Source organism: Cryptomeria japonica, chromosome 5 (assembly GCF_030272615.1).
Source record: "Cryptomeria japonica chromosome 5, Sugi_1.0, whole genome shotgun sequence".
Classification (NCBI taxonomy): Eukaryota; Viridiplantae; Streptophyta; class Pinopsida; order Cupressales; family Cupressaceae; genus Cryptomeria; species Cryptomeria japonica.
The window spans coordinates 164,279,762-164,351,850 of record NC_081409.1 but is presented as its reverse complement, the minus strand read 5'-3'; the positions used below and the strand labels follow the sequence as shown (position 1 = coordinate 164,351,850).

The following is a 72,089-nucleotide window of genomic DNA, read 5'->3' as shown; positions in this document are numbered from 1 at the left end:
CAATAAAAGTAAGCCCAAGGTAAGGCAGGTTGGGTCGCTGGACTGGGTCGCGGGGATACCCCTGGCGTACTGAAAAAAAATAAAATAAAAAAATTGATAAGATAGTTGATGAGTCTTGGCAACAAGCTAGGATTTCGGTGTAACATGTGAGTTCGGTAAGATCTTCAAGCTGGTAGCCGAAGTCACTTTCCTTGGAAATAAGACTATTTCAATATAGCTTTGTTCAGTCTTGGCGACGTCAGAGATTTTGGTGTGACATTAGAGTTCGGTAAGATGCTTCAAGCTGGTTAATTGAAGTCATACTTCTTACCCATATTGATAAGATAGTTGATGATTCTTGGCGACAAGCTAGGATTTTTGGTGTAACATGCGAGTTCGGTAAGATGATTCAAGCTAGTAGTCGAAGTCGCTTTCCTTGGTGATAAGACTATTTCGGTATAGCTTTGATCGATCTTGGCAATGTTAGGGATTTTAGTGTGACATTAGAGTTTGGTAAGATGCTTCAAGTTGGTTAATGAAGTCATACTTCTTACCGATATCGATAAGACAGTTCATGAGTCTTGGCAACAAGCCAGGATTTCGGTGTAACATGTGAGTTCGGTAAGATGCTTCAAGTTGGTAGTCGAAGTTACTTTCCTTGGTGATAACACTATTTTGGTATAGCTTTGTTCGGTCTTGGTGACGTCAGGGATTTCAGTGTGATATTAGAGTTCGGTAAGATGCTTCAAGCTAGTTAACCAAAGTCATACTTCTTACCGTTACCAATAAGACAGTTGACGAGTCTTGGCGACAAGCTAGGATTTTGGTGTAACATGTGAGTTTGGTAAGATGCTTCAAGTTGGTAGCCGAAGTCACTTTCCTTGGCAATAAAACTATTTCGGTATAGTTTTGTTCGGTCTTGGTGATATCAGGGATTTTGGCGTGACAATAGATTTCGGTAAGATGCTTCAAGCCGGTAGTCCAAGTCACTCTTCTTACCAACAAGCTATGATATCGATAAGACAATTAATGTGCTATGGCGAAAAGCTGGATTTTGATGTAACATTAGTGTTCGATAAGACATTTCAAGAAGGATGTCAAAGACATAATCTTTGCTGCTAAGACCATATTGATAAGACATTGCTGAGTGTTGGCGACAAGGGGATGTATTTTGGTGTAGCCTTGCTTTTCGGTAAAGTAGTTTTGAGAGATTACCGAAGTGAGATCTCTTGCCGATAACCTTTGAGACTTAGTGGGGACCATGTTTGACTGGTTTTCTCCTACTGAGTTGGATGTCAATGGTTGTAGAGGTTAATGAACGAATTGACGATACCAACATGGACAAATCAATGAGATTGTGCAATTAGGAGAGGCTTTGATTCTATCTTGCCGACTCACCTATGCACATGTGGATGGACACTCAAAAAAAGAAATCTTGTTGGTGAGATTCTGTGTCCCGGTGACATTTAAACATCATCTTGCCAACTCATCGATGCATACATGGATGTACACATTAGAAGAAATGACCTAATCCAAAAAACATGTCAACCTAATCCAAAGCCTTTACAAGAAAGAGCCCTAAACCCAAAAGATAAAAGAAGGAGAGGAACCTCTGTGATGATCTAATTGCTGAATTTCTAGGGTCTTCTCAAAGACCAAGAACTGCAGGGCATGCAAATAGATTTCATGACTCATAGAGGAATTGTAAAGAAGCTTATATGTCATTTAAAGGCCATAACATTTTCATATATTTTTACATCAAATTAAATAGAGAAGTTCTTGAGTGTAATCCCTAGAGGCTAGGGTTGGCTCGATTAGTTGTCCCAAATGTATTTGTAAATGTGGACTTGATTAGAGTAATTGCAAAGCAATACAATCCCAATACAAGGTGCATTCAATGAATTTATTGGAACTTGATTGAAATCAATAAAGCTACTATTTGTAAAGTGTTTGGCATGAAGGATGTAGTAGGTAATGACCTGGTTATCGACTTGGGTATCTTGAAAGAAGAATACTAGAGTCTCGAGGGGATTTATAGGAGAAAGTGGCTACCACTTCACAAGCCCAAGTAAGGTAAATTATTTCAAAAGTTTGACAAAACAAACGAACCACCTTATAGTGTTGATTTGTTTCACAAAAAAGTATTTTCATATGACTTATTATGCTGTGTGTCAAGTGTTCGGTTTTGAGGGATAGTTACACATGCCTGAGGTACTTATAGTGTTGATTGTGATGTCCAAAGTAGTGTTGAAAATAGACCTTTTGACTATCCTTGCTTTGTTGCAGAAGGGATTCACAATGCCCTAACCCATATCCAAAGGGATAGTTCAATTGTCATATTCAAATGGCATTCCTTATTGATGCATATACTGCTATTTTTTGGACGGAGAAATATATTCTAGAGTAATGAATTGTGCATTAAGGAATTTTTTGATGATGGAGCAAGGCGTCTTGTGTAGTTGTGGACATCTATTTGGGACTATGGTTTTATGCATGCCCAATATTGTTGTTTTAAGGGGCATTTGTTCAAAAACTCTATGGTTTATTTGGTCATAACCCTCCAAGGCTGTCAGATAACATCATGAATTCCTTAAGGCCTAAAGGAAGGGAACATGAGATAAAGGTTAAAATAAACCATAATTGGGGTACTAGTACATCATAGAGAAGCATACCTACATAAAAATCTATGGATTTGAGGGACAACCACATTTGATGCGTTTGATAGTTCCCGAAAGATTGGCATATCTATAAATAATCAGACAAATATGTGGGGCAGATTCTCCTTTTGATAACATAAGGCCGCTTTTCTCCCTTCTTATCTTCCTATTGGATTTTTTTCAGGTGTCTTCATCAAGTGGCTTTGAAAAATCCATCAATCTCTTGGATAGCTATAAGTTACCCCTACATTCAGAGGGCCAAAAATTTGATCCATAAGGATACATCACATTTGCAAGAGGGCGTATAAAGTCATACATTTGTGCTCAAAGAGGAATTAAAAAGGAATTGTCCCACTTATGAAGCCACTCTGGAAAGAGTTAAAGCATGGATAAGAATCCAACAAGTTGAGAAAGCAAGAAAGCTGGCTGACACTACATACAAGGGTGCATATGCAGACGTTGATGATAAAGTCAGAAGAATGGAGTTGTTACTCCAACATGAATCTAGGTTGACATCAAATGTGCCAATTATTTCTCTATCTTCATCCACTCTCTCATCCATCATTGTGCAAGGACATAGGGATGTTTCTCCTTTAGCTCAAATGCCTCCCGCTCCGTTAGAAGGATTGGAAGTATCAAAAGATGTGGGAGAAAGTGCAACACCCCATGAGGAAGAGGAAGAGGTTATGCAACAAATGCAAGTGCATGTGCCAGCTTACCAACCCCCAAATGATGAAGATGATGACATTGCTGAAATTGTTAATTTCTTAACAGATGAAGTTAAAGCTCTAGCTTCCAAGAAGTTTGTATCTGATGATGATTTCATCAATACAAGTGAGTTCAAAGTGTTTATTAATAAATTCATGGGAATAAAATTGAATGAAATAACTCTTGATACCCCATCAGAGAAATTAGATGAGGTTGTCAACAATTTTGGGCAGAGGTCCGTGAAGAAACCAATGACATGACCCTAGAGAAGGGAAGACAATTGCTAAAAGAAGCAGGATGTATGCTTCTTCTAGGGACATATATGTCCTCTTCCATTGCCTTTGACAATCTCAGGAGATATCAAGTTTTGAATATGAGGTTAAGTGATGAAGGAATAGATAAGTTGTGCTATAGTTCAAATTTTAGGCCTAGTGACAAAGTGTTGGCTATATGGTGATTGTATCCACTTGACAAGAGGCCTATCACCATTGCAGATCCACAACATATTTTGGGACAATTTATGGTTTACAGGGTGGAAGATGTCATTACAAAACTGGTAGTATATTTGAATGCAAATACTGCATTATTTACCAGGGTTGCAATAGAGAAGTTCACAACTAAGAATGAAGAGATGGATTAGAAGAATCGTGAGCTAAATGAGAGATTAATAACCTCTACACAACAAGGTCTTCTATTATTTATAGAGAATCATGCTACTCAATTGAAGATTAACCTAGCATTGAGAAGGAAAAGAGGATAGATGCAAAAAGACAACTGACCAAGGCTCAAGAGGAAACTGAAAGGCTTAGTAACGATCTCAGAATTTATAAGTTCAAAATGGCTTAGAAGTGGATGGAAGCTAAATTTGCACGAATGCTACCTCATTTACAAAGAATGTGGAATAAGTACCAAGATATTGCTGGTCTTGTCAAAAGACAGAGGAAGGTAGAGTTTGGATTGAAATTGACTGAGAGGTACACAAAGAGAAAGCAAGGATTGTTACAATTTTTTGAGAAAAATGGAAGTCATTTTGATAATGATGTTCAATTGCAATTAGTAACTATAATGGATGAGACAAAGGCTATATTGTCAGAGATCGATCTAATGTTGAATGAACATCATAAATATCATGGGCATCTAGGGAAAGCTTTGAAAAATTTCAATAAATTGCAAGGAACACAACCACCAACATTTTTCAAGGGTACACGAGAAGATAAAAATGAAGCTAAGTGGAAAGAAGATCTTGGGAAAGTATTTCTCCATGGCACAATGAATGAAGTGTTTGATGATGCTGACAAAGTAGAAGAAAACCTTCATAAACAGCTAGAAGGAATGTCACAAATGAAGTTCAGTGTGAGGTTCTTGAATAGACAAAATGCTTCGGTGGCTACTAAAACTTATGAAAAGCATATAAAGACCTACACCGAATTATTGCAAAAGGATAAATGATTTCTCATGAAGACCATATTCTAGTTGAGGCTAATGAGATTTTGAAACATGTGTAGATGGCCCGAAGCTTGTTTGACTCCTTTGCTATTATAAAAAAGAATTCAGGGCCATCTGCAAATTGTTCTGAAAATTCTCTTGGGTGGGTAGAATGTATTATGTTTGGAATTTTTGATAATAGATAGTTGCAGACTCTTTACATATTTACAAAATTGTATACACAATTGAGTTGAATGAAATGACTACAAGCAAATTCAGATTGTCTCCTATTTTATGTGTTTACTTATATGAATGGATGTGTCTACAATGCATTAATTAATTGTGAATGTGTAGTATGAATTGCAGGTTTATTTCAAGGAAAAAAGTTTAATTCTGTAATTATATTGCATCAAGGTAGACACAACTTATAGTGATTCTTAAGTAAAGACAACAAATCCATGAGGAAGCTTCTACAATTTATCAATTTCTTTATTATTATGCAAAGTTGAAATAGGATACAAATTAATGGTGCAATAGAGGGCTAGACAAACTTGTGTCTACCTTCAACAGTTAACACCAACAATAAAATTGTAATGGGACAACCTAATTGGTCTCATTCAAGCTCATAGAGGGCATTGCTCTGATTTTAAATAATACAAATATAATGTCCATAAAGTTGTATAGAGCATGCATCGTGCCAAGCTGTTTGATTGATGACCTTCTAGCACTTTTAAATTTGATTTGATAAACCCATTGACATCATGAATGACATATGAATTTTCGTCAACCCATGTATTTGCACATTTGGATCACCATGTGAGACCCAAATTTGTATTGAAATTTTATTTAGAACATATTTATTTTTCTCTAATTTCATTTCACTACAAAATATGAATGGTTGGTGAAAGAAACTTACACCAAGAAGTACCAAGAAATTGGTTGAGTTATCCCGAACATTCACGATCGAGAATATTCATTGCACCTAAAGCCAAAACGTATAAAACCAATATTAGGTTTGATCATTTAAAAAAAAAAAAAATCTAACATATGGGAGCACATAGTGAAGAAGAAAGTAGAATGTTTTGAAAATACACCTTGTTCACATTTTTTAAAAAATCTGAAAAAAAATTGTGATTCTTTCTTCTAACTTGTATATATCATTCCTAGCATTGTAAGATAAGTTGGGTGTTGCTATGAAAAAAACAAGTTCCAAAAAAGCTTGATATGTCAAATCATACTTGTACATGTGTTTCTCCTTTATTCTATTGTACCAACATAATTGATCGTGCTGTTTAGTGGTGGATGTCTATATGCGGTGTGATTGTCTATATTCTCGTCAACCGCTAAATAAACGATTCACTAGCTTTTTTCCATTGTGGATGTAGTCCTGGTCATGCAATCCTATTACATTGCAACCATTGGACAACCCACTTAGTCTCCACCCTTCCCAAGGAATTTGATATCGAATACCTTTTGTTGAACAATATTCCATCAACATAAGTTGTCTTGCTCTACTATCCCCATCTGAAGAATGACCAAGAATAGGTCCCAAATTATTTTCCACATCTCTTCCACAAAAAATCTATTCTTTCCCATTGTTGATGAACAAAATTTGCATTGAACCTATTGCATGTTGGATGAGTAACCAAAACCAAACAAGGAAACTTTTCATGTAAAGGGTTTGCAATAATAACATGTGCATAGTAGCCAATAACATTGTTCTTAAAAGAATCTGTTATGATATCAAAGCCTACAATTCCCTCACCAACTGTCACCAAGAAATATGATTGGCATTGATGTTCTTCTTTATTACCAAAAAAACCCACCAATGTATCACTTTTTTCTACCCACCTAACATACTTTCTCACAACAGTTTCATCTTCATCAAGGTAGACAGGAATTGGACCATCTATACCATGTTTGGTTTTATAACAAGCATACACTTTCCCTACTACCTAAAAAATGTAGTGGTGCTCCCCCAAGATGTATGCCAATGACTTTTTAACTTGCCTCAAAGTTGTAGAAATTGAAGGACCATCCAAACTCAAGCTAATAAAGCTATGTAAACTAGGACCTCCCCATAACTCGATTATCTCATAAAGGGATTTAGTGGATGTACTATACCTTCTCCCTGCCTTTGAATCCATCAGATTGTGAAAGATATCCTTGACAAAATCCCAAATTGCATCTTTACCTTGTAATTTTCCTTGTTTATGTGCCTCACACATGTTGGGAAAATAGGTATTGTACACCTTGCATAATAATGTTTAATTGTAATATTTTATTTATTATGGATTTCCCATGGACATGCAATATATTATTTTATTATTATTATTGTTGCACCTAGGAGCATCTAGATGGACGTGCAACATGTAGAGATTCCTTGGGGAATATTCTTGGAGACAACTTGATGAGTTGTTACATTGTATATTATATTTATTGTAAATATTATTATTGGGGAAATAAATAAAATAAAGTACCAAATAGTAATTGAGGGTAGGTGGGGTTATTTACCACATGGTTTTGATGTAACACCACTTGATGATTTTGTGAGAGCTTATGTCTATAAAAGCACCACAAGGGTAGTTGTGTGGGTTAGCTAGGTTAGCATTTGTGAAGGAAGGAAGCATGGCATGGGATGTGTGGTTACATGCTTGGTCACATGATGAATGGATCGTTTTGAAGGCTTTCCATTGTTGTATTGTAATGGTTGCATTGTTGATAACACATGGTGGATGATGCTTTTGAAGGTTGGGTTTTTCCTTCATGAGGGTTTTCCTAGGGTATATCTTGTGTCACATTTTCATGGGTATGCTATCTATTCTTTGCATGTGTTGAAAAAAATTGGGTTATGTGGAAATTGTCATAAAGCTGGTTGCAAGTTTCCTTACAAGTGGTATCAGAGCTATGGTTTTATGGTGTTATAACCCTAGGTTGAATCCATGAATGCATGAAAGGATGTTAGAGAAGGCATGATATGAGGATTTTGTAGGTTGTTTATTATAGATCCAAGACTTTTGGGTTTGCTGTTTTGATGGGTTGTTGGCAGATTTGGGGTTGGCAAAATGTTGGATCAAATGAGTTTCCTTGGTTGTGATTTTATATGAGTGTTTTGGGGGTGATATTTCACATATAACCCCGTTAGACTAATGGACCTCATGTATGGATTCAGGTTGGCCCGGAGACAAAACATAATATATAATTTGACCTATTTTGTTCTCAATTGAAAATAATACAAAATTTTTTATACTGGTAACCGTCAAATTATTTGCTACAGTCTATAGAAAATAAAATATTAAAAAATCACGTTGGTGAAAAAATATTTCCTGCAAAATAAAAAACATATATAAAAATGCGTAGGGTGTCGAAAGGTTTAAAATGACAAAAAAAAAAAAAAAAAAAAAAATTTTATGGAGGGGGGCGGGGTCCACAGACCCTGTACCTCCCAAATTCCTTTGCAATACCTCCTGTTATGGTGGGTACCACCGATAGTGATACCATTGCCATGGTGGGGGGGTTCCTCCATCGATGGTGGGTTCCTTGATGGGGGCCCACCATGGTGGCAAGATTTCCCAACCTTAAAGTTTTTTTTAAAAATTTCGCCACGTTATTTTTTATAAAACTTCTTTTATTAATAAAAACTTTGGGATTTTTTATAAAGTTTTGAAATAAATTTTGGAAATTAAAATGTGGCCAATAAAATTTTAATATGCCATGTATTATTTTGTATATGCCAGTTGTATATGGGTCCCGCTAGGGGCCGACTTGGTATTATTAAAAAATTTGAAAAATATTTTATGGCATATGGAGAAAAAATAAATTGAGAAATATATTTTATGGCATATTGGAGGAATTTTTGGAGTCCAGGCTTGCATTTTTTAGCCTAATAGGCCGATTTTCTTCTACAGAGCATAACTTGGGCATATGATGTTGGTTTTTCGACTTATTATAGTCGTTGGAAAGGTGACTCATTGCACTATGTTGTGATATGATTAGTTTTCCCATTTTTTTCTATTTTGGGCAGTGAAATGTCAGTTGGAAATGATAGTTACCTTTATGAATTTGAGGGGTCATAACTTGAGCATATGGAGTTAGATTTTGGACTTCGAATGGTCGACGTAAAGCCCTTGGAGAGAACTACACATTTGTTTAGATTTGGAGCAGCTTTGAGATGTTTTATTTGCTGATATTTTGATCTGAGCTATTTATAGGTTCTTTTGACTATGGTGACATTATTAGTTTATGACATCTTACATATTGGAGATTTGGATTTGATGTCATTGTACACTCAATGTTGTATCTTGATTGCTCTCATGTTGACATGGTTATCAATTTTGGTTTGAGTATGTATGTTGCATTGTTAGGTCTACAAGTTGTTCAGTGTTGTAGGCGGTCTATACTTATATGATTGCATTTATGACTTGCATATGAGTTGTCTATGCCCATAGACCTTTCATTGTTGATGCATATTCAGATTGGTGGCTTGGTTTAGTCACATGGTTTGCTGATTTTGTTGTCATGTTGAGGAGGAGAGATGTTGTTATCTAGTACAATCATGGTGGAGGACCTATGGTGTTGACTATGTGATGCTAATAGGTTGGACACATTGAGAGTTAGATGCTTGTTTCGTGGATGTGATCATGATGCCATGGTTGTTCCTTGTGTTTAGGGACTTTGGCATGACATGATTGGATTTGCAGGTGCTTTTATTGATTATGATTTTATTTGGATTCTTGATTGGTTATGGCGGTGTATCTTCTTGTGTTGAGGATCATGGTTACTTTGAATTTTGGGAGCTCATGATGTGCACATTGAGTTCTTTGATTGTTAGATGGATTTGGTAAATTTTCATGTTAGAGGATGATTTTATCATGATGTCATGGATAGATTGTTTACACTTTTTAGTGGGAGATTTTGACAATGATGATGTGGTGGTATAAGATTGGTTCCTGATTGTTTGTTGGTGATTTTGTATCTTCTTAGTTTGGAGTTCATGGTTTACTTGATGTTATTGACACTTCGGTTGTATGTGTGTAGACCTGGGTGATATTCATTTAGGAGATGATTATCACAATGCTATTGAAAGCTTGGTATCACGGTCAATGGGAGCTTATGGCAGTGATGTGTATTCACCATTGGATGGTGGATGATATTCTTAGTGTGCAAATGTTTGGAGGATTCCTTAGATCCTGTTACTGCAGAAGGATCTTTCACATTTGCGGGTACACTTGTAGGAGATGGTGATCTTCATGATATTTGAGAATGTTGACATCTTGGAGGACTCAAGGAGTCTTTGGTTGAGGTGCGGTTTATGCTTTCATCTGACATGTTATCCTTGCTTGGTAGGATGGTTGATATTATGTCATGGTGCACTCTTGATACTAGTTTAGAGTTTTGGCATGATATGGTTATTTGATATGTTCATCTAGAGCATGTTATCTTTGTGGAGGAGATGGTTAGATCACGTTGTCATGTTATGTTCCCGATTCTGCGATTGGAGCTTTGACATTGATCTTTGTGGTTCTCTTTATATTGGATACATGATCATTTTTCTTGATTACTTCATGATGGTTCTATGTTGCATTCGAAGTTTGGCATGGATTGATTGGTTACAAGTACTCATGGATACTTGGAGACATAGGTAATGCTGATATTCTCTTCTGATTAGAGACATGTGTTGAGATGGTTGATGGTTTTGGCAAGAAGACCAAGGAGCATTCACTTGGTATGGACTTGAGAGGAGAATATTCTTAGATGAGTTATGATGACTTGAATATCTTGGATGAGCATTCTCATTCCCCACTCTTGGTCTACTCGATGGTTTACTACTTGAGAGATATTGCCCATTGTTCCTTTCAAGTGCCTTATGTTTTATGCTTATCTTTCATAGATATGGATCTTGAGAAATGGATAGATGGTTAGTTCTGGAAGATTTAGTTTGAGAGATGATTGGCATTGGTTATAACTTATCTCCTTGTGCATTTGAGTTATTATTATGATGGCATTCATTGATTATAGAGCTTGGGAGATAGTTTATTGGGCATGTTCCCTTGGGATTAGGAATGGATATGAGTTTGATCTTCTTGGTTATGAGAGGCTTACATCCATGTTGATTACATGCTATACATGTTTGTTTGGTCCAAGGGTCTGAATGGTTTTGGGTGTTGTGATGCTTTTCATTTGGGGTTTTATGGAGGAGATCATACTTGACACAGTTGGCATTTTAGAGGTGTATGTGTAGAAGGACATGCTATAGGTTTTGATTTGCAGTGTTTCTCTCTTTGGTCTTGTTTATCTTCTTGGATGTTTGGATTCACATTACATTGGATTTGAGGTTGTTTGGTGCTATGTGTTCACTAGTTTGTGTTCATGTGTTGTCATATGGAATCTATGACATGGAGGTTCCTTTATGGGCGTGTGCACAAAGATGGTGGTCAGAAAAGTGGACACCACCCCCAAAAAACTTGGAAAAACAGGCAGCGCGTACGCAGTTTTAAAATTTAAAATTCCCACGTATGCGCTTAGGTTTGTTCTTCCCGAGCCTAGAAAAGGTAGCGCGGACGCGCTGAGCTTAGGAAACTGAGCGCTTACGTGCTTCTTATAGGAAAATGAGCGCGTACGTGCTAATAATCCTAGTAAAAGCGCGTACGCGGTGCCTGATGAAATTTTTTTAAAAAAAAAACTAGGTCCTCATTTACCCGAAAAGCGCATTTTTTAGTTTCTTTTTTTCCCATTTTCTAACCTAAACCGCGAACGGGGTGCGAAATTTGTCCTCAGGCTATGGATCAAGGTTAGTTTTTGTTTTTTTTTGTCTTTCTTTCTGGTTTATGCAATTTGTTTTACATTTTGAATTTAATTTCATTAATTTTGATTAGGTTTTTTCATTTTTTGTTTCAAAAACTAGATTCTTCTAATCCAGAACAAGAACAACCAAATGCACCTCCTAAAAACCCACAAGAACAACCAAATGCACCTCCTGAAAACACACAAGAACAACCCCCAATTCCTCCTTTTGACCACACAGCCGAAACACAGGAAGAATTAATTAATCAGTTAGGGCAAAATACATCCAAAATCAATAGACTGATTGTAAAATTGAAAACTTTTGAACTTGACCATCATCAATCCCTCGCCACTAGCCTAGAAATATTAGCTAGTGGTGCCATAGCTGTTTTCACAGAAATTACCAAATGGGGAAGCTTTAGGGATAGGTGTCATCAATTCTATGCCAATGGGCTATCATACGATGGAGTTAAAAACAAAAATATTTCTAAACAACAAATATGTGCCCTTTTTGTTGACCCCAAAACTAGTCAGTCATTACCTCCTAATGCAAAGAGGTTTCCCATACATTGGTGTACCAATGTGCAGATGAAGAATCTTTTTTGGCAGAGGTGGTGGATGGTCTTTGACGATCCACCTTGTAATAATTATGAGGTGCCATTATATTTTTTGAGAAAAATATATTGTGAGTTTGTGCTCAATGTGCGCCCAAATTATTTTGACATGAGAGAGTTTCATGGTAGAGGTGGTGGCTCTGCCCAAGATAGACCTGGAGCTCATAGGCGATTAGCCGCGGAGAGTCGCCGCCCCCTAGCACCCAAACCCAAGGTGCATCAGGTTGTCCCATTAGAGCTGAAAGAGTCGATGGAGCTACAGACTCTTCAGGTGGCCACATCATTGACTGGTGCCATCATCCAGCATGGGACATCATTAGCACACCCTATTGTATTGGATGATGAGCCGTTAGAGGGTGACAGAGAGCCCATCGAGCATATGTGTGTCAGTTGCTCGGGGATATGCTCAGGGATAGATGATGCAACCAGTGTAGATGGATACTCATATCATCTATGCACGATTTGCGGTTGTAGATGTCAGGCTCACACGGTTGAGGATGTCGTGCTGACAGATGAGTTGATGGACATGGTGTTTGCCCATGAGCCACAGACATAGGTGTGTTGATTTGAATTCATAACATTTTATTTATCAGTCACTTTAATTTTGTAATTACATAAATGAATTTTCATTTATACATCGATTTAAATTGAGACAAATAATATGCATTTCAGGATGCAGCAGCGGTATCCCATACACCTCCCCGAGTTACCACAGCTGCAACTTCGATGCCTGAGGTATACATTTTGTAACATGTTAAAATAGAATAGTACACTTTGAATTCAAAAAAATACAAGATATACTAACTATCTTTAATTCTTGGTCCAATTTTTGGTTTGTAGGTATTGACAAGGGACGAAATGTCCTAGATTGATGACATCATGTTGTCGGTGATCGATTTTGGCCTACAAGGCTATACGGTATCATATTTTGTACAACTCTTTTTATGTATTGTTTTGATGGAATATGCAAGTCATTTCATTTTAGATTTTTAAAATTTTGTTTAATTTACTATCTATATTAATATCTCGTGTTAATTTTCTGTTTTTAGGGCACCCCCTCCGCATCTAGGGCTCATCCGAAGAAAAAGAATATCTCGAAGATGCCAAAATGTGTGAAGAAGGTAATTGAACACATTTTTAGTTGTACAATTGTTTGAAAATGTTGAAATCAAGTATTAGTTGGGGTTTGTAGATTGATTAGTGTTTTTTGTCTATTTTACATGTACATCGGCCATTGAGCTTTGTGGATATGTTGAATGCACCTGATTCGCCCAAGAATCGAGAGAGGGAGGAGGTATGTATCTCTACTTTATTTTCTTGATTTCATGATTATATGTATGTGTACATGTGAACTTGTGATATATTATAATCTTATATTTTTTCATACAACAAATATCCATACCTATTTCGTCAATGGCGAACCCTCCTCCTTGCACTGGAGAAGCATATCAGGATCCAGGACACTTTTGTTTGATATGTAAAATTAATTGTATTTAATCTTTGTACATTTTTTGTATAGGTAATAGCGACCGTTTCTACATCGATGGTGAGCCATCCTCAGTCCATTAGAGAAGCATATGAGGCATAGGTACATCATTGTTCTCTATATTATAGCTTTTAAGTGTTTTTGATATATTTATGTTAGTACATTGTATTAATTGTACATTTAATCTACAATAGACTTGTTCGCGGTACGGTCATAACGTGGATCCATTTAAGTATGTCTTCAAGAAAACTCCTAAGAGTGACAAGGAGAGGAGAGCGAAGACATTAGCTCCTGGATCAGCCGATGAGGTAATCTACATTTCAATTGCAAAGGAATTAAAGTTAAATGCATAGTTATTATGTCAATTGTGAACTATTTTCTACAAAAGAATTCTAACTTGGCTTTTGAATTGTGCTTTTGCAGCCATCTACAAAGCCGCGTATTGCGTCGAAGAGGCTTGATTTTGATGATCCACCAGAAGTTTAGGATCATATAGTGTTAGTTTTGGTCATAGAATGACCAATACATGTAGATATATTCTACATTTTTATTGTATATCGATTTGGACATGGCATATGCCACATTTTTGTAATATTTGTATTGACTTGGCAGACATGCCTTTTTATATATATATATATTGTTTATGGTGAAAATGGATAACAATAATAACAAAATTGAAAGACTAAAATGGATTCAACCACCAAACCCTAGCCCAACAATGAACAAAGATCCACCATAACATATGAAGATAACCTAAGACAATGCAAAATAACAATATTGAGTGTCTACATATATAAATATCGATATTCGATCTAATAAATGTGTAATGAGTTCATTATTTTGTATTTGTTGTATTTTGTGGTTGTCCTTTTATAAATTTAAATGAATATTTGTATATGTAATCAGGTGCATTCAATTCATCAAGTAGAGAAGGTGTAATATGTTCATCATTTAATTGATTATTCAATGCGGTATCTTCTTCAATTGCATTAGGTTCAAATGGTAAATTATCAAATGTTTCTTCTTCAATTGCATTAGGTGCATTATATTCGTTTGGTAAATTGAATTGAGATGTTGAGGTTGACATACCTTCTTCTCCCATTGTTCTTATGCCACGCAATTTCTTCATACGATGCCTTTGTCTTTCCTTTTGAGCCTCTCGTTGTTCCATCGTTCCTCGCTTGTTCTTTCCCATGGTTGAGATCGGTTGACCTAAATAGAATCATATTACATATATATGTACAGAAAAGTTCAAAAATAAATAAATAACCATAAGTATGCATCTTATCACTATTTTTTGGAATCAAACTATTAAACAATCACAATTTAATCATTTGAAACCATGCAAAAACAAAAAAACTAATAAAAACAACAATTCAATCATTTGAAATCATGCAAAAAACAAAAAATTCACTTACTTTTATGTATACAACAGTGATAGAAGTGCATACACAGTTCCAGTGGGGCCTTCAACGACCTCAAAAACTTCTTTTGAGGCCGTTCAGGCTCTTGGGCAACTAAAACTATGTCTATAAACCGCGTACGCGCTGCTAGGCCATAAAATGTTGGCAAGCCCAACGATATTCTTGGCTTATGAGTAATAAGTACTGCGTATGCGCTTATGAGTAAAAAGTACCGCGTACATGCTAATAAGCCTTAAAAAAGTTATGGAAGGGGTATGGAGGAAGGGATAGGGAGAGAGGGAGAGAAGAGGGGGGGAAGGGAGAGAGAAGGAGAGGAGAGGGGAGAGGGAGAGAGAGGGAAAGGAGAGGGGAGAGGGAGAGAGAGGGAGAGAGGGAGAGAACATGGAGGGAAGGGAGAGGTAGAGAAGAGGGGGGAGGGAAGGGAGAGGGAGAGAGAGAGAGAGAGAGAGAGAGAGAGAGAGAGAGAGAGAGAGAGAGAGAGAGGGGAGGGAAGGGAGAGAGAGAGAGAGAGAGAGAGAGAGAGAGAGAGAGAGAGAGAGAGAGAGAGAGGAGAGAGAGAGAGGAGAGGGGAGAGAGAGAAGAGGGGGGTGGGAGAGGGAGAGAGAGGGAGAGAGAGGGAGAGGGGAGAGGGAAAGAGAGGGAGAGAGAGGGAGAGGAGAGGGGAGAGGGAGAGAGAGGGAGAGGAGAGGGGAGAGGGAGGGAGAGGGAGAGAACATGGGGGGAAGGGAGAGGTAGAGAGAGAGAGAGAGAGAGAGAGAGAGAGAGAGAGAGAGAGAGAGAGAGAGAGAGAGAGAGAGAGAGAGAGAGAGGGGGAGAGGGGGAGGAGGAGGGAGAGGGAGAGGGAGAGGGAGAGGGGGAGAGAGAGAGAGAGAGAGAGAGAGAGAGAGAGAGAGAGAGAGAGAGAGAGAGAGAGAGAGAGAACATTGGGGGAAGGGAGAGGTAGAGGGAGGGAGAGAATACATGATAAAAATCAAAGAGGAAGTTGCAGATAAGAAATAAATTCACTTACTTCTATAGAAGTGCAAACATAGTTGCAGTGGGGTATGGAGGGAGAGAAGAAGAGAAAGAGGGATGGGGTATGGAGGAAGGGAGAAGGGGAGAGAGAGAGAGAGAGAGAGAGAGAGAGAGAGAGAGAGAGAGAGAGAGAGAGAGAGAGAGACCTTGTATGCGTTTGAGAGAGAGAGACGATACACTTACATGTGTATATATATGTTTAATATATTATATGTATATAAACATATTATATATACAATGTCATATTATACACATATTATATATTACATATATTATATGAATATACACATATTATACATAGAATATAATATTATACAATAGCGCGTACGCGCTGTTTAATGGGAAACACGCGCGTATGCGCTTTTTACACTATAAATACCCCATACACGCTTTTTAAACCATAAGTACCCTGTACGCGCTTTTGACTTTTTAGGCTTGGAAATAGGCCTGGATGACAAAGATACGGATTGGAAGTTTGATTTCCCTCCATTTCTCTCATTTTTGACGTGTTTTATTTTATCAACTTGGTTTATCGACTTTGTCATCATCAGGTTTACACTTCATAAAGTGGGTATTTCTAAAATTGCCACCATATTTTCACCCATCTTCTGAGTTTTCTAACCATATAATTTTTTTTCAATTTGAACAACAATAACATATTATTATTGAATTTCTTTTACTAGTGTCTCCATAGTTCTCACAGACATAGGTGCACCATTTTTTGAATAACTTTTGTTATACATATCCAAATTTTAAAAACTTTATATATTATTGTAGTGCACTTAATTCTTTACAATTTAAAAAAAATAAAATTGTATTTTCAATTTGTTTAGTGCAACTTATGCTTCACGCACGAACATGTATCAAATTTTCAGGATGTGCTCAATCGGAAAAATCATTAAAAAAAAATACTCAACAAAAAATTACAAAAAAATACACATCTTCTAGTGCTCACTCTTAACTATCTTTCTGCCAAAGGATTTGTCAAAATACTAAATCTAACTATGACTTTTTTGATGCATACGTCAGGCACTATGTTATGTTTTTTAGAAAAAAATAGGGTCAGTTTTTCGTGCGCGAAGGATTTGACCCCCTTAATCTTATCCAATTTTGAAAAAATTTAGTAGTTTCGAAACTAGATTCAGAGTACTACAATATTTGTTATTTGATTATCTTCATATCTTGAGTGGATGACTTTCAAATTTTGCCTCTAAGTTCAGGTTCACCTGATTTCAGAAAAAAAGTGTCCACTTATACCCCTCTTTTTGACCACCATCTTTGTGCACTTACCCTTATCTCTTTTGTTTTGTTGGTTGTGGAGAACATGGGAGAGTTATGGAGACTTGTGGTGAGAGTTGTACTTGTAGGTTATTGGTTTACAGGTTATTCATATTGTTGTGGATGTTCCTTGATACTACATGGTTATGGTTGCACTTTCTATGAGATGATGTTAGTGGATTCATTTCAGTTTTGACATTACCTATGCAGTGGGAGTTTCTAGGTGTACATATGTGACATGTATTGCAATTGGAGCTTATGGTTGCATGTTACAGGTTATATATATGTCATTGAGATGGTATTCACTTGGTTTGTATACCTTGGAGGTATTAATAGTTGGATGTGCTAGCACTTGCTGTGGGTGCCATTTCAACTATGATTATGAATTTTTTGATAGCTACCGTTGCATTGGTTAGCCATGAATTGAGTGTTTGTGTTCAGATATTAGTTGAGAGATGACTTATCATTTATTGCGATAGATTGTGTGGCTTTATCTTTGGATGGCCTTTTCATATCTAGTTGCAGTGGCATGGTGAAGGGTGGGGGCATTCATGTATGAGATGGCGGTCACTTTGTTTCTTGTTGCAGGTATCTTGATGGAGCACATCTAGCGCTTTGATTCAGTGATGGTATATGTGTTAGGAGGGATTGTTCCCTTGTTCATGATATGGTTGATTTCCCCTTATGCAATGTATACAACAAGGAGAATGTTGGGACAATTGGTGCTGTACACCTTGCATAATAATGTTTAATTGCAATATTTCATTTATTATGGATTTCCCATGGACATGTAATGTATTATTTTATTATTATTATTATTATTGTTACACCTAGGAACACCTAGATGGACGCGCAACATGTAGAGATTCCTTGGAGATTATTCTTGGGAGACCACTTGATGAGTTGTTACATTGTATATTATATTTATTGTAGATATTATTATCAGGAAAATAAATCAAATAAAGTACTTGATGCTCTGGAAAATAGAGGATTGTTAGAAAAACCTATTTGATTGCTACACACACAAAGGGGAGCACAAGAAACAAATGTTAGTCATTAGTGTTAGCAAACCAAAGATTAAACACTATCCTAAGCAAGCATATCAAGAAAGACACTACACGACAAATAGAAAGCTTAATGAATCTAAGAAATGCAACTAAACATCTCCAAATTCTCTCTACCATGTTGGTGGCTTCTCCTTCCTTGTTCCTCTCCTCTCCAAGTTCCAAATGAGTGTAGCTCTCAGCATCTTTTTGCACTATGGATGCCTTATGGAGGTTCAAGATTGAAAATGATTAACTATGCAAATGCAAGTGTAAAACAAACTAATATTAGATGCTATGAAATGAAAATGATTTATTTTAGTCCAAAATAACAATATATTAGTGATTTATGCTAAATGCTCTTCTCTAAAAATTGACTATAAGGTAAATGCATACAAGTTTGATTATGAAGAAATGAGCTCTATTTATAGGTAAAATGGAGCAATGGATGGTTGAGATTGAGTAATCTCAACAAGGATTAGGATTGAAGGGCTTAAGATCCATGTGAAGACTTTCAATCCAATCCCAGGATGACAAATGTCAACATGAGATGGGTTGAGAAGAGAGGGAATAAGCATTAAATGCTTGACATGACTCGAGGGTTAACTTGGGAGGTAGGGTTAATGTTGAGTTGAGTGAATAAATTTATTATTCAAAAAATAATGATTTTATCCAATGGATAAACTCTTGTGCAAGAGTTAGTGAGGATAACCATGGTCAAAACAATAAATTCTTGAGGAGACACATGGGTTACATGAGGGTTGAGTTAGGGGTCAAAGTCCCTAACCATGGGTGCAAGTGGATCTAACCATAAATGGTTATGTAAGAGCCATTAATGGTCATGTAAGAGCCATTAGTGGTTTGGAAGACTTTAGAGGTTAGCTTGTTGGACACATAAAGCATTAAATGCTTTTCAAAGACTTTGGAGTCTTTGAGAAGTGACTCCAAGTTCCTTAGGAATGTGACAATAATTAGGGGATGGATTAGGTTAATTAGGAAGAGGTTAGAAAGTGATTCGAAGGATCTAGAAGGGGATTGAGGGTTGCAAGTGGATTTGATGGGTGAGGGAAAATAAGATTTTTATTAAAATAAAATTCATTTATTTCAACAAATAGGTGCAACTTGCACTTTTAGGAGAATGCACGTGGGGGGAATTTAATGATTTAAATAAATGTTTTATTTAATTTTTTTCAAAAAGGAAAGGGGGTTAAATGAAATAAATAGGATTTATTCATTTAATTGATTGTGAATTTAGTTTAATGAATGAATTAAAATAAATTGAATAATTTATTTAATTAATAGGAGAATGTTTGAGGATGAATTAATTAAATGTTAATTGAATTAATTGTTGGCTAGTGGGTATTTAATCAAATAAATATCAAATATTTATTTAATTAAACTGGACAGATTTATGTGACTACATTTGCCCCTCTTTGAGACGATGTGGTTTATCGCGTCGTTTCAAAGAAAGAAAAATAGGTGTGAAGAAATATGCCCCATAAAATGTTAATTTAATGGGTGGTATGCCCCCTCGAGAGATGTGTCAAAAATGTTTGAAAAATCGGGCGATCTCTCGAAAAAGAACGAGAATTGGTGGGGAGTTAGAAGAGAAGAATTTAGCAATAACGGTGAAAGAATAGAAGAAAATAGAGTGAAACGGAGAAACAACAAGCCAGTGAGTACCTTTAGGTCGGGGAAGAGATATGTTGCAAATGTGGTGTGTGTTTTTGATTGATGCTATACAATTGATTAAAATTGGTTGAACAATCTGGTGCAATTAGTTTAATTGCCCCAGATGAGTCAAAGCATGACAGTTGATGTCAGTTGTTTGCTTGGACAAGATAAAGTCCGAGTAAGTGAATCAAAGTGACCTGTGGGTGACTTAGACAATTGATGGAATTGTTCGATGAAGTCAAGGTATATGAAGCAAAATACTCGTTGAGACTTTGGACAATTGATGTAATTGTCCGTTTGGATTGTGTTTGATTGGTTGATCAATTGATAGTGTGTGTGTGTGATGGATGGTTGTGGTGAATCATAACAGCCTTGTTGAGACTAGGTCATTATGATAAATGCTTGTTGTAGTCTAGGTTTGCCATGATCGATTACCTATTGAGACCCGAAGAAACTTGATTAGAATATCTATTGATAGTCTAGGTGAGCGCGAGTCGATGTGCTTGTGTAGACAGAGTAATTGGCTTGATTGGGTTGATGGAAACTGATGAAGGGATGATGATGAGGATCTTAGATGGGCAGGGTGAGGGGGGAATTCGATGTTAGATAGAAGATATGGAGGACCTAGGACCCATTCTTGTGGAAGAAGATTGAAAAAAAAAGAGTATGCATCCATTGTCATTACTATGTATGAGTAATATGCAACTATTATGAATGTATGGATGGATGGAATGCAACAGAATGCAATATATACAGATGAGATGGAAAGACGATCCATAGTGCTTTGTTTTCATCATTGAGCATGGTAATATCAATCTTGGATGAGGCATTAGGAACCAAGGATGGAGCATTGTACCTGCAAACAAGCAACATACATAAAGAATAAAGAATAAAGAATATGGACCCTCCATAATGGTTCATGCTCACATGGCCGAGGTATACGCTGTAGTCAACAAGCTGTAGTGATCCATGACTGTATTTTGCATAAGATCACGTAACTTAGTGAACTTCCCACGTAGACACCATTAGTACATGCCCCAAAACTTCATTGGAATAAATCACAGAAGATACACAAACAAAAACGATACTTAGGGATCATCCCGACTACTCTAATCACTTGTGGATATCTCGAAGTAGCGTAGGAACCTGATATAAATGAATAAATATCGTATCAAACTGACTAAGTACTTGATAGCTTAAACAAAATTTTCTTGTCAAAGAAAAATGTTATCATGTCTTTGTTTTGGGTGAGGAAAGATTTATCCCTGTTAAGACAGTTTGCGTGTCGATGTTGATTGTTTGGTCAATGTGATAAGTGATAGTTGTTGGAGTATCTCAAAATGTTTGTTTGGTATCTTCTTGAATGCATATGTACAAGGTGTTGTCATGTTTTTGATTGATTATTGATGTTTTCTAATGTTTTTTTGGATTTTGTGAGTGTTTTGGATGTTTTTTGTATTTTGTGAGATAGTTTTGAATGTTTGTGGTATTTTGTGAGTATTTTCAAATGTTTTTGGTATTTTGTGAGACAATTTTGAATGAAGAACCCAATGAATCACAAGTAATGTAGAATCCAATTTCATCAAATAGGTTAAGGGCATTGCCCCCAGTTTAGACATGACTATGAAAAAGCAGGATGCAAGACACATGAAGTACTATCCTTGATTGTAGATCAATAACAAGCCATGGTTTTGATTGATGGATGAGTGGATGCGATGAATGTGATTGCAACAAGTCTGAAAGACAATGGAGCCATAGCCTTTACAAGTGGAGCCTGTTTGCCAGGTTTTCACCATCGCACTTACCCAAGGTGCCACCAGAGTGGTTGTTCACCATTTAGATGCATGATTTTTCTTTACTATTTTGATTTTTTTTGTTTTTTTCGTCAAGACATTTATCTAGAATGTTTTTGGTGTTTTTCTGATATGTATGGGAGATTGATGCTCTATACAACTTATGTATTAAACCGTTTGAGGTGCATGCTGTTGATTGGATCTGCTAACAGTTTTCCTTCTGAAGTAGCCAACTAATATGCTCTAGACCCAAATACAACAGTGATAACATATGGACCTAGCCCGTTTGATTCAAACTTTCCCTGATGTTCTCTATTTGGTTGGTTACGAGGATTCTCTTGAAGAACAAGATCACCTACCTCAAATGTATGAGGTCTAACTTGATGATTATAGCGTCTGCTCATGCGTTGATAAGCTTTGAGGTGATTGTATGCAGCTTGTCATTTTTCATCAAGTAGTTCCAAGTCTTGGAGATGTGAGAATCTGTATGCTTCATCATCTATGAGATTATGCAAGGAAACCCGTAGAGATGGTATTTCGACCTCAATAGGAAGGATAGCTTCTATTCCATAGACCAATGAGTAGGGAGTTGCACCTATAGGGGTTCGAATGCTAGTTCGATACGCCCATAGTGCTAGATTTAATTGAACGTGCCAATCATGACCGACATCCTTGACTGTCTTCTTGAGGATTCTTAATATGTTCTTGTTTGATGCTTCGGCCTAACCATTTCCTTGTGGGTAATACAAAGTGGAAAAGCGGTGTTGGATGTGAAACTTCTCACAGAGCTCACAAACATCCTGATTTTTGAAAGGAAGCCCATTATCTATGATGATGAACATCGATACACCATACCGGTAGATGATGTAATTAAGTATGAATGAGGCGATCTACTTGCCAGTGACTTGGGTAAGCAGAACAACTTCGATCCACTTTGTGAAGTATTCGGTGGTGGTAATGATGAATTTGTGACCGTTGGATGAAGATGGATGAATTTTACCCACAAGGTCAAGTCCCTATTGACAAAAGGGCCATGGTGTTGTGATTGGTTGCAATTCCTATGCTGGTGCATGTATCGGGTCTCCATGAATTTGGCATTTCTTGCATTTTCATACAAAATAATAGGAGTCCTTTTCCATGGATGGCCAATAGTATCCAACGCGCATGACCTTCTTTACTAAGGAAGGACCGCTTGCGTGAGTCCCACAAATTCCTTCATGTACCTCTTCCAAGGCCTTTGTTATCTCATCTTGTTCCAAACATCGAAGGAGAGTACCATCAAGACTGCATCAGTATAGGGTTTCAACAATTATGGTATATCGAGCGATTTGGCGAATGAAAGTTTTACGTTGGTTATTTGACTGGTTAGGAGGAAGTTTGTGATCGCAGAGGTAGGTGTCAAAATCACCATACCATGGGGATTCAAAACCAACAAGGCGACATATCATCTCGGATTCGGGGATATTATAAGCAGGAATCCAAAGCTATTCTACCAAGAACTTATAGCCTGTTGAATCCTATGGAAGATCTAGGAGAGATGCAATGGTAGCCATAGCGTCAGTGGCTCGATTTTGATCTCTAGGTATCTGCTCAAAGGTGATAGTAGTAAATGATGCCTTTAATTTGTCCACCATTATATTTGCTTGTACGACATGAGTTTATCATCCTTGGTATGATATTCATCGGTTACTTGTCGAATGACCAGTTGGGAGTCGCCATATATTTGTAGCTCTTTTAATTTCCATTGTATGGCTAGTCTGAGTCCTGTGATCAAGGCCTCATATTCTGCTATGTTGTTTGTGCATGGAAAAGTTAGCTTGTAAGACTTCGGGATGCTGTCACCTTGAGGTGTGATAAATAGAATGCATGCCCCCGAGCCATGCCTAGTGTATGAACCATTAAAGTATAGTCTCCATGGTGGTGTTGCGGTGATCATGAATATCTCTTCATTTGGAAAATTGGAAATGAGAGGATGATCGCCTATGAGAGGTGCATCGACCAACTGATCTGCAATAACTTGACCCTTGATAGCCTTACGGTCCACATATTTGATGTCAAATTCACTTAGAATCAACACCCATTTGGCCAAGTGGCCCGTCAATGCTGCTTTGTTGAGTAAGTACTTTAGTGGATTGATCTTTGCAATGAGTTATACTTTATGTGTTAACAGGTAGTGCCTTAGTTTAGTGGCTGCCAAGATTACTACTAGGCAAGCTCGCTCAATAGGTGTGTAATTGAGTTCATAGCTGACCAGTGTGCGAGAGATGTATTAAACAACACACTCTTTCCCTTCTGCATTATGTTGAGCCAATAGCACTCCTAATGCTATATTTTTTGTTGAAATATAAAATAATAAAGGCTTACTCGGATCCGGTGGGATCAACAATGGTGTACTCATGAGATAGTCTTTAAGCATCTGGAATGCTTGCTGGCATCTAGCATCCCATTGAAAGCGAATGTTTTTGTGTAACAAGTGTGTAAAGGGGTGACACTTATCTGCCAGTTGTGCAATGAATCTTCAGATGGATTGCAACCGCCCTTGTAATGTCTTTAGCTGACTGATATTCCTTGGAGGTGGCATGTCCATGATTACTTTGACCTTTGCAGGATCGACCTCAATGCCTTTGCTTGAGACAATATATCCTAGAAGTTTCCCTGAGGTTACTCCAAAGACACATTTCTTTGGATTGAGTCGAACATGATATTATTCCAGTCTGTCAAAGATTTTCTCTAATATTTCTAGATGGCATTCACGTGTTAATGATTTTGCCAGTAAGTCATCAACATAATCTTCCATTATAGTATGCATCATATCATGAAAGATGGTGGTCATTTCTCTTTGATAGGTCGCTCCTGCATTATTTAGACCAAAAGGCATTACATTCCAACAATATGTTCCCCATGGACATGTGAAGGCCGTCTTATGTTGAACCTCTGGTGCGATCTTTATCTGGTTGTACCCTGAAAATCCATCCATGAGAGAAAGCATGACATGTCATGCTGTTAGGTCCACTATTATATCAATGTTTGGTAGGGGGAAGTCATATTTAGGACATGCCTGGTCTTGATCCTGACTTAGTCATGCATCACCTCATTGTAGTAGAAGGCACTAAGCCTGTCAAGTAGAAGCTTCACAAGATGCACCCCCAGATTGTGGTACTAGTCAAAGCAGAACATAAGAAACTCCTGGATGTTGGTTTTATTAGATCAATTGATTATGCAAATTGGATATCCAACATTGTGCCTATGCAGATTGGATATCCAAAAGATGCTTTGAAAAATAGAGGATTGTTAGAAAAACCTGTTTGATTGCTACACACACAAAGGGGAGCACAAGAAATAGATGTTAGTCATTAGTGTTGGCAAACAAAAGATTAAACACTATCCTAAGCAAACATATCAAGAAAGACACTACACAACAAATATAAAGCTTAATGAATCTAAGAAATGCAACTAAACATCTCCAAATGCTCTCTACCATGTTGGTGGCTTCTTCCTTGTACCTCTCCTCTCCAAGTTCCAAATGAGTGTAGCTCTCAACATCTTTTTGCACTATGGATGCCTTATGGAGGGTCAAGATTGAAAATGATCAACTATGCAAATGCAAGTATAAAACAAACTAATATTAGATGCTATGAAATGAAATGATTTATTTTAGTCCAAAATAACAATATATTAGTGATTTATGCTAAATGCTCTTCTCTAAAATTGACTATAAGGTAAATGCATACAAGTTTTCAGGATCTGGATTATGAAGAAATGAGCTCTATTTATAGGTAAAATGGAGCAATGGATGGTTGAGATTGAGTAGAATCAACAAGGGTCAAGATTGAATGGCTTAAGATCCATGTGAAGACTTTCAATCCAATCCCAAGATGACAAATGTCAACATGAGATGGGTTGAGAGGAGAGGGAATAAGCATTAAATGTTTGACATGACCTGAGGGTTAACTTGAGAGGTAGGTTTAATGTTGAGTTGAGTGAATACATTTATTATTCAAAGAATAATGCTTTTATCCAATGGATAAACTGTTGTGCAAGAGTTAGTGAGGATAACCATGGTCAAAACAATAAATTCTTGAGGAGACACATGGGTTACATGAGGGTTGAGTTAGGGGTCAAAGTCCCTAACCATGGATGCAAGTGGATCTAACCATAAATGGTTATGTAAGAGCCATTAATGGTCATGTAAGAGCCATTAGTGGTTTGGAAGACTTTAGAGGTTAGCTTGTTGGACACATAAAACATTAAATGCTTTTCAAAGACTTTGGGGTCTTTGAGAAGTGACTTCAAGTTGCTTAGGAATGTGACAATAATTAGGGGATGGATTAGGTTAATTAGAAAGAGTTTAGAAAGTGATTAGAAGGATCTAGAGGGGGATTTAAGGTTGCAAGTGAATTTGATGGGTGAGGGAAAATAGGATTTTTATTAAAATAAAATTCATTTATTTCAACAAATAGGTGCAACTTGCATTTTAGGAGAATGCAAGTGGGGGGAATTTAATGATTTAAATAAATATTTTATTTAATTTATTTAAAAGAGGAAAGGGGGTTAAATGAAATAAATAGGATTTATTCATTTAATTGATTGTGAATTTAGTTTAATGAATTAATTAAAATAAACTAAATAATTTATTTAATTAATAGGAGAATGTTTGAGGATGAATTAATTAAATGATAATTTAATTAACTGTTGGCTAGTGGGTTTTTAATCAAATAAATATCAAATATTCATTTAATTAAACTGGACATATTTATGTGACTACAGTACCCAATAGTAATTGAGGGTAGGTGGGGTTATTTACCACATGGTTTTGATGCAATACCACTTGGTGGTTTTTTCAGAGCTTATGTCTATAAATTTGGGTTAGCCAGGTTAGCATTTGTAAAGGAAGGAAGCATAGCATGAGATGTGTGGTTACATGCTTCGTCACATGAAGTGCTTGTTGGATGGCTTGTTTCAAAGGCTTTCCATAGTTGTATTGTAATGGTTGCATTGCTGATAATACATAGTGGATGATACTTTTGGAGGCTTGGTTTTTCCCTCACAAGGGTTTTCCCAGGGTATATCTTGTATCACATTTTCATGGGTATGTTGTCTATTCTTTGTATGTAGATTCTATGTGTTGATTTGATTAAAATCTAAATTTGGTTATGTGGAAATTGTCATAAAGTTGGCTACAAGTTTCCTTACAACACACATCATTGCAAAACCTAAAGACATCCTTACTTTTAATAGATTCAAACAATTTCTCTTTTAGGGATCTCATTCTAATAGAGAGTATAACAACCTTGTCTTTTCCCATCAAAGAGTTCACATTGTTGATCTTTGGCTAGCATTTGAAACCCTAGCAGCTATTCTGAGTTCATTTTGAGTCAAATAGTCTAGTCTTATTCCTTTCCTTGTATCACTCCCATGTCTTTTATTGGCACATTTTGATTCATGATATAAACGCATCCTAAAGTCATCACATTCTGTAATATCTTATAAAAGCTACATGTCAATGATTCAAATGAGATTCCTATCTCAGAATCCCTCTTGCAATGAATATGCCTATATGTGCCCTCAATACAATATTTATTACCCTCATAACATAACATTATCTCGGTATGCTTCTCTATGGCCCATAATTTTCCACCCCTTTGATGATCCATTAGGACATTTGTGTCTAATCTCTCTCCATTTCTACTAATATAGGAATACCAATACCACCAACATTGCAGCATCAATGGCGATGAATGACTTTTAATAAGATGATAAAATAAAAAATGAACAAATTACAACATATCATACTCAAAATAAATTTGAACTTGGGTAGTTAACACACTTGAAGTAGAAGAATCTGCACTTGTAGAACCCTTGTGTAATATAGATGGTGATGATGAGACCAAGAATCTAGTCAAACTTTATTGGAACTTATCATTAGTAGGCTTCTTGGGTCTCTCGGCTGTGTCACTCCTTAAAACAATCGTATCATGTGAATCCTCATCTGTAGCAGTGGTGTACTTCTTTGATTTCATGTGTTCATTTATAGAATTGACAATATTACCACTTGCTGACACCAAACAAAACCATTTATTGCATTGTGTACATCCCACTCTTACTTTTTTCTTATCCTCATAGCCTACAAGTGTTGCTTCCACCAACTTGAACAAATTAGGTTCTTATGTCTTGTTGAAATCATCTAGAAGTTTAATTGCTTGATCAATCTCAAATCGATCTCTAACCACAGTTGTCTGCTTGTCTATGCTACTTGAATGATTTTCACCATTTCCCTCCATTAAAATGTGACGTTGATGGGACATTGTTTTCATATGATTGTTTCTGAAGTTACAAATTGTTCATTCTACCATGGATACTTCCCCTATTCCATAATCAATGCCACAACTTTCACAATGGATCTTTATTTTAGGTTCTCCCTTTTTTGAATATACTTAAGAGTAAGTTTCTCATCGACAAATTTTTCCATTAAACTATTCACTTTCTGATTTCAAGATGCCAATACATCAGGATCAACAACTATGGTTTGTTCCACTGACTCAAACCCATCTCCAACTCTTGGACATTTATACATACCTACCTCCACACTCTCTCTATTGTGTTGAGGGTTTGGTGTACTTTCCACTATATTTGACTCAAACATACCAACATACACTGTGTCCTCTTAATGCCTATAAGTGTTTTGTAGCTTTCATTTTTTGTTCTTGCCATGGCGCATGTTCTGCAACAGATCTTGTATCAGAGCCCTCTATCTTTATATCTGAAAGCTACTGGAATCTTGACTCTTATTGGTGGCTTTAATGCTGCATACTCGGAGGTCAGAGGAGCTAATCTCACATACTCCAAATTTTCTCAGACAGGACAAGTAAAAGAAGCCAAGAGAATATCCAGCAGAAACGCCATGCTTATTTGCTATTGGCCTGTCTTAATAGCTACATCACTGTTCCCGCTTTCCAAACTGGAATACAGTGGATCAACAGGCCTGCTGTCCTCCATGGGGATGAAGCAGGCAGGAAGCCCACGTCTGCTCACCCTCTCATCTGCTTTAACTATACATTCCTTAAAAGAGTATTGGAGGCAAGTATATATATAATATTGTTTCTCTTCGCTTGTCATCTTTTTCATTTATGGAATAGAAAACATATTAGGCAATAATATCTTGGAGGACTGTACTTCATTGGAAATGGGCTACCTCAAATTTGTCATCTTGCCTGAGAGGTTTACGGTAGTAGAAACAATTGTAACATGCGTAAAATTTAGTTTTTTAATTGGGATTTTGTTTAACATAGAATTCTGATTTTACCACACTCTAAAAATCAATATATATATCATGGGCCTTGCAGGTTCTGTTTCTGCACCGTTACTCTGGTGATATGACTCTGCAAACTGCACTAGGGATTTCATTTGGATATTTATTTCAAACTGTTAATCTGTTGTACGCCCAGCAGCTCTCAGAGGGCTTGCAGTCGCCGGCTAGGGACTTGATGTGGTTTGGAGTTGTGTTGTTTTGGGAAATTTGTATCACCATTTTCTGTTATCAAGGCTCAGAAAGGATGGGAAAACAGGTTATGTGGTGCCAGATGGAGGTTTGTTTGATTTGGCGGTGTGCCCACATTATCTTTTTTAGATTGTTGATTGGATGGGCTTGGTCTTCATCTCTCAAACTCTCTCCAGCTGGGTTTGTGTGTTGTGGACAGTGTTTTTACCTGACCAGTAGAAGCTATGTCACCAGGCAATGGTATTTGCAGAAAATGGAAGACTTCCCCAAGCAGAGAAAAGCCGTTTTCCCTTTCATATTCTGAATTTTGTAATTTCATGTTCTGACTATTTTAGTTATTAATGTATGATGATTTTGAAGGTTTTTTCTATTTCTACAGTTTGTATTTGGATTTCCAAAGGTTTTAAACTATTTTCTATTTATATTTCTTAGTATTTGTAATGGTTCTAGGCCTTTTTTTTAATGAAAAAACGTTGCCTTGATTTTGCTACTGCGATCTTATTGGAAAATTGTAGATTCTTATCATAAACTCTTAATATTTGGTATATGGAAAAAAATGTAGTAAGTTTTAATGAGAATATAACCACAAAATTTGTATTTTACATTAAAAGAAAGATGAATCTTTCAATGTGGTCATAACCACCAATAAATAAGGAGCTGAATATTCAACTAGTGAAGTAGGCTAGTGGATTTTCATCATTAAAAATGTATTAAAGAAATCTACCCTACATTAATGTAAATTTTGCTTATATTAATTATGTCCTTTCACCATCTTATTTCACTTTACAAAGGGTTACGCTTAACTAGCACACTTTAAGCATTTACTGTTTAGGTGGCTAATGTTGCCCACTTAATCTCTTATATTTACCGTTCTTGATTTCCATTCTCATTCATCATTAATCTTGTTTAAGTTTTATTTTTTAATTGTTTCTCTTAGCATCCAACCCAAACAATTTTAATTTGCACATGTGCTCTTGACCTACATCGAAATGGGAGTTTGGAACATGGTATGAAAATCCATCGATTCTCTACTATACATGTATGCAAAATGTGGAAGCATAGATGAAAAATGTGAACTATTTGACATAATTCTTTACAAAAATGTGGTCTCATTGAATTCTATAATTGTAGGATACACATAAAAATGTATATGTTAAAAAGGATTTAGAAAATTTCAATCAAATGTAATTCATAGGTGTAAATCTAGACTCCACAATATTTACCAGCATCCTTCTTGCAGGCCTATTCCAAAACAGTTTGAGCTTTGGAATAGGGTATGGACATCCACCATAGGATAAAGGAAAGGGATTTCGTTAGATGTTGTAGCTACAACTTCTATGGTAGACATGTATACAAAATTTGGAAGCATAGATAAGGTGTCTGAATTGTTTGATAGGACGTTTCAAAGAAATGTGGTCTTGTTTAATGCTATGATTGTGTAGGATATGCACAAAATGTGTTTGTTTAAAATGATTTAGCTAATATCAATCAAATGTAATTGGTAGGTGTAACACAAGTCTAAGCAATATTTGCCAACATCCTCCTTCCCTATGCCAAAATGGGAGCTTTGCAATGGGGTGTGGACATCCACCATAGGATAAATGGAAAGGAATTTTGTTAGATGATGTAGCTGAAACTGCTCTAGTAGACATGTATGCAAAATATGGAAGCATCCACAACATCTTTGATAGCATCATCCATATATTCTTGTGTCCATGTACTTCTATTCATCTTTTCTTCTATCGATGATGGTCATGAGAATTTATAGTAACATCGAACATTTTTGCACTATCATTAGTAAGATTACAATTTGCGTTCTATTGAGGTGGGTTGATTATAGTGTAATCATAATCTAAATCAACTACATTCAACTTCACTCCCCTTGGTAAATGGTTCCATAACCTTCGATTCTTTCATCTATTTTTCCTCTTCCATGTTGTCATGGTTCCTAAACAAAGTAATACCAATTAAGACTTTATCTATGTAACATCCAACAATTATTCTCATTTAGACTTTCTATCTTTTAAATACTCTTTTAAAATATGTTGTGCTCTAGGTATGAGAAGAATATGTTACTAGAAAAACTATTTTAGGAGAATATTACATACCCTTATTAACAACATTATTAAGTCCTAATTAAGGGAACAAAGAAATAGTTGCACATGAAACATATAGATATAAGAAAGGACACAAACTTGTTAACAAGAGTAAGCTATTGCATGGGAATTTCACCTTATTATCCCATTTCCAATGTTGTGCACTCTTTCAACTAATTCTTAAAGCTAATAATCATTTTGTGATTTTTCTAAGGCCTTGCACTTGTGACACAAATTATTCAATTATAGAAAACACATGGAATGTACAAAATATTTAAAGCTCTAGAATGCCCTAAGATTATCTTGGTTTGTAAAAGTTTTGAATTTCATTGCATTTTGTTATAGGCCTTGCAATGTGCTTGAATATGTTGAAACTAACTTGAGTGTAGATTTGAAATCTAATATATTTTAGGTATAAGTCATCGAGCATGCAAACCCCAAAAGTGTGGTAGTTGCAAAAAACCTTGCCATATATATATGAAACATGAAAATGATTTTAAACACAAAGACTAAAGGATTACACACATTCTTTTGGATGACACTTTTACAAGTTTTATAAGACTCCTTCCAAACATTAAATCCTCAAATATTTGTTCGTACTAAAATATCTCTTGATACATCTACAATAAATCCAATGTAACAACTAGTTTGAGCTTCCTAAAAAATTGTATGGAAATTCTACTAGGTTTGTGAAGGAGTTAACATAATAGTCATAGTTTTAACTATAACTCTTCCATCTACATAGCCAAATAAATAAATATTTGTGATTTATTGCATATTTCATATGAAACAAAATAGAATATTATTCATCACAAAGAAAATATACTTTAAAAAATATAATAAAATATTACGTTAAAATTTGTTCAATCTCTTCCATCTCTTAATGATATATAATAGAAATTTAAAATAATAAATTACATATTAATTATTTACAATTTTCTTTAGTTTAATTGATATACATTTTTGTTTATTGATAATGGGTCGAAGTCGAATACATATCTTATCCCTTTTGAAATTTGACCCCTCTTTCAAGAACACAAATTCTCCACCACTAGACCCACTCAAACTGTACAATTTAATTGATATTTTTAATATTCAAACAATAATATAAATTATACAAAGTTCATAACTTCTAAATGACAAAGTCAACTAATACAGGAATCAAATTGATCTTGATTCCCGTCACCTGCCCATTGAATCCAGACAAATTGAAACAAAAATCGAAAGGCTCATTGATTCCAACATTGATGGCCGGCTTGGGTATTGTTTAAAAGGATCCGTTCCTTTGTGAGGCACCCACATATCTCATTCATAGCCATGGCGCATGTTCTGCAACAGATCTTATTTCAGAGCCCTCCATCTTTCTATCTCAAAGTTACTGGAATCTTGTCTCTTCTCGGGGGCTTTAATGGTGCATACTCGGAGGTCAGAGGATCCAATCTCACATACTCCAAATTTGCGCAGGCAAGAGAAGTAAAAGAAGCCAAGAAAATATCCAGCAGAAATGGCATGCTTATTTGCTATGCGCCGGCTTTGATAGCTTCATCACTGTTCTTGCTCTCCAAACTGGAATACATTGAATCAACAGGCCTGCTGTCCTCCATGGGGGTGAAGCAGGAAGCAAGCCCACGTCTCCTCACCATCTCATCTGCTCTGTTTATACACTTCATTAAGAGAGTATTGGAGGCAAGTGCATATATAATATTGTTTCTCTTCCCTTATTATCTTTTTCTTTTATGAAATAGGAATAGATTAGACAATAATATCATGAAGGGCTGTATTTCAATGGAAATGGGCTACCTCAAATTTCTCATCTTGCCTGGGAATTTTGTAAGATTGAGAGTTTTATGGAAGTAGAAACAATTGTAAGATGGGTAAAATTTAGTTTTTTTATTTGGGATTTTTGTTTTAACATAGAATTCTGATTCTACCATGCTCTAAAAATCAATACATACATCATGGGCCTTGCAGGTTCTGTTTCTGCACCGTTACTCTGGTGATATGCCCCTGCAAACTGCGCTGTTGATTTCATGTTCATATTTCTTTCACACTGTTAATGTGTTGTACGCCCAGCAGCTCTCAGAGGGCATGCGACCACCGGCTAGGGACTTGATGTGGGTTGGAGTTGTGTTGTTTTGCATAGGCATTGGGGGGAATTTTTATCATCATTATCTGTTATCAAGGCTCAGAAAGGATGGAAAAACAGGTTATGTGGTGCCCAGTGGAGGTTTGTTTGATTTGGTGGTGTGCCCACATTATCTTTTAGAGATTATTGCTTGGATGGGCTTGGCCTTCATCTCTCAAACTCTCTACAGCTGGTTTTGTTGGTTTTGGACAATGTTTTACCTGAGTGGTAGAAGCTATGCCACCAGGAAATGGTATTTGCAGAAAATGGAAACCTTCCCCAAGCAGAGGAAAGCTGTTTTCCCTTTCATATTCTGAATTTTTTAATTTTCATATTCGCTCAACTTCTGTTACTTCTTTCATTGTCGTTACCTGTTTAATACAAAGTAATGGTTTCAAAATGCTATAGTGTTCCAAAATAGATATATTAGTAAAGAGTATAATTTATGGAAAGTGAGGTTTTTGTCTTGTGTAATCTATTTATTTTATTATACATCTTTTTATATATTTGTCGTTTGTCTTTTTTTTCATATTTATATATTCTTATACTTTTGTCATATCTATTTATTTATTATTCTTATGTTTATGCTTATTTATTTACACATGTTATTCAATATGGTTTAGTTCATTTGCGCTCTTGACACTGGTCCATAGTTGAGATTCATCTCACTCTAATTTATTTTTTAATGCCTTCCAACTTATAAATTACTCAAGCTAACTTAAGTTTGCAAAGATGTTGTGTCTTTTAATCTAATATAATTCAATGTACTCATTTTAGTGAATTGGGAATCTAATTAAATACGTTGAATTTTGTTCACATTTACACACTTTAATTGGTGCTCTAAAATGAATCTAACTCTACACAGTCATTATAGAGGTATTCAATATTATTCAAGTTCTTAAGATTGATCTAGCCAAATGCTCCTCGTGATGAATGATAATCCTTCAAAGTATTTTACTATCGCCAATTCCCCTAATATTTCAAAAATGTTAGAGAAGTCAAGTGCGATCAAGTAAATTAAAGAATAAAGTTTAGTAGAATACATAGGATGAATCTGCAAGTACAAGATAAGTCTATAGTTGTTGATTAGTCCCATATAGTCAAACTCATCCTCAAATTGAGTCATCATAAAATTGGTCTATCATCTATTGTTCTTGATCACAAGCCTTATCAATTCCAAATCTTCCTCAATCTTTGTGCATCATCAATTATAGAGTTAGACCTACACTTGTTTTCCACTTACATGAACCCACAATTTTCAATTACTAACTCAATATTTATAGTTCATAACTTTATTATTTAATTAGTCTACATTAATTGTGGTCAAATTGATTACATTTTACTGGATTATAAGTAAGGAAAGTTTATTTTCTTTTATATTTTGGTGAACCCAATTAATCCTAAGTAACCTATCTTTTATTTAGGTTTTCTAGTTCGTTAGAGTTTTTAGATATGTACTTTATTGGTTTACATATTATTTCTTATTTTGGTCCTCCTTTTGTGCTTTTGTTTTTCATGAACTTATCTTTCTCCTAGGGTTCGGTAAGTATATCTACATAGTATATCTTACATTCACCCTACTGCTCTTATCTCAACATTAGGATTTATATTTCGTGTTTATTATTAGATATAATATAGATGTACTATTTTTATATTTATTTTTTGAAATGTGTTCTACCTTCTCATATATATTGTTTCATTATGGATATTATTTCATCATTTCTTGCTAAAGTTACTTCTTGTGTCACTATACTCCATGATTATACATATTTTTTAACATATGATAGTGACCTAGCTTCTTTGTTCACCTACAAATTTGATCATTTTATTTTATATATATTGACCCTCCTCCATAAGCTTCTCTAGATTTATCTTTGCCTAGTGATGAGGGTACACATTCTTAAGATACACATGATATTGTTGCATTTCATGATTATTCTTATGTCTCGTGTCATGATGATCTTATTTGGTTTATAAACATACATTTCAAAGGACACATTCCTTCTCATATATGATGATATGATACATTATCTACCATCTTCAAGGATTTGGGACGTGATTTAAGCAGTTCATGTCTTTATCTTTGTTATTTTGATTTGGGACGTAATGATGGGCTCTAGAGTCGTGGTTGTTGATATGTTCATTCTGGGTCTGGTTGACCTTGAATGTTTCTTTTTTGCTCTGGTATTTTTGGCATATGGATAACATGTTCTTTTGATTGATATTGTGTGTTGTGGTTTGGTCCACTTCTCATTCCTTTCCACCACAAATTTTTTCAGTGTAGACCTATTTCAAATTATGTTAGAAAATGAATTGTGTTTGGCTGACTTGGGAGATTCCCAATTCAAGAGATCAATATAAATAAAGGATGATTATAATGAAGAATATATAAAAGCAAGTGAATTGAAAAGGAAGATCTATTTTATGTGAATGTGTGCGAGGTTGTGTGAAGTTGTAGTTGAGCATTGTGATGGTGTGTTGTTGCTATTTGGTACCGAAGGTAGTGAGCCAAAGGTTTCTTTCGACATTGCAACATTGTGGCAATTGTGCTTCAGTGGTGGATTCTTTCTTTTTCTTTTTTCTTCTTCTAGGCAGTGGGCCCTTCTTTTTCTGGTGGTTGTAGTGAAGTAGTGAGCCCACCTGCAGTGAGCCACCCTTTGTAAAAACCACCTTAATCGGTGTCACCCTAACAAGTGTTTCATAATTGAGAATTATCATTCTCCGTGGTTTTTACCTTCTTGGGTTTTCCATGTATATCTAGTGTTTCTTGTGTTTGTTTCATGTGCGTACTCTCTCATGCTTATATATGTTAATGGTTAAGTAATCAAAAGTTTATTTATCGGATCTGTTTTTGTGGAATATGTGAAAGATTTTAATTCACAACCGATTCAACCCCCTTATCAGTTGTCCGAGATATTCAACAATGTCTCATGATGATCATGTCTTACACCTCATGAGAATCTTAAGAATATTCATGGTATATTTTCGCATAACAGTCACTTGCATGTTGAGGCCATACATAACTGGATGACTTTATATTTGCTCCTCATGTAGATACTATTGATGATCTATTGTCTTTTCCTACATTACATGATGTTATTAGAATTAGTGAGGAGTTATTACATGATGACTATGATGGTTCTATGCATGCCTCATTTAAAGTGAAATTATCTCCACTTGCTAAGTATGAACATTTAGACTGTGAAATATTACTTATTTATGAGTTGAGACTCATTTGATTGGTAAAGCTTTGCAATGGTTTGATGCATCTTATTTTCTTTACACTTCCTTCACAATTTTGGCTCATGATTTCATTGACTATGTCTCTAGTCTAACTTCACATAAGGATTTTGTAGACTTATTTATGTTCTCATATTATTTATCTAGTGATCCTCATTCTATTATTGTCCATTTGGTCTTCTATTGAAGTTACACATGACACAAAAAGGAACACCACTTGATATGAGATATGGATACATTTATTCCATAAGCTTACAATCACTCATCATTTTTATGATTATTCTTTATTTTTATTGGATTTATGTTTCAATGTTCCTAGTTAGCAAGTGGAATGCACAAAGACGCCTTTAGTGGTGGATATTGACAAAAGTGAAAATTTGAACATGTGTTATATTCTTCATGTTACTTCTGATAACTCAATGATGAGCAAATAGTACCAAACCGGTACTAAGAGGGGGGGGGGTGAATCAGTATAGGCAAAATACAATTTCTAAACCAGTTCCATAGCAATTACTCCAAATGACTGCGAAACAGTGACACCGGTTTGAAGCAGAGTAAAAATGGTAAAACCTAGAACAACTAAAACAATCATAAACCGGTTACTCACTTATCTTCCTACTCAACTCGAAACTACACTGCCATTTCACCCTTATGTATGAATAGGTAATCTATCATCATATCTTCACAACAGCTAGTTCAACATGTTTTATTGACAGGCATAAAACACAGAACCATCATATGCTTAATAGGTAACATCATACCATCACAAGATGAAACCATCACACATGACACTCATATTTTTCACATGGAAACCCAACTGGGAAAAACCACGGTGGGGATGAATACCCACAAGCTTGTTGTTGAACTCTTTGGAAGTCTGCTCTATTAAGAGCCTTGTCCTATTAAAGACAGATACAATAGGTTCTGTTAGAAACCAATCTTGTTAGGGATCACCCGATTAAGGGATGGCTACAATACCCGGTTAAGGGTTAAACCCAGTTAGGGTTACCTTGTTAGAGGATTTCAAGAACTCAATAGCTAAAGGATCTCTAGAGCTCTATAGCTTCCCAAAACTCAATAACTTCAAGTTACCCTGTTAAGGGATTTATATCAAGCCGGTTAAGGCTACCCTGTCAAGGGATTTCACAACTGTTGAAGTGGTTAAAGATCAATAGGAATTACAATGACCTGGTAACAACACTCAATGCTAATGCAGATCTGTTTTGGCTCCTCTCCACCTTTTGCACATTCACTTTGTAGGTATCTCTTCTCTCCTTTGGTCTGGAAAGAATTACGTATCACTTCCCTAGGATACACACATACAAATTTTGCCAACAACTTTGGAAAGAAACACAACATCGACCTTATAGGAAATAGACAGGTCAGTAGCAAAAACCCTAAACCCTAAACCTGTTAGGTTAAGCAATTCAAACGGTTCAATCCTAACCATTGAATCATACTGCATTAAATGTAACAATCTTGAATCAATCTCAAGACATTCTCCATTGTCCATTATCCACCAATTTCATGGTGGTTGATAACCCGTCACGCATTATCACCGTTTGACAAACTTCGCACATTCCCAAGGTAGATAGGGATAGTCTTCTTCATGCAAGATCCTTCATGCACACAAGGCTTACGTGGCAACATGATCTATTCTCCGTTATACTGCTAACTCATCACACAAAGATCACCGATTGAGTCAGACAGGCTTGAGGTACTCCAACCGAAAATCCTGAAGTGGAAACTACCTACCAACTGGTAGTCACACAATGCTTCCATGTGTCGGTTCCCATAACTACATGTCGGTTCACCTTGACATGCCGGTTCATCTTGAACAAATATACTACTTCACTTTGGCATATATACCAGTTCATACATATGCCGGTTCTCTCTTCTCACATATCACATGTGCTGGTTCATATCATGTCACATATTGACATCAATGACAACATACAATATCATTATGTCTTCATACCGGTTCACATAATGCTAACAATCTTCCCCTTTGGCATTGATGGCAATATACAGAGATATCTCTCCACTTCACATCTTCTCCCCCTTTGAAAATAATGCCAAAGTGGAGGCACAAGCATCCCTGTTCCATTATGCCTCTCTCCTTGAGGAGTAACATCCTTCAACACATCAATCAAGAAAAATTTGACTATGCAATACCTGACTGATGTGGAACAAATACTTTTAGTTCACCTCCTAAAGGGGCAGTACCCCCAATTCACCTCTTAAATGCACATATGTAGTCTTTGGGAGAGGCTTGGTGAATATGTTTGCTAACTACTACTTACTGGAAACATGTTCCAGTGCAATCTCTTTATTCTGAACCTTTTCCCTCAAGAAATGATACTTAAGCTCAAAATGCTTGGTTCTAGAATGTAAAACCGGGTTCTTTGAAATATTGATAGCACTTGTGTTATCACAGAATATACTTACCGGTTCAGATATAGGGATTTTGAAGCCATTTAAAACATGCTTCATCCAGATTGTCTGAGTGTAGTTCATGAAAGCTGCAACATACTTTGCTTCCGTTGTAGACTGAGAGATACAACTCTGCTTTTTACTCATCCATGAGACCAGTCTATCACCGAGAAAGAATGCACCACCAGTTGTGCTTTTCCGGTCATCCACATTACCTGCCCAATCAGCATCTGTGAATACTTTCAGAATGAAATCATTGTTGTATGGGTACCACAATCCATAGTCAACTGTTCCCTTCAGATACCTAAGAATCCGCTTGACTGCAACCAAGTGGGATTCTCTTGGACTTTTCTGGAACCTTGCAGTAATGCCAACTGCATGTGCAATATCTAGTCTGCTATGACCTACATAATACAACTTACCAATCATTGATCGGTATTCTTTCTCATCAACCAGTGCAGAATCATCCTCTTTTGACAATTTGCAACCGGTCACCATTGGTGTACCAACCAGTTTGCTATCTTCCATGCCAAAGGTCTTCAGCACCTCTTTGACATATTTGGATTGAGTGATAAAGATTCCATCTTTCATCTGCTGGATCTGCAGTCCAATGAAGAACTTAATCTCCCCTATGAGTGACATCTCAAACTCTTTCTTCATCTCATCAGCAAACTCATGACTCATCTTGTCATCTCCACCAAAGATAATGTCATCAACAAAAACCTCACAGATCAGGATCTGATCTTTTTCAGACTTCAAGTAGATATTACTATCTTCACTTGTTCTCTCAAATCCAATGATCACAAGATGGGAATGTAGACATTCATACCATGCTCTAGGTGCCTGCTTTAGACCATATAAGGCTTTATATAGCCTGCACATCATATCACTATCTTCAGATAGGGAAAACCCATCTGGTTGCTCTATATACACCTCCTCTTCAAGTACACCATGAAAGGAAATAAAAGAGCAAGGAAAGGAAAATTAATCCAAGAAAGTTTATGATGAAGTAATTGTTACCAAGAGAAAAGCAAAAACCTTGGAGCATCACCCAAATGTGAAGAAGGAGGCACAAGAACTTTTGAAAGGGGAAAAGCAAAGAAAAACCCCTTGTGATATTATGAATGAGGCAATGCCTAAAAATGAGAGAGAGAGAGAGAAAGAAGCTCTTTACAATATTGTCATTAAGAAGAAATGAGAGAGGAGACATCTCTTAAATAGAGATGAGGAGAGGAGTTACAAAGTAACTCCCAAATCTATGAATGCCACCATTCATAAAATGTGTGTGCCATGTGTCCACATCCTCTTATGGAGGAAATCTAATATTCCTTAATAAAGGAAAATAAAAGAAATGACTTGTCCTCACACATGTACTAGAGGACAAATTACATGTAGGAATTCCAAAGGAATATCCTAAAAAAAAATAAACCTAAGCTAAGTAAAGATTAAATATTCTAACACCCCCCCTTAAGCTTTACTTGGGGAGCTTACATCAAACCCTTCAATGGGTTGTAATCCAAGATTTTTACAATGAAATTGGAATTTTTCTTTACAAAGTGGCTTGGTCAAAATATCTGCAACTTGGTCTTCCCCCTTGTAATAAAGGAGTGAAACTTGCTTGTCTTCAATTTGTTCTCTAATAAAGTGGTGTTGGAGAGCAATGTGTTTTGTCCTTGCATGGAAAACTGGATTTTTAGCCAAGGCAATGGCACTTTGGTTGTCACAATACAATGGAGTTGGTTCGTGTTGAGGTAGACCCAAATCTTCAAGTAGTCTTCTAAGCCACAAGACTTCTTTGGAAGCATTAGTGCATCCTTTGTACTCAGCTTCAGTGGATCCAAGAGAGGTAGATTGTTGCTTTTTACTATTCCAAGAAATTGCTCCTGAACCAACAAAAAAACAATAACCACAAGTAGATTTCCCATCATTGGGATCTCCACCTAGATCGGAATCAGTAAAACCTTTTAAAGTAAAGTCGGAATTTGCATCATAAAACAAACCTACATTAATAGTTCCTTTAATATATCTTAAAATTCTTTTAGCAACTTTAAAGTGTGTTTGTTGAGGTTTAGACATGAATCTAGAAACCAAACCAACACTATAAGCAATATCTGGCCTAGTAAGAGTTAAATAATTTAAACTTCCAACTAATTGTCTATACAAAGTAGGATCAACAAGAGGAGTTTGCATATCAAGCATTAACTTAGTGCCTAATTCAATAGGAATTGAAACATGATGAGCATCATTCATTTTAAACTTATCTATGAGATCTTGAGCATATTTACTTTGAGATAAGAAAATTCCTTTAGAGGTTTGCCAAATTTGCATTCCTAAGAAATAATGTAAAAGACCTAAATCAGTCATTTGAAATTGTTGATTAAGTTGAAACTTAATATCAGAAATCAAAGTATTGGAACTTGAAGTAAGAATCAAATCATCTACATACAAGATAATAATTATAATATCATCTTCACTATGTTTAATATACAAGTTAGGGTCATTTTTACTTCTAACAAAGCCTTGCGAAAGAAAGAATGTATTAATCTTTGAATACCACTCCCTAGGAGATTGCTTTAATCCATAAATTGATTTCTTTAATTTACAAACTAAGTGTGCATTACCTTCTTTAATAAAACCAGGAGGTTGAGACATATAAATTTCCTCATGTAAATCACCATTAAGAAAAGCACTTTTAACATCCATTTGGTGAATAGGCCAATTCATTCTAGAAGCTAAAGCAAGCACAAGTTTAATTGTAGGCATTTTAGCAACAGGAGCAAAAGTTTCAGTATAATCTAAGCCTTCAATTTGAGAAAAACCTCTAGCAACTAATCTAGCTTTAAATTTACTAACTTGATTATTAGCATTCAATTTAGTTTTATAAAGCCATTTGCAAGAAACAAGATTTTTACCATGAGGCAAGGGAACTAAATCCCAAGTTTGGTTAGAAGTTAAAGTATCATATTCTTCCTTCATTGCTTTTTGCCAATGCAGTTGATTTTTAGCTTGATCAAATGTTTTAGGATCATTAGAATTCATAATAGTAGTCATTAAAGCATAATTACAATAATTAACTCTTCTAGCTTGAAGTTTATCCATTTTAGCTAAGTATTCATCACTATCTTGAATTAAAGATTTAAACCATTTAGGTCTTCTTTTAGAAGTAATGGATTCATCACTAGAAGAAGAGTCATGAGGAGTAGAGTTATTATTATCATCATCACTATCACTAGAAGGAATAGAAAGAGATGCATTAGGAGTAGGGTTAAAAGATGGAGGTTGGTCCTCCACAAGCACAACTTTGGTTTGACTAAGTTGATCATCCTCCACTTTAGAACAATCATGAATGCCTTTTTTTGCAATACAAACATCTCTTGCAACTTTTACCTTGTTAGTAATAGGATTGTAAACTCTATAACCTTTAGTATTTTCATCATAACCAACAAAAATAAAAGGAGAATATTTAGCATCTAATTTTTTTCTTTTCTCCTTAGGTTTGTGAACATAAGCTATGGAACCAAAAATTCTTAAATTCTGCAAATTAGGCTTTCTACCAGACCAAGCTTCTTCAGGAGTTTTATCCTTTAAGGCTTTGATAGGTGTTCTATTAATTAAATATGTTGCACAAGCCATAGCTTCAGCCCAAAACTTGTAATCCATATTTTTAGCATGTAATAAACATCTAGCCATTTCAACAATTGTCCTATGCTTCCGTTCTGCCACACCATTTTGTTGTGGTGTATAAGGAACGGTAAGCTCATGTTTAATTCCAAAAGATTTTAAATAAGCATTAAATGCATTATTGACATATTCTCTTCCATTGTCAGTACGAAGAATCTTAATTTTAGAACTAGATTGCCTTTCTACAAACATATGAAATTCAGTAAACACATCAAGCACTTGATCCTTACTATGAAGGAAATATATCCATGTTCTCCTTGAAAAATCATCAACAAAGGTAAGTGCATACCTTGAACCTTAGATGGAGGGATTCTCCATGGGACCGAAGAGATCACTATGAACTAGATGCAATTTAGTATATGCCCTCCAAGATTGACCATGAGGAAAGGGTTCCCTATGCATCTTACCACTCATGCAACCATTGCAAACAATTTGAGAAGGAACAATACTAGGCAATCCATCAACCATATTTGATTTTTGCATCAATGAAATATAATCAGAATTGAGATGGCCAAGTCTTTCATGCCATATAGTAAAATCAACAGTAGTAAGCAAAGAATACTTTGGAGGAGCAAATTCATAGAACTTGAATAAGTTATCACTATCCATTTTAGCAGTAGCAATAACATGATTAGTGTTTGGATCAATGATATAACATATGCCCCTATAAAAGTTAATCTTATAATCTTGACAAAGTTTAGGAACTGAAATCAAATTTGATTTTAATTCAGGAACACAAAGAACATCATGTAATTTCCCATTAGGAACATTCACATCACCAATAGCTTCAACTTTACAACTATGATTATTAGCTAATTGAACAGGAATATTAGAAGTATCGGGATGCAAAGATTCAAAACATTCTTTATGAGAAGTAACATGTTGAGATGCACCAGAATCAATAATCCACTCAAGTGGTTGAGAAACATTATAAGTACATGTAAATGCATGACGAGATGAATTACCATTATTATTACCTTTCTTATAATGAGGTTTATGTTGATTATTTTGATTATTTTGATTCATGGGCTTTTTACCATTTTGTTTCTTAAAACAATTATTAGTAATATGTCCATCTTTCCCACAATATGTGCAATGGGGTCTTGTTTGAGAATTATTCCTTTGATTATTGTACGTATTATTATGATTATTATTATGAGAATTATTATGATAGGATTTAGAATGAGATTGATAATTAGAAGATTTGTGATTATTATTATGATTATTATTATGATTATGATTATGATTATGTTTATTATTATTAGATCTAAAATTATTATTATGATTTTGATTTTTAGACATAAAAGCATGTTCACTACTTTTAAGAGTACCAAATTGAATTAATTTAGCTTCCTCTTGACGCAACAAATTACGAAAAATATCATATGTTAATTGAGTAGCTAAGCTAGGAATAGCAAGTTGAGCATGAATATTCGTAATAAATTGTTGAAATTGACGAGGAAGACATTTTTTAAGAATAAGATGAATTAAACGTAAATCAGCAAGAGTAACTCCTAAACCAGTTAATTGACTATTAACAGAATCAAACTTTAATAAGAATTCATCCATAGTTTTAAAATCCGTATACCTTAGATCTTCAAGTTGATCTTGAAGTTGAATTTTTCGGGATTCATTTGAGCTATCATAAGTTGTTTTTAAAATTTCCCAAGCTTCATGCGCTTTTGTGCAATTTCCAATTAAAACATACAAATCAGGAACCATTGAAATACCAATTAAACCAAGTGCTTCCTCATTTTGAGCCTTCCATCTATCTAGGTCGGCTTGAGGAGCAGATGTAGCGGGTTCAAATGTTTTATCAGTCACAACATCCAAAAGGTGTTTGAAACAAAAAATAAACGAGATATGTGTTTTCCATGAATGATAATTGGAACTATTTAGTTTAATTTCCGGAATTAATGTAGACATGATAGCAAAATAATGAACAAATTATGCTTAATATTGAAAAAAAAATGCCCTCTTGGATAAAAATAAAAAAAAATTTAACCTCCTTGATTAAAAAACTAAACAAATTTGATTAACAAAATTTTTTATTTTATTTTATTTTATTTTATTTTTTAAAATAACAAAATATTTAAAAATATTTATGAAAAAAGAATAAAATATTAATTTGAAATTTGTAATAATAAATTTTAAAAACTTAAATTTTAGTTAAACAAACTTTATTAAAAAAACTTTAAATTTTTAATTAAAAAGAAACTATTTATATAAAAAAAGTTTATATAATTAAAAAAAATTATTTTAAAAAAAAAAAAACTTTAAAAACTTTTTATATATATTAAAAATATGTATAAACTTTTTTTAATGTATGAATTAATAAGAAAAGAACTTAAACTTTTTATTTTAAATAAAGTAAGCTATACTTTATACGTGGAAGATAAAGACTTAAACTTCCAAACATTTAAAGAGTAAGACTTTTAAAAACTAATGGCATGAAATGAAATACGAACTAATAAAGTTTTCAGAAATAACGCATGTAACAAACTGTTACAAAGGAATCAAACGTACAAGCTACTGGTAAGAAAAATGATTGATTCAAAGACAAAGGCGTTTTGATTGATTCAAAGACAGAGGCGTTACTGCACAGGTGACAGAAAGGAGCAGAAACTCAATGGGTGTAACTGAAGAATCTAAGCTAGGTTGGTATACAGAAAATGACAGATTGCAAGCTCTAAGCACCTTAACGCAGGTTTGAGAGATAATACAAAACGCAGGTTTGAATGCAAAACGCAGGGAATATGACGTTACAGAAAGATAGTAACCGAACTTGAGAGCTCCGAGTCTGAGGTTTAAGAATCAACATACAGAAGGCATATGGACTGTTTTGTAGAAACGCCTCAAATGAATGTGGTCTCATTTAATGCCCTGGCTGCAACACAAGAACAAAAATGGCTTTGGTAAAAGCGCGATAGAAATTTTCAAGCAAATTCAATTAGCAGGAGTAAAGCCAAACTCTACACTCTCTGCCAGTAGATGCTTGCAAAATGTGGAACCGTAAACAAGGCATGATGAACTGTTTGACAAAACACCTCAAATGGAAGTCATCTCATGACAAGCAATGATTGTAAGATATGCACAAAAGACATGCAACGGGAGGAAAGAAGAAGCAATGGAGGAAAAAAAATGGAAGTACGAGCTGGGAAGACAGCCTGCAATGACAAAGCTCTCAAGCAACAAGACAGTTAGAAGGGTACGTGTGAGGGGAGAAAATTTGAAATGGAGAGCTCTAAGGTTGGATTCTGGTAATTATTCCTGGGGTTCTGAGGTTGCGACTAGGAGTCAGGAGAGGAGTGGAGTAATGAAAAGATTTTTTTTTTAATCTTATATTGTCCAACGTTTATGCTGTGAAAGAGCAGTTTGGTTTTACGTATTTCTTAAAATAAGCTCTTACATTTCATTGTTTATATTTACATACAAGGAAGGAATGGGTTTCCTCTGAATAATATCTTTAATAGATTGATTCAGTTTTAGGTTAAAAAAAAGTCTTATTCGCTTTTCTTTACATACACTTGATTCTTCAAATTCAAATTACTAGACTTTGCATTGGGGATTGGCTCTTTCAACTTTGTATATAGTCAGCAGCAAGATTTATTATGTAAAGTAAACCAGGCTGAAATAAGCACAAACAAAGATTGAAATAGATCAATAGATATTAAAAAAAGAGTTAGTATTCTGTGAATGAGGTTAGAAAATGAGAAAATTTGATAACAAAATCCTGCAAGGAAGCTTAAATTTCCTTTTTTTAATCAAAAAAGCTTGCAAGTAAACAAAAATGTGAGAACCTGCAATATGAATCAGAGAAACAACTTTATGATGAAACTGTTTTGGTGGCAAGCCTTCCAAAACAAATGAATATGAAATCTAAAGTATGCAGGAAAAGAAGTTAGCACCGGAGTTTTGGCGGCAAGCCTTCCAAAACTTTAAAATAATTAAATTTAAACTAGAAAGAAGGAACTTTGGCGGCAAGCCTTCCAAAGCCCTTTTTTTAATAAAAAACTAACTAGAATAGGAGATTAAACCTGCAGGCAAACTTGTTAACAAGTTTTAAAAAAAAATTAAAATCTGAAACCAAAACCTGCACAATAGAAAATATTAGAAAAAGAACTTCTTCTCCTCTCAAGAATGCCTCCAACAAGGTGAACTCCACAGAATGGTAACCTTCATCAATGTTAACTTAAAACAAGGATTAGAAACCTGCTCTGATACCATGAAAGGAAATAAAAGAGCAAGGAAAGGAAAATTAATCCAAGAAAGTTTATGATGAAGTAATTGTTACCAAGAGAAAAGCAAAAACCTTGGAGCATCACCCAAATGTGAAGAAGGAGGCACAAGAACTTTTGAAAGGGGAAAAGCAAAGAAAAACCCCTTGTGATATTATGAATGAGGCAATGCCTAAAAATGAGAGAGAGAGAGAGAGAGAAAGAAGCTCTTTACAATATTGTCATTAAGAAGAAATGAGAGAGGAGACATCTCTTAAATAGAGATGAGGAGAGGAGTTACAAAGTAACTCGCAAATCTATGAATGCCACCATTCATAAAATGTGTGTGCCATGTGTCCACATCCTCTTATGGAGGAAATCTAATATTCCTTAATAAAGGAAAATAAAAGAAATGACTTGTCCTCACACATGTACTAGAGGACAAATTACATGTAGGAATTCTAAAGGAATATCCTAAAAAAAAATAAACCTAAGCTAAGTAAAGATTAAATATTCTAACACACCATTTAGGAATGCATATTTTGCATCCATTTGATATACCTTGAATCCTTTAAAAGCTGCATATGCAAGAAGCATACAAACTCCTTCCAATCTGGCTATAGGAGCAAAGGTTTCTCCATAGTCTTCTCCTTCTTCTTGAGCATATCCTTTGCACACCAATTTGGCTTTTATTCCTAATCACTGTGCCATCCTCATTCAGCTTATTTTTGAACACCCATTTGGTGCCAATGACATTTTTATGCTCCGGTCTAGGTACCAAGGACCATGTACCATTTTTTTCTATCTGGTCAAGTTCCTCTTCCATTGCCTTGATCCAGTCTTCATCTTTATGAGCCTCTTTGAATGATTTAGGCTCAAATTCAGAGATCATACATGAGTTTTCTCTGATCTTTCTTCTTGTGAGGATTCTTGCATCCTTATCTCCTATGATATGCTTAGGACCATGATTCAGCTTGACATACCGAGGAATGGTCTTGACTGGTTCTTCTTTCTTTTCCTCTTCATCCTCATCTTCATCAGTATCAACATTCACCAGTTCAGGAACACTATTACTGGTACTTGGTTGACTAACAACCAGTTCCCAGAAGGTTGCAACCAGTTCATTTATAGCTTTCTCACTATTGGTTTCCTCAGTTTTCTCAGAGGATTCATCAACTCTTACATTGATACTTTCCATAATTCTCTGAGTCTTATTGTTGTAACACTTGAGAGCTTTACTCTTGGTGGAATATCCTAGGAATATTCCCTCATCACATTTAGCTTCAAATTTTCTCTGATGTTCACTCCTCTTGATGTAACATTTGCTACCAAATACCCTGAAGTAGCTAACCACAGGTGTCTTGCCGGTCCAATACTCATAAGGAGTTTTGTCCTTACCTTTCTTGATGAGTACCCGGTTCATTGTGTAGACTGCAGTGCTCACCACTTCTCTCCAAAAGGTGTGAGCTACCTTTCCTTGAATCAACATGGTTCTAGCTGCTTCAACTATAGTCTGGTTATTCCTCTCTGCTAGGCCATTCTGCTGTGGAGTTCAGGGGGCAGACAGTTGCCTCTTGATGCCAAATTCTTCACAATACTTGTTGAATTCACCGAAAGTGAATTCCCCTCCTTGATCAGTTCTGAGACACTTGATCCTTTTACCGCTTTCCTTCTCTACTAATGCTCTAAAAGCTTTGAATTTCACAAAGGCTTTAGACTTGTATTTCAAGAATGTGACCCACATCATTCTTGAGTAGTCATTAGTGAGAATCATGAAGTACCTATCACCCTGCACACTTCTAGTTTTCATAGGACCGCACAAATCAGTATGCACAAGATCAAGTAAGTTGTCAGCAATGAAAGATTTACCTTTAAAGGTTGAGGAAGACATTTTCCCCAATTGACACTCTTTGCACAAGGCATTGTCCGGTTTGCTTAGCACCGACAACCCTCTAACTGCCTTGATCTTACTAGCCTTCACAATGTTATCAAAGTTTACATGGCAGAGTCTCCTATGCGATATCCAACTATCATCAAACTTGGCCATAAGATGTGTACTTATATTTGCATTCAGATGAAATAGGTTACCTTTGGTCTGCATGCCGGTGGCCACCAATTCACCATCATTTCCTTTGATTCTGCAGACTCCATTCTTGAATTCTAGAGTGAGGCCACTATCATTCAGCTGGGCAACACTTAGAAGGTTGTGTCTGAGACCATCAACCCAGTACACATTGTCAGCACTACTCTTTCCATTCAAAGAGATGGACCCTTTGCCTTTGACCATGCATGGTGCATCATTGCCAAAGTGAACCACACCAGCATCATACTCCTCCAAGGATAGAAACTTGCTCCGGTCACCAATCATATGGTGAGAACAGCCAGTGTCAATGATCCACTCATTGGAATTATCAAACTGGGAGACAAGAGCCTTCTTGTCTGACACATCTTCTTTCACAGCAACAAACACAATATCTTTATTTTCTTCATCCTTTGATTCTTCATCTGTGACACCTTCATCAACTGCCACAAAACAATTTCTCCGGTTTCCTCCTTTGAATTTCCTGAACCTTTCTGGTTTGTCCTTGTTATCCCCATTAGGACAGTTTATAGCAATATGTCCTATCCAGTTACAAGAAAAGCATTTCAAAGGTAGCTTACCTTTGTATTTACCGGTTTCTTTAGGAAGCTTCCTAGCAAGGAGAGCTTCAAATGCCATCAGAATCTCCTCATCATTCATTTCTCTGCTCTGTCTAGGTTCACCACTAGTGCTAGCTTCTTTTACTTTTCTGGATGGTATAGCAGAGGCTTTAAATGTTGATTCAATCTTTTGAATACTACCACAAAACTATTTAGCTCATAAGCTTTCAACTTGGCTATGATGGAGTCCAAGGATACCTTAGTCTTGTCTATTGATCTCAACTCCTGAATAGCAGCAACCCTTATTGCATAGACTGGCAACAAGGATCTCAAGACTTTGCTTACCACAGTGGAATCTTCTATTTTACCACCTGCACTCTTGATTTCTCCAATAACTGTTTTGATTCTTATTCCATATTGCTGAATGGTCTCACCTTCAACCATCCGCATATCTTCAAACTTCCCTCTCGGGCTTTCTTCCTTAGCCTGTTTTACATGTTCATCACCACCATAGATATTTTCAAGAGCATCCCATACCTCTTTGGGATTTACCTTGTCTTGAACATCAATAAACTCAATGTCAGATAGACTACTCATAAGGGCTTCTATGACTTGCCCATTTTCTTGTATCTCTCTCTTTTGGTCATCGGTGAGAGTACCGGTAGGGACAACATAGACATTCTCAACATAACTCCAGTGTTGAGCACCCATGCTTCTGATGAATATCTTCATCCTATCTTTCCATATACCAAAATTTTCCCTGTTAAACTTTGGACCTTCCCTCTTCATCATTTGACTAGGATCTTACCTCAAGCGGTTAAGCTTAAAACACAGAGGACCTGGAGGACACTCTGATACCAATTGATAACTCAATGATGAGCAAATAGTACCAAACCGGTATTGAGAGGGGGGGTGAATCAGTACAACAAAATATAGTTTCTAAACCAGTTCAACAACAATTACTCTAAATGACTACCAAACAGTGACACCGGTTTGAAGCAGAGTAAAACCGGAAAAACCCAGAACAACTAAAACAATCATAAACCAGTTACTCACTTATCTTCCTACTCAACTCGAAACTACACTGCCATTTCACCCTTATGTATGAACAAGTAATCTATCATCACAACAGCTAGTTCAACATGTTTTACTGACAGGCATAAAACACAAAACCATCATATGCTTAACAGGTAACATCAAACCATCACAAGATGAAAGCATCACACATGACACACATATTTTTCATGTGGAAACCCAACTGGGAAAAACCATGGTGGGGATGAATACTCACAAGCTTGTTGTTGACCTCTTTGGAAGTCCGCTCTGTTAGGAGCCTTGTCCTGTTAAAGACAGATACAATAGGTTCTGTTAGAAACCGATCCTGTTAGGGATCACTCGGTTAAGGGATGGCTACAATACCCGGTTAAGGGTTAAACCTAGTTAAGGTTACCTTGTTAGAGGATTTCAAGAACTCAATAGCTAAAGGATCTCCAGAGCTCTATAGCTTCCTAGAACTCAATAACTTCAAGTTACCCTGTTAAGGGATTTGTATCAAGCCAGTTAAGGCTACCCTATTAAGGGATTTCACAACTGTTGAAGTGGTTAAAGATCAACAGGAATTACAATGATGTGGTAACAACACTCAATGCTAATGCAAATCCGTTTTGGCTCCTCTCCACCTTCTGCATATTCAATTTGCAGGTATCTCTTCTCTTCTTTGGTCTGGCAAGAATTACGTATCACTTCCCTAGGATACACACATACAACTTTTGCCAACAAATTTGGAAAGAAACATAACATCGATCTTATAGGAAACAAACAGGTCGGTAGCAAAAACCCTAAACCCTAAACCTGTTAGGTTAAGCAATTCAAATGGTTCAATCGTGACCATTGAATCATACTGCATTAAATGCAACAATCTTGAATCGATCTCAAGACATTGTCCATCATCCATTATCCACCAATTTCATGGCAGCTGATAACCCGTCACACGTTATCATCGTTTGACAAACTTTGCACATTCCCAAGGTAGATAGGGATAGTCTTCTTCATGCAAGAACCTTCATGCACATAGGGCTTATGTGGCAACATGATCTATTCTCCGTTATACTACTAACTCATCACACAAAGATCACCGATTGAGTCACACAGGCTTGAGGTACTCCAACCGAAAATCCCGAAGTGGAAACTGCCTACCAACCGGTAGTCACACAATGCTTCCATGTGCCGGTTCCCATAACTACATGCCGGTTCACCTTGACATGCCGGTTCATCTTGAACAAATATACCACTTCACTTTGGCATATATACCAGTTCATACATATGTTGGTTCTCTCTTCTCACAGATCACATGTGACGGTTCACATCATGTCACATATTGACATCAATGACAACATACAATATCATTATGTCTTCATACTAGTTCACATTATGCCAACAACTTCTTCCTTCTGTGATGAGGGAGCATCTTGAGCTTAAAAATATTTTTGCATCACCCAAAAGTATTTTTGTAATGGTGCAAAAGTAACCCAGCAAAGGGAAGAACTATGTTCCCTTGAGAACCAATTTCACAACATACATTCAAATATCTCCAACTAGTGAAACTAGTGAAGATATCTAATTAGAGAAATTGAAAGAGAAGACACAAAGAGTATTCAGTCTAAGTCTGAGTGTCTCATTCAAGGTCACTAGCACAACAGACAAATGTCTGTGTGGCGCATTGTAGTCTCATATGGACTGCAAATAGAAAAGACTTAGACACATGGAAACTCAACTCTGTGTTCTTTATATAACCTACAAAACCCAGTAGTTAGAAACGTGACAGCGAATAGAAGATAATAAATATAAATGGAAATGAATATAAATGAAATAAATAAAAAACAAGCAAACCCTCGTGCATTTGAATATTTCTAATAAAACTGCACACATGAAGAAGAGGAAAAATGTTGGGGGTTATGTTTAGAGACCTGCCTCAGTTCTGAAAAAGATAAATAGCTAGAATGATAAAATGATCAAATAGACAAGGGATGTGATAAATCCCAAGATGCTCAAAGATGAGATAGATAGAATGATAAAAATATATTATCAAAGAGGCTTGAGAAAGACAAGAGAGTTGCAAAAGATTATCGCGAGAGCTTGAGAGTGTTGTAGAAAACTAGAGACTATTATAGCAAGTGAGAGAGAGTCGAGAGAGATTGATTGAAGAACCAAGAGAGAGAGAGAAAGAGAGAGTTTGAATGGAGAGTGATGCTATGAAAATGGGATTAGTGGACAATAAAGAAATCATGTTAGTAAAATTTCAACCATAAGCATAACATGAAAATGAATCCATTTCAAAAGCATATCAAGAAAGATTAGTAACAAAGCAAATAGGAAAATAAAGAACTAGACAACTCTAATACTCCTCCCTATGCTTGATGATGTTGGCTCTTCCTTGTTCCTCTCCTCTCTAGGTCCCAAATGAGTGTAGCTCTTAGCTTTTAGTGCTATTCATGGATGCCATATGAAGATTAAAGATGGTTGTAAATGAAAAACAAATGCTTATGCAAGTGTAAAATGTTATCTATGAGAAAAATCTTAATTAATGCCTATGTGAATTTCACTATAATAATAATGCTCTAGTGCTCTCTCCTCTTTTTTTTTCTTGGGGAATAAGGTCCTTTTATAGGGAAAAATATTGATTGAATGGCTAAGATTGAGTGGGCTTGTGAAGAGTCAAGATTGATGAGTTCAGGATCCATGTGATGACTTTCAACCCAATCCCATGATGACAAGTGTCACTATGAGAGGCCTTGAGAGGAGAGGGAAGAAGCATTAAATGCTTGAGATGGCACGAGGGTTACCCAAGGAGGGTTTGGTTAGTCTTGAGTTAGTGGATAAAGTTTTTTATTTTATTTTAAAGCAAGCGCTTTTGACTAGATCTATGAACCAGTGAGATCACAAGGAGGGCCTCATCTTCAAATTGAGGGCCAAGGAATCATCTTTGAAGCACCCTATACATCTTGGGAGAACAACTGTCAATTTCCTAGCCAACGAACGGAGAACAATCGACCAACCAGCATCAGGGGGACCAAGAGGACGCTCCAAAATTATCAATCACTCACTCCTCGACGTGCACCAACAACGAACAACCTCTCCGGCCAAAGCAGACCCGTTGTCTTCCAAGTCAGCAGACCAGTGCAATGACGAATGGGAATGACAAGGGCAGAGAGGGGCCAAGCCCCATGCATTGAACTCATGACCTCCACTGGGGGAGGCTCGCAACACTGCCACTGCGCTATGGGGTGAACCCTAGTGGATAAAGCTTTTATCCAATGGATAACTCTTTTATCCAATGGATACAATCTTGTGCAAGAGTTAATGGAGATAACCATGGTCAAAACAATGAATGCTTGAAGAGACTCATGAGTTGAATTAGGGTTGAGTTAGAGAGAAAGTCTCTAACCATGTGAGGAGGTTGAGTTAACCATTAATGGTTATGTAAGAGCCATAAAGGCTTTGAAAGACTTTGGGGGTTAACTTGTTGAAAAATTAAAGCCTTTAATGCATTTGAAAGACTTTGAGGCTTTTTTGAGAAGTGACCTTTGTTTGGGAATCTGCAAATGATTAGAGAGGGGGATTAGGATAATTAAAAGGGGTTAGAAAAGTCTAGAAGGGGGTTAGAAGAGCAAGTGGGTGAGGATAAAAGGGGATTTTAATTAAAATAAAATTCATTTATTTCAACTAAAATTGTGCAACCTGCATTTGTAGGAGAATGCAAGTGGTAGGTTTTTAGAGATTTAAATAAATATTTATTTATTTAAATGTGAGAGAGATTAATTAAATAAATATTATTTATTTATTTATTTAATTGTCATAACATGGTTAAATGAATTAAATTAAATAAATTGAATAACTTATTTAATTAATAGGAGAAGAGGTTTAAGATGAATTAATTAAATATTAAATTAATTAATTGTTGATCGATGGTTAAATAATCAAATAAATACTAAGTATTCATTTAATTAAGTGGATAGATTTGGGTGTCTACAAAGAGAAAAGATGGATTTAAAAGAGAGAAGAGGAGGGAAAAGAGGGCTACCGAGCCGTTTCCACCAACCAAGGTAAGTGACAAGTGTTATAAGTGTAGAACCAACATTTAAACATTAAGATGTTGTAGGAGAATGCACAATGCGTGGATGTCCATGTGGCACACCAGTGCCCAGACAAATTACGCTAAAAAAAAGACGAGTGGCAAGAGAAACACATGGTTAACATAAAAAAGCTGAAAGATAGCTACTGAAAAGGTTACTTGAGCATCTTGAGAGGGAAAAGGATGATGAAAGGGTTGAAATGATCCTACCTAAAGGCTAGGGGAATGGACACTAAATTGGTTGCAAAAGTGTAGGTGGAATTACAAAGGGGTATGTAATTTTTGACTCTATATTTTGCCCCACTTTAGTGGGCTTATGAATCGACATGAATATGCACGCTAAAGGAAATATATTGAACATAAAATAAGCTCATGATGCCAAATGGACTATAGAGGAAGTAGACAAATCTTTGAACCGAAGAAGCATGCCCCTAGGCTAAAGACCTACAAAAAAAATGCATTAGATAGAAAAAAATCTGAACAAGACAAGGTTAGAAAGTGAAAATTCCCAAGACGATGGGGTTAGATCAAGATAAACATACATATTTATAGATAAGGACATGAATAGCACACACATGAAATCACTTAACAAGAAAACTAAAAATTTTGAGTCAGCAAAGTGAAAGAGACCTCGATATAAAAGATTGTCTCAATACAATGCGACATCCCCAAAATACAAGAAAATACACATAGAGAAATTCTAAAAAAGAGAGAAGAATGCAAGGATCAATTGCCTCAAGGAAGAATGAACACAAAAGTTAGAGAAGCAATCGATGTCGAAGAGATAGTACATGACCCAAACACTAGCTTGCTCTATAGCTAGTGATCACATACATGGTAATGTTTAAAAAGATATATCACAATCTAGCAAGTCATGTTATGCTAGGTGATCAAAGATTAGTAGCACCAACCTCTCTATGAAGGAAAACCACTACCAAAATATAAGTAGAACCAACCTTGCTACAAAGGAAAGCCACTACCGATGAGATAAATAGATGCTATTTTGGACAAACCTCACTATGGGGGGAGGCCACTATATATAAGATCAATTTTGATAAGAGCCACAAAGGGCAAAGATAGATGTTTGCCACATTAGGTGACAAAAAGATAGTCACTGTAGCGGGCGAGAGATAGACATGTACCTCTGTGGGTGAAAAAGAGATATGATAAAAATGCATAAATAAATGGAATGTGTAAAATAACAAGATAGAGGTAGACCTCAATATCACTTGTTGTGCAAAGAAGAAGAATAAGGTGCATCAATAGATGAGAAATTAATGACACCCAATTGATGAAGTTGTTGTATCTTGTCCGTCAAGGCCTTATATTCACTTGTAGAATGGACAAGCACTTGATGGTATGCATAGAAAGAATGTTTTTCTTTATTATCCTTATGAAAATTCTTATGTGTAGGAGGAGGAAGAGAAACCAAGTGGGTTTTAAGAAGCCACAAAAAAAAATCTCTTGATCATATAAAGGGTGAGGATCAAGAAGCAACCCTTTCTCTTAGGGAGAAGAGTTTGACTGCTCACAACAAGAAGAAGACATAGGAACATTAGAGAATGAAGGGGATGAAGACAAAGGAGAAGCTTTGTAACCTAAACCCACTGTAAAAGTGTGTAATTTAGATTCCAAAGGGACCTGAACTCCTTGACCTATGCGCCCAAGACTGTTTCCTTTGTATCCATACTTGGAAGTAATCTTGAATCCTGTACCATAATGTGAATGCAACTCCTCCAAAGGACGAGGATCACCTTTAATAGTATAGCCAATGGTGTTGACACGGTCTTGTGATATAGAAGAATAATCATCTTTGATAGGGGTGTGAATGGTACTTTTTGAAATTTAAGGCGGATAGGGTTGAATTTGTATTCTCCAATGAAGGAACTTGTAAAATATAAGGAACCCCAATCATCACCAAAAAATATATTTGATTGAGAAGAGGACTAGAGTTAGGACTTTCTATTTTAGGAGGATCTTATTTAGGGATAACTTTCTCATGGGTTTCCTCTTTAGGAGGGTCCATGTGAATAGTTATCGACATATTAGAAAATAAAGATGGAATATAGTTCTTAAAAGTAGGTGTAACCAAGGCATGACTAGTTGCTGCAATTTGGCCTAAGTGCATAGCTTCGGGATCAACCTTGATTGTAACTACTCGATTGTTAGCAACAAACTTAATAGAACCATGAAGGGTAGAAATAACTGCTCATAAAACATGAATCCGAGGTCTACCCAAGAGAAGATTATACGATAAAGGTCCTGGCATAACATGCACCAAGGTTGGAATAGTAACTGGTCCAATCTTTATAGGAAAAGTAATAGTGCCCAATGTGGTTTACCAGTATTATCAAAACCACAAATGAACATAGAAGATGTTGAAAGAGAATTCAAATCCACTTTGATTTTGGGCAATAGGTCTAGACTACAAACATTGAGTGTTGAGTCAGTATCAATGTGAGTTTGTCTAATATCGACACCATTAACATAAATAATTATCATTAATAGATTTGCTAGATTTCAAACTTCAAGAGGTAGGATTTCATGTGGATAGAATGTAATATTAGATGAATTTGCATGAATATGATCCATTAATGCATTTACATCTAGAGTTCTAGTAGAAGAAGCCAATAAGATCTTTTGAAGAGCTTACTGAAGCATACCATGATAAACTAGAGTAGTCTAAGAAAAATTCCAAAGTGAGATCTTAGCGAGAGTAACATGAAGTTTCTCAATAAGATTGTAATCACTAGTGTATGCGGGAAAAGCGGGTTGATAAATCTCAATATGTGAAAATATTGTCAAAGACTTGTCCACACACACACACAGGACTTCTTGGTGCAAGCTATGGAGTAACGAAGTATTTCTCAGCTTCCCAAGGTGGGTCCCATGGTTCTCTATCTCACAATGTCCCTCAAACCAATGTTTTTGCTCTCAGATCACTGAGCAAAATGGTTTAGGTATGGCAAATGCAAGAACGAGGGATGTTTTGATAAATTCTAGAATGAAATGGATCCTAAGCTATGCATGATTCTAGAAATGCAATAAACTAGATGATAAGATGACGAGGTTAGTATGAATACTATCATAACATGATATATTTAGTCTATGATTGAGCTAAATGATAAAGAAAGTATTCTAAACATGTATATTTAGACTAATTTCTATTTTAAAGAGAGGCTAAATGATGAACATAAAAAATGATATAAGAAAGCTTGAATGTATTTGAGCATAAGCGTGATACTACAAATTTGGAGGATGATCAAAATGGAGGAATGAGACCTCTATTTATAGCAAAAATAGGGCAATGGATGGTCAGGATTGAATGGTTTAATCAAGGGTTGAGTTTGAAAGTTGGGGATCCATGTTTGTAATTGGCACCAATGAAATGGTGACAAGTGTCAACATAGGGTTGGGTTGAGAGAAAGGGTTGGAGGCATTAAATGCCCGAGAAGACCTTATGGTTATCTAGAGATAAGGGTTAAGCTTAAGTTAGGTTTACCCAATGGATTAAGAGTTAATCCAAGGATAAACCTTTGTGCAAATGATTAAGAGATAATCATGGTCAAAGCATTAAAGGCTTGATGAGACCCTTGGGTTGGGTGAAGGTTGAGTTAAAACAAATTCTTTAACCATGTAAGAGGGTTTGAGTTAACCATTAATGGTTATTGAAGACTTTGGGGAATTAAGTGGTTGAAGGCTTGAAGCCTTTAATGGTTATCAAAGACTTTGGGGAATTAAGTGGTTGAAGGCTTGAAGCCTTTAATGGTTATCAAAGACTTTGAGGTTTTGAGAAGTGACCTCCCCTTTGCTTAGGGATGTGACAAAGTTTAGAATGATGGGTTAGGCTAATTAGAAGCGATTAGAAGATTCTAGAAGGGATTAGAAAGGGGTTTAGGAAGGCAAGTGGGAGATGTAGGATTTTGCAAGTGGATGGAGGGATAATAGGATTTAATTGAAATAAAGTAATTTAATTCAATTTGGTTGCAATTTGGGAAAATTAAATAAATTAGATTTATTCAATTTAGGATAACTATTTAATTAAATTTGAATTTAATTAAAAGTGGATATGGGGGATTTAATTGAATAAAATGATTTATTCATTAAATGGGTATAGTGAATTTTATTTAAATAAATTGAGTAATTTACTTAATAAAATAGAAGAATGCGGGTAATTTAATTAAATTGGATTTAATTAAATAGAGAAATGAACGTAAAATATTCATTTAGGAATATGGTCATTTTTATACGTCTACATTTTGCCCCTCTTTGAAGTGACGTGTGTGCACATGTTATTTCAAAGAAAATGATGTGTTTTTGTGATTTATGATCAAATGCAATTTTTGTGTCGCTCTTATGATTTGCAAGTCGTGCCCCGGATTTGATTTGATGGTGATGCCCCAGATTTGATATTTGATGGTGATGCCCCAGATTTGATATTTGATGGTGCCCCAGATTTGATATTTGATGGTGATGCCCCCTCGAGAGATGAATCAATATTTTGAAATTTTTTTTGATTTAATTTGATGAGTTGCGTATGATGTGTATGATTTTGTTTATGTGACATGTGTGCAAATTGATTCATCTCCCGATAATTTACAAATGTTATGGTATAGGGAAGACCACAACCATATTACAGGTCCATTTGGCTAACCCTAATTTCATTTTCCTCCTATAAAAGGGGAAAAGGGCTTGAATTAGATTCATTTATTCATTGTTGACTTTGGAGAAAGAGAATTTGGTCTGCAGAGAAAATGCCTATTCCGTATTATAGACACCGTTTCGAGCGCGTTTGGAGGTACCGAAGACCTGCAGTGTATGGACCACCAGTAAGTCAACATTTTTGACCCTCTTTTGATTTTTGATTTGGTCGTTTTTAGTCATTTTTGGATTTTTAAAGTTCGGTTTTAGCATTTTAGCGCGTCTAAGGCATAGATTAGCGCATACAAAGTGTTAAGTAGCGCATCAAGTCGATTTACAGGGTCGCGTCTGAAACAAACAGGGTAGCGCATAGGCAATATAGGTTAGCGCATAGACACAGAATAGAGCATAGCGATAGGTGGGTAGCGCTTTAGGTCAGCAGGTTAGCGCGTAGGGTAGACCTAGCACATAGGGGTCATAGGGGTTTGCATGGGTAAGGGGGTTTAGCGCGTAGGGTTAACCTAGCGCATAGGGTCAAACAGGTAGCGCCCAGGAGGTATAGATTAGCACGTTTGCGGAGTTTAGCACATAGAGTGGGTTAGGTGGCGCATGGGGGAAAAAAATTAGCGCATAGGGTAAATAGAGTAGCGCGTAGGAAAGACAGCCTAGCGCGTGGGGGGTTTTTAGTGCATTGGGAGTCTTTTTTAGCGCATCTAGAAAAATTTTGCAAGATGAGGTGATTTGTAAATGTTTTTGTGTCGTGCTGTCATAATTTTATGGATTTGTCCAATATGAGTGTCGATATAACTTGTTTTGATTTGCGATATTGCAAGTTATGTATAGATATCAATGTGTTGTGTTGATCAAAATATGATTTATTTGCGTGCTCTATTTCAAGTTCAATGTGTGAAGCCTGATTTGTGTGACAAGCTGATATGGGTTGGAAACTTGAGTTGTTTTACAAGCTGATATGGGTGGGAAACTTGAGTTGTTTTACAAGTTTATGTGATTTTGGAGACTTGAGTTGTGTTACAAGTTTTGATATGGTTTTTGAGAATTTGAGTTATTTTACAAGTTGATATGAAATGATAGGATTTTGAACTTGATGTAGATGAGTAAATTGTTTCATGTTGTTGATGTGAGTTTGATTTTGATATCGTTGTTTTGATGTGGAAACTGATATTAGATTTGTTTTGCTTGTTTGACAGGAGCAATTGGGTGTGGTCCAGTTGCGGGAGAGATTTCTGAGACTGTGGACATTGATACCGCGGTTGTCGCAGGTCGACCTTGATATCATCGAGAGATGTGGGTTGACTTCCCTCTTGGATATGCCTCGGTTCACTGTGAACCGGGGGCTACTGACAACACTTGCAGAGAGGTGGCACAGCGACACGAACACCTTTCATTTTGCTATTGGAGAGATGACAGTCACACCAGAGGACTGTTACAGGATCCCGTGCATTCCTGTAGTAGGTGCACTACTACCGTATTGTAAGGAAGTTAAGTAGCGGAAACAACTTCCTACACTAACCTTGAGAGGAGGGTAATGCAAAACTTTTTCAGATCATTACAACAGTTATAGAAAATGGAAATAGATATAATAGGATTCATACCACAACACAATGATTTACGTTTGGAAAACCCTTTCGGGAGAAAAACCCCACCCTCCAAAAGCAGCTCAATATTTTATTCAGCAATCAAAAACAGATTACAACATACTTGCAGAGCAAGCTCTTCGCAGGAGTACCACTAATCAGAGATTCAGAGGCAACTCAATAGCCATAGGACTCTTACACACAACCTCTATCTCACACAACTTTACCGAATGCTTATCTAGCCAACCAGAAGCTTATCTAGCCAACCAGAAGCTTCAGGGAGAGTTTCGCACCATTTCGTGCTCAAATGAAAACTTACTATAAATAGTAACCTCGCATAAATGCAAGGTTGAGACACCATTTTTCCCAACACGTATGAGTAGTCGGAGGAGGGTGGGACAGAGGCACTGTGTCACATTTTCCATGATGATACAGTCTGTGGCTATGAGATCCCGTGGCAGGAGTTCCTAGACCTGGATTACGCACCACTGCCATCCGTACTAGCAGAGTTCATTGGTGGATTATTTTGTCATGATCGCAGGTCAAAGGGATTTTCTGTGGGATGGGGGTTGGTATTGGAGGAGATGGTTACACAGGGTCAGAGGTTTTCATGGGAGTCAGCTATGCTGGCCCATCTATACAGGGGCCTGCATGAGGTGGTTTTAATTAAATTACCCGCATTCCTCTATTTTATTAAGTAAATTACTCAATTTATTTAAATAAAATTCACTATACCCATTTAATGAATAAATCATTTTATTCAATTAAATTCCCCATATCCACTTTTAATTAAATTCAAATTTAATTAAATAGTTATCCTAAATTGAATAAATCTAATTTATTTAATTTCCCCAAATTGCAACCAAATTGAATTAAATTACTTTATATCAATTAAATCCTATTATCCCTCCATCCACTTGCAAAATCCTACATCTCCCACTTGCCTTCCTAAACCCCTTTCTAATCCCTTCTAGAATCTTCTAATCACTTCTAATTAGCCTAACCCATCATTCTAAACTTTGTCACATCCCTAAGCAAAGGGGAGGTCACTTCTCAAAACCTCAAAGTCTTTGATAACCATTAAAGGCTTCAAGCCTTCAACCGCTTAATTCCTCAAAGTCTTTGATAACCATTAAAGGCTTCAAGCCTTCAACCACTTAATTCCCCAAAGTCTTCAATAACCATTAATGGTTAACTCAAACCCTCTTACATGGTTAAAGAATTTGTTTTAACTCAACCTTCACCCAACCCAAGGGTCTCATCAAGCCTTTAATGCTTTGACCATGATTATCTCTTAATCATTTGCACAAAGGTTTATCCTTGGATTAACTCTTAATCCATTGGGTAAACCTAACTTAAGCTTAACCCTTATTTCTAGATAACCATAAGGTCTTCTCGAGCATTTAATGCCTCCAACCCCTTCTCTCAACCCAACCCTATGTTGACACTTGTCACCATTTCATTGGTGCCAATTACAAACATGGATCCCCAACTTTCAAACTCAACCCTTGATTAAACCATTCAATCCTGACCATCCATTGCCCTATTTTTGCTATAAATAGAGCTCTTATTCCTTCATTTTGATCATCCTCCAAAGTTGTAGTATCACACTTATGCTCAAATACATTCAAGCTTTCTTATATCATTTTTTATGTTCATCATTTAGCCTTTCTTTAAAATAGAAATTAGTCTAAATATACATGTTTAGAATACTTTCTTTATCATTTAGCTCAATCATAGACTAAATATATCATGTTAGGATAGTATTCATACTAACCTCGTCATCTTATTATCTAGTTTATTGCATTTCTAGAATCATGCATAGCTTAGGATGCATTTCATTCTAGAATTTATCAAAACATCCCTCGTTCTTGCATTTGTCATCCCTAAACCATTTTGCTCAGTGATCTGAGAGCAAAAACATTGGTTTGAGGGACATTGTGAGATAGAGAACCATGGGACCCACCTTGGGAAGCTAAGTAATACTTCGTTACTCCATAGCTTGCACCAAGAAGTCCTGTGTGTGTGTGTGGACAAGTCTTTGACAATATTTTCACATATTGAGATTTATCAACCCGTTTTTCCCGCATACATTTCTGGCGCCCACCGTGGGGCCCGACCCCATATATCAAATCGGTTTTTGAAACTAACTACTTTTGCAGGCACGCGGGAAAAATGAATTAGCGCGTTCAGTTCACTATTTAGCGCATCCAGTAAACAACATAGTGCATCCAGTCCACTGTTCAGCGCGTGAAGTCCATCATCTAGCGCGTGAAGTCCATCATCTAGCACGTGAAGTTCATATATTAGCACATCAAATCACTAATTTTCCTGTAGGTCTCAGCGCGAGAGAAAAACAAAGCAGCGCTTTCGACGCACAAAGTAGCGCATCCGAAAAATAGTGTAGCGCATTAAGACATTATTTTAGCGCATTTAGGTTATATTGTAGCGCGTAGAGTCCTTTCTGTAGTGCATCGCAGACAAAAGGCAAAAATTAAAATTGTAACCGAGTTTAAAGTTAGACTTGTTGAAGTCCACAAAATCCTATGTTTTTCTAACTACTGTGATGGATATTTTGCAGGATTTCTGACATCTTATTGCAGGGAGGAGCTTAGTGTTATTTTTAGAATTATAAATTGTTTAAATTTTACTAGCTTGTTCAAGTTAGCTAAAATTTAAAGTCTTTTTAATTCTTGTTAAATAAAATTGAACTCACCTTATTTGGGCTTTAAAACGAACCACAAAAACAATCTTTTCTTGCTTTTCCTAGGAAGACAAAATTTTCATTTTGGGCTTTAAAAAGAACAAGTAAATTTTTCAGTTTTGCAAACAAAGGTGTTTAAAAAGAACTTCACCATCCTTTGGTGCATAAAAGGATTCACTTCAAATTTTTGCAAAGTAAAAAAATCACACATGTCCAAAGTCATTTGCAACTAAAGAGGGAAGATCTTCCCCCTTTTTTTTTTATCGATTTCTTTTGTTGACAAAACATCGAATTTACTTTGTTGACCAATTCTTTTTCATAGATCAGAAAATAAACACCATGTTTTCGTGGAGCAACATCTCCATATAGATTTTAGCAAATCACTGAATTGAAAGGCTAAAAAGAACTAACTGATTGCTTTGTCTCGAAAGTGGAAGGAATATGCTCTCCCCTTAACTAGGTGATCAAAAATCCAGACCACTCTTACAACTTTCTGTACTTCAAGCATTTACATCTTTTAGCAGGTCTGCCTTCCCGAGGAGTTGGAATCAACTCTTAAAGCTATTTATGGCCGGTGTGAAGGGAATGACCTAAGTGGAGAATGACTTTGATGCCAAGAATTCCAACCCACTATAATCAAATGTGGAAAGTGATGAAAGTCCTTTTCAACGGTTGCGCGTAGCGATTAGCCTTCCCCCGGTATCCTCGTGATACGTAAAGCCTTTGTTCTAAAGGTTGGGAAGCCTCCTGAGGGAGTTTATCACTGACGGTCAAATGGGAAGCTTGATTACGAGCCATAGAAATAGAAGCTTTGAACTGAGTCAGTAACCAGACATTTATAACATCATAGTGCAAGGGTGGGGAAGAATCCGCCCCCAAGATTACTCACCATATATCTCCCAAGATAACTACTCAATTGTGAAGCGATTCACTTTGAGTTAATTTCTAGCAAAAGGCAAAAAAATGGGCGCCCTCTAGGGGGTGACACAACTGTTTGAGCTGACGGAGTATCGAGACTAATGGGCTATGATGTTATTTATGACCCTTCACTAAAAAGTCTTTCTGAAGTGTATTATTCGTATCCAAACTTGTTAAAACACCGGAGATTTGAACACATCCCCACAAAACATACACTTTTTGTTGGATTAGGCAAAATGTTTATACTTTTTGTGCCGTGCTTGCATTTATTACTTCATAAAATCATCCATCAAACTTGAAAAATTCACAACAAAAATTCAAAATTCATAAAAAAAAAATCAACCAAAGGAAAAATCAGGGCAGTTTAGCGCATAAGAGAAACTTCTTAGCGCATGAGGTACTTCTATTAGTGCATCTAAACATCAAGTTAGCACGTCGGTTCCAAACAGTAGCATTTTATCCCAAGTCAAATCAGTGTCGAAACATTTAGCGCATCAAAAAAATAGTCTAGCGCGTGGAAGTCAAAAATTAGCGCATAAAGTTCAACAATTAGCGTGTGACAGGCCCAGGATAGTGCATAGCTTTTTCAACAGCTAGAAAATAATTTTTTAAATAGTCAAAACTTTAGCGCGTGTCTGGGGGCAGCCTAGCGCGTGTGGTTATTATTTTAGCGGATAAAGGCATTTCAGTAGCGCATGTAATCTCTGTTCTAGCGCGTGATCAAAAACAGAAAAATAGAGGGCACAACCGGGAAGAATTTTAAAATTTTCAAAAACATTTTCAGAAACCTTTTTCCATCAACATCATTTTTCATCAAAACAGAGTGACAAAAACAAACCATTAAAACTATTTCTTGAGCTAAATTTGTGTCGAAATAAACGTTGTCAAAATCTTAAATGAATAGCGCGATAAAATATGTCTCTCTTATCATAATCCAAAAACCTCATCATCAGTATCAACAGAATCTTTTACCATCCTATGAATTTTTTTTATCTCAAAACACTTGTTTAAAATTTTCAAATTGTCAAATCAAGTTTCCATATCGGGAGGCTTTTATCCATATCATTTGACACGCTTTGTCCTGAAGGGGCATCTAAACCTTCACTTTGATAAGAGTAAGATTTGAAATTTTCAAAAACAAGAATCAACTGAATCTAAACAAATCAAAGGAAACCATTGATCACTCATGCATGACTAATCCCCATATTTTGAGAAGAAAGAACCTTTATCGTAACATCACGTTGAAGAAACAACAACCTAGTTTTTCCAAATTCATCAAGAGAAATAAGTTTTTATACATCAATCGTCAACTCTTCAAATCTCATCGGGTATTCCTTCATCACATCAAATGGTATATCCAAAATAAATCCAACGAATTTGACAAAGAACCCTTGAAGACAAGAGCCTATTGTCAAAAATTTGCTTTTAATCAAATCATAAACCGCGGAGGAAAGATCAATCCAACATTCTTTCTCGACGAGTGCATCACTTATAACACATCTTGACCAGAACCACCCACCCTGAGAAACACATCGAAGAGGATTTTGTCCCCTTCGTCACCGAAAGTTTTTACTAAAATGCCTGTTACTCGCTCTCAAAGAAACCAACAAAGTGAGACACACGCAGAATCAAGTATGAATCGAAGATTGTCAAATCTTTTTGAAGTTCCACACTCGGAAGAGCCTGAAATTACTAAAGCACTTCTTCAGGAATGTCAGGAAAACCCTTAATTCCAAAAACTTGTCGAAAGGCTTATGGAAAATGACAAAGAAAAGTATCTGCTCATGCTCACAAGTAAAGGCGTTAAACTTCTCGAAGATTTAGACACAAACATATTTCAAACTGGGTCTCGACAATATGCATATCAAGAACAACAACGAGAAGAAGAAATTCACATACCTGAGCAACATATTCTAGAACAACGTATACCAGAAATGCGTATACCTGAGCTCAAAAATCTAGAACAAAACATACCATTTACCACACCTTTTCAGCTACGAACAAATACAAGGGAAGAACTTTTCCCTCGGCAAGCTAATGCACCTTTGGTTGCTCTTACTCAACAAATGTAAATGTTGCAAAGACAAATACAAGATATGCAAAAAGGGACAACAGTGCGGTACTCTTTAAACGAAATCTGTCCTTATCCATTTGACAGAAGATTGAACATGGTACCTTTTCCTCCAAACTCAGATGTTCCCAAATTTGATAAATATGATGGGAAAAGTGATCCCCGGGATCATGTTCGAGAATTTTGCACCATGAGTCTTGAATTTGCTCATGATGACACCTATCTAATGAGGTTATTCCCAAGAAGCCTGGGAGGACAAACAATGGAATGGTTATCCAAAATTACACCACCTGTCAGATCATTTGATGAATTGGTTAATAAATTCATAACCCAATATTCCTATAACATCCAACATGCCATAACCATGCTAGATGTCTGTAATACCAAACAAAAGAACAATGAAACATTCATGATATTCCTTCAACGCTGGCGACGTATGGTATCACGATATCCTCGAGATATTCCTGAAAAGGAGAAAATGAAAATCTTCATCGATAACTTAAATGGTGAAATGAGTTACAGACTAAAACTTCAATGCATACCATCTTTCGCTAAATTGATTTAAAATGGCATTCAAGTAGAGGAAGCATGTGTCAAAAAGGGAACACTCAAATTCTACAAGGAAGGAACAAACTCATCAAATTACAATAATCAGAACAACACCAACCTTGACAAATCTCGATTTTGGACTCAAAACAAAAACGAAGGCAACAATGAATCATATGATCCCAAATCTAAGCAACCAGTGCTTGCATTATCCAGAAATCCTCAAAATACAAAAAATCCTAAAAATGCTAATCCCAATGCTAACACATATGCACCAAACATTGATGAAGGACAACTCAACACAAACAACACCAACAATACTCAAAACAAAAACATGAATCCAGGACCTAACAACAATTCACGCAACAACATGAACAATTTCCAAAAGCGTATCTTCACACCACTGGGACAATCATTAGAATCAACATTCAGAGAACTTTTGGCAAACAAGATTCTTTCTTTACCTCCGATCAGCAACTATGAACCCCCAATCAAACCACCTTGGTGGAATGATTCACATTATTGTGATTTCCATCGTAACAAGGGTCATAGAATGAACGATTGCATGAGATTGAAACACCTGGTACAGGACATGATTGATCGAGGTGACTTAACGGTGGATGGTCTCAAAACAAATGGTGATCACAAAGCCTTCAAAAATCCTCTCCCAAATTACAACAAAGATGGAGCATCAACCTCGGATGATACTGGTGGAGCTCGTATCAATCACATCTACAACAAAACCATCAACCACATATCAACTGAAGATCATCAAGTAAATGTCATCACCATTCGAGATCGGCATGATCATGAATCTGTCAACATAACAACCCGAACTCAGAAATATGTCTTGAAAGGACATACTGCACCTGCAAATACCACATCAAAAATCCAATATGACTTGGTTAGTCAACTACGCAAAACTCCGGCTCAAATATCTATACTAGAATTGTTGAAACTATCACCAAAGCACAAAGACATATTGGAACAAGTGCTATTGGAAACAAATGTACCTCAAAATCTGGATACAGACAGATTTCAAGCCATGGTCGCCCATATGACAGGACCTCATAACCTCACCTTCTCAGAGCATGACAATACTTCCTTAAGCCATCCGCATAATACTCCTCTCCATATTGAAGTCATTGTTTGCAAACACCGAGTAAAAAGAGTCTTAATAGATGGAGGAGCCGGACTTAATATATGTACTTTAAAGCTTATCCGTGCATTAGGCTTCTCCGAAGAGTCTATTAATCCCTGAAAGAAGATTACCATAAAAGCATATGATGATGAGGAAAGGTCCTCTAAAGGAACTGTGATATTACCTATTCAAGTGGGACTAGTGCAAAAGGATATTATATGTCAAGTCTTAGACATAGATCTCACCTACAATATTTTGTTAGGATGACCCTGGATACAAGAAATGCAAGCAGTACCTTCTACGTATCACCAGTGTGTCAAATTTCCTTATGATGGACAAGAAATCTCCATCTCAGCTGATCATAATCCATTTCAACATTGCAATGCAATGGGGGCAGCCCAAGACAGTTTGGTTCCTCATAATAGAGAAAAGCAGCGATCCTTGACATCAGATTTACAAATAGCAAAGCCCAACTCCTTATTTGGAGACTTCAAGCAGAAAATGCAAATCAAAGACCAAGGCATGGGAGAATACTCTTTGGAGCCTTTATGTTTGGCCAAATTGCCAACATCACCTAGATTGCATGGTTTGCCTACTACATCAACACATCTGGCCATTCAGCCCATCACCAAATTTGATGGTACCTTCATCCAATTGGGTACTCTAGCACATGAATCAGAAGACAAGGACGTTCTTAGCTGGTTATACAAAGATGAGGAAGAAGATAATAGAGTAGCTGCTCTGGTCATTGTTCTACCGACACACCTGTATGGAAAAGGATACTTAATCATGAAGCAAATGGGATATGATGGTAAAGGACCTATTGGGAAACGCAAAGAAGGAGTCACTGAACCTATAGATCTTCCTTCACAACCTAGTAAAAACAAAGCAGGATTGGGTTCTAAGCTCACGTTCCTATTGAAAAAGCCACCCAGAACAACTACAAAACCTCAATGGAAGGTAAAGAAGAAGTACAAAGAAGAATCCTGGTAGGAAGCACTCTTTGAATTAGTAGAAACAATCCGCAAGGCATGGGAATGTCAAGATCAAAAGTTACATCAGGGAAAGATTCTAAGTCATAAGAAGGCCATATCTACGGTAGTAGCTCATATTCCAACACCAATATCTCAAGAACAAATCATATCATTTCTAGATACCATTATTCCTCCCTGAGGAAGCACAGTCTATGAACAAATCCAGAAAGTAGAAGATGGATCTGACACAAAATCAACAAAAACTATCAAAATGGTATCCATCATCAAAGGTTTGTTTTCACCATACAACATACCTGTTTACAGCACTGATAGAATCTAGGATGATGCCTCTGAGACAGATTCCAATGAATTTGAATGAGGTACCTGCTCCAATACTACTACAAATATCCCGGATGTGTAGCGTCCTAAAATTGCGACACTTGCAATTTTGACCGCATTTGGGTCTTCACGATGGCGACGCAACACTGAACCTGAATGGAGACCCCGAAACTTGTCCACGACATCAAAAACTGCATTTTTTCCAGCACCCTGCCTGATCCCTCCTTGCACCCTACTGTCCTGGGAAGTGGGACCAGAGCGCCTAGCGCCCTGGTCCCCTAGGACCATGGTGCCCAGCGCCCTGGTCCCTGGCCCTATTTTGGGCCTGGTCTCTTTTGGGACCTCGGGTCTTTTTGTTTGCAAAATTGGAAAATAACATTTCCTGGTCGGCCTAAGGTCGGAAAAATCAGTCTATCAACCCTAATTGACAAGTATATAAACTACATTTCCTCTCCCATTTTGGGAAGAGATAAAAAAAAAGGTGGAAGCAATATTCAAACATTCAAGCATTCAAGCATTCAAGCATTCCTTCAAGCAATTGATCATTTGAAGTCTCCATTCAAGGCTAAGTGTTGCATTCAAAGACAAGGATTCAACCATTGAAGAGGAGATCACATACCACATACAACATACAACATACAACATACAACATACAACAACATCTACACCTTCGCATGTAAGAATACAAACATTCTTACAACAAGGTACTAGTACTTGTTTCACATTACAGTCATTTACATTTACAGCATTTCTCATTTCTTGGTTAATTCCAAAACCGGGGTTTGACCTAAGGGAAAACCCCTAATCCCTAACCCCCCAATCGTCTTCGCTTTTCTGTGTGTAGGTTGCAGGTACGCGGCTGAAATTGAAGATCTGGAATCCTTGTGCAGGGACGAATAGATCCCCCTTCGTTTCACGGATTTTTCGGAGGACCGTGTGCACGTCGAGCGCCATTGTCCCGACAACTTTCACTCAAATTTGCAGGACAACGCCGTCTCAACATTTTACTGCTAATTACAGGTCCGCAGCTTCATCCTATATCCCTATCTCAGTTTATAAGCGAATCTTTCTCACTTTCTATGTCTTCCTAGCTTAATCATTCTATCCACATTCTTTACAAAAGAGGGTGGCCTTGCTGTCTTAACCCTTGAAACTCATTTAGAATCCAATCTTGCATTGCGTGGGATTGGATCTTGTGGGTTTCAACCCCTCTTTTGAATGTAAAGTCTCCCCTAAAGTGAAAACCGTCAAGCCTAGTAACCTCCCTTCTCTCTCCTTGGAGTTGGAAGAGGGGAGAGCAACTAGGGTTCGATTTTTCGCTTTACAGGATGATACTGATTCTATATCCCTTTCTCAAGAAGAACATAACGCAGAAGATAGACCTCTTGAATTTGGACCACAAAATATCTATGACACCAAGGAAAGCGAACAGAAACATTATGAACAAGTCTATGTGGAAGATGATACCATTGAAGACCTCGATGAAACCTTGGACTTCTTTAAAACCAAGAACAATCACAATGAACACTCTGTCCTAACGCTTATAGTAGCTGAACTTGATCCACCCAACGATTCCTTACTGCTTGTCTTTCCTAACCTCATCGACTGAGATGAACCTGAAATCTATGATATACCAATTTTCCCCAATGATGAATCTATTAGCCATTACCTATGTACCGTAAATCCAGACTAGGCTCTACCAGTGAACAAAATAACGATGTTTGTCAATCCGGGAGTGCCAAGTCTCTCAGTCACAAAAATAAACCAAATAAAGGATTTGATGCTGAAAACCAGTCAATGGCAGCTCTAGATCACAAAAAAGTAAAAATAAAGGACGCATCTGAAGGTGAAAACCTTTTTAAGGCACCTGATGATGGGAGACTTGACACTCTTCCTGAACACTTTCATGAGTGATCACCCATATTGATTGAGCCCACTCAATCAATCAATATTGGTACCACAGAAGCAGCCAGAAACATACACCTTGCAGAATCTCTGACAGAGGAAGAAAGATCGACATTCATCATCTTCTTTAAAGAACAACAAATTAACTTTGCTTGGTCCTATGCTGATATGCCCAGAGTAGATCCACACTTAATCATCCATCACTTGTCCATTTCTTTAGAATTTAAACCAGTCAAACAAAAGCTAAGAAAGATGAATCCATAGGTGGCACTCATGGTTAAAACTAAACTGAAGAAACTATTAGATGTCGGCTTCA

The 72,089-nt window shown here is 36.3% G+C and overlaps 2 protein-coding genes across 2 annotated transcripts; both read left to right on the top strand.

Moving 5' to 3' along the window:
* The first annotated feature begins 28,587 nt into the window (after positions 1 to 28,587).
* LOC131072757 (uncharacterized) lies at positions 28,588 to 32,763 on the top strand. The gene is made up of 3 exons (XM_059220449.1): positions 28,588 to 28,959; positions 29,222 to 29,367; positions 32,631 to 32,763. Exons 1-3 carry the CDS (start codon positions 28,588 to 28,590, stop codon positions 32,761 to 32,763), a joined length of 651 nt encoding a protein of 216 aa, XP_059076432.1.
* Positions 32,764 to 32,789: 26 nt separating this feature from the next.
* Positions 32,790 to 60,871, top strand: LOC131072756 (uncharacterized). The gene is made up of 3 exons (XM_059220448.1): positions 32,790 to 33,158; positions 33,444 to 33,699; positions 60,789 to 60,871. Exons 1-3 carry the CDS (start codon positions 32,790 to 32,792, stop codon positions 60,869 to 60,871), a joined length of 708 nt encoding a protein of 235 aa, XP_059076431.1.
* The last annotated feature ends 11,218 nt before the right edge of the window (positions 60,872 to 72,089 follow it).

Bases quoted from the DNA above. Each gene is read 5' to 3' on its own strand.
- LOC131072757 (XM_059220449.1), top strand. From the start codon at position 28,588: ATGGCGCATGTTCTGCAACAGATCTTGTATCAGAGCCCTCTATCTTTA. The intron at 28,960-29,221 runs GTATATATATAA...TGGGCCTTGCAG, and splicing joins TAAAAGAGTATTGGAGGCAA to GTTCTGTTTCTGCACCGTTA. The intron at 29,368-32,630 runs GTTTGGAGTTGT...CAACTAATACAG, and splicing joins CCGGCTAGGGACTTGATGTG to GAATCAAATTGATCTTGATT.
- LOC131072756 (XM_059220448.1), top strand. From the start codon at position 32,790: ATGGCGCATGTTCTGCAACAGATCTTATTTCAGAGCCCTCCATCTTTC. The intron at 33,159-33,443 runs GCAAGTGCATAT...TGGGCCTTGCAG, and splicing joins TCATTAAGAGAGTATTGGAG to GTTCTGTTTCTGCACCGTTA. The intron at 33,700-60,788 runs GTTTGTTTGATT...CTTGTTTGACAG, and splicing joins TTATGTGGTGCCCAGTGGAG to GAGCAATTGGGTGTGGTCCA.